This window comes from Lontra canadensis, unplaced genomic scaffold (genome assembly GCF_010015895.1).
Source record: "Lontra canadensis isolate GAN:19392208 unplaced genomic scaffold, GSC_riverotter_1.0 scaffold200, whole genome shotgun sequence".
Taxonomy (NCBI): domain Eukaryota; kingdom Metazoa; phylum Chordata; class Mammalia; order Carnivora; family Mustelidae; genus Lontra; species Lontra canadensis.
Genome location: NW_022631194.1, coordinates 488,607 through 560,695, shown reverse-complemented (window position 1 = coordinate 560,695; position 72,089 = coordinate 488,607). Strand labels below are relative to the sequence as shown.

At 43.8% G+C, this 72,089-nt stretch overlaps 2 protein-coding genes across 3 annotated transcripts; both read right to left on the bottom strand.

Moving 5' to 3' along the window:
• Positions 1 to 36,086: 36,086 nt before the first annotated feature.
• On the bottom strand, positions 36,087 to 52,088 carry GJA5 (gap junction protein alpha 5). 2 transcript variants are annotated; one of them, XM_032848150.1, is made up of 3 exons: positions 51,957 to 52,087; positions 46,177 to 46,318; positions 36,087 to 38,011 (listed from the first exon to the last, which is right to left on the bottom strand). In XM_032848150.1, exon 3 carries the CDS (start codon positions 37,977 to 37,979, stop codon positions 36,903 to 36,905), a length of 1,077 nt encoding a protein of 358 aa, XP_032704041.1. In that variant the 5' UTR covers positions 37,980 to 38,011; positions 46,177 to 46,318; positions 51,957 to 52,087; the 3' UTR covers positions 36,087 to 36,902. The 2 variants fall into 2 exon arrangements, with proteins under 2 accessions (XP_032704041.1, XP_032704040.1); XM_032848149.1 differs by lacking the exon at positions 46,177 to 46,318 and having other exon boundaries at positions 51,957 to 52,088.
• Positions 52,089 to 62,551: 10,463 nt separating this feature from the next.
• On the bottom strand, positions 62,552 to 63,049 carry LOC116861514 (histone deacetylase complex subunit SAP18). Its single transcript, XM_032848143.1, has one exon. The coding sequence runs from the start codon at positions 63,022 to 63,024 to the stop codon at positions 62,563 to 62,565; it is 462 nt and encodes a 153-aa protein (XP_032704034.1). The 5' UTR covers positions 63,025 to 63,049; the 3' UTR covers positions 62,552 to 62,562.
• Positions 63,050 to 72,089: the final 9,040 nt, after the last annotated feature.

Genomic DNA, 72,089 nt, shown 5'->3' with positions numbered 1-72,089 from the left:
TGCCATGCCATTTTTTCTGAATTAGAGGCCATACTGAGATGTGTCTTTCTTCTCCTGTCTTTATTATATGCTGTTCACTTTATGCACAGATTTGTCATTGTATTGCCAAGAAAATTGCTGACTCACTCTTATGAGCAAAGAGAAACAATCAGACGAGAGTTGCCACCAGAACACTGGCCCACCTTCCCAAATCTATTGCGTATATGCTGCCCTTCTGACTTTGATGTCTCTGTCTTTTCTCCAAGTCCAGCTGCTCCACTTGGACCTTCAATCCTACCCCCTTTCACCTACTCCAGCACAGTGCTCCAGAAGTTCTCCCTGTCCCTGTCTCCCTACCCTCTATTGTCAGCATGCCCACGTATTGTTATTCTCCCATCTAAAAAATAAATCTTTTCTTGAACCCACTTCCTTCTGCAGCTACATCCCATTTCTCTGTTCCCCTTTACAGCAAAACTCCTTGAAAGAGATGCTGCCTCCAATTCCTTTCTCCCATTATCTCATAAACCCACTTCAAGTGGGCGTTCATCTCCATTAGATCACTGAAACTTCTTTCCTCAGGGTCAACAATGACTTCTACGAAGCTATATCCAGTAGTCATTTCTCTTTTCTCATGATCACCTCTTCAAACTAACCTTCAACTTTCTCCCTGTCTGTCCACTCCACACAGAGTCCTCACAGTTCCTCAAATCTTCCAGCACACTCTCTCTGCAGGACTTGGTACTGGCTGTTTCCTCAGCCTGGGGTGCTCTTCCTCCAGCTATATACATTCCTCTCTCCCAGATCTCTCTTAAAGCTCTGCTCAAGTGCTCCCTTTTCAAGGATGCTTACTCCAACCATTCAACTTAAAATTGCAGTACCCACCCCACCTTGCTGTCATACCTGGTTCTCCTTTGTCTTAGTTACTATTGCTTCTTAACACATTACCCCAAACTTAGCATTTTAAAGGAACAATGCAGTATGTCTTATCTCTTATAGTTTCTGTTGGAATGAGGAGTGCTGAGTGGGTCCCAGCTTGGGCTGTTCCATGAGGTTGCAGTCACGCATCACCCTAGGCTGCAGCAGTCATCTGAAGGTTTGACTGGGGCTGGAGGATTTGTTTATTTAATTTTTTTTAAACTTTTTTTTTTTTTCTAATTTATTTGACAGAGATCACAAGTAGGCAGAGAGGCAGGTAGAGAGAGAGGAAGGAAAGCAGGATCCCTGCTGAGCAGAGAGCCCAATGCGGGGCCCGATCCCAGGACCCTGGGATCTGACCTGAGCCAAAAGCAGAGGCTTTAACCCACTGAGCCACCCAGGTGCCCCTGGAGGATTTGTTTCTAATATGGCTTATGCACCTGGCTGTGGGCAGGAGACCTTAGTTTATCTCCACGTGGACATCTCCCAGGGTACTTGAGTATGCCTTATGACATGGCAGCTGGCTTCCCCCAGAACAAGCGATCCAAGGGACAGCCAGCAGAAGCTACATCAGTTTTAACCTAGTCTTGAAAGTCACACACCATCCCTTCTGCAGTATCCTGATGGTCACATAGGCCAGACATATTTAGTGTGGGAAGAAACACAGTGAAGAGAGGTCTCTGGGCACCATTTTGAAGACCGACCACCACACCTCCACTCAATTTCTTTCCGTAGTACTTACCATCTTCAGATAAACTATATCATTTACCCACATATCAGATGTTTACTTTTGGTATCCCCTCACTAGGATGTAATTTTCCCGAGTGGTGGATCTGGTGGTGGATCTATTTCATTGAGTATTAAATCTCTAGTGTCTACACTGTGTCTGGCATATAGTAAGCACCCAGATATTTGTCAAATGAGCAATTGAATATAAAGCTCTGTAAAATTCTGCTCTGTAAAATTCTGGAGCAGCTTCTCTCTCTTAAATTGCAAGGAGCTGCAGCTTCAGCGGACTCTACACTTCTTTGAGCATTTGGTGACCCATCTTTGTTTTCTGACCCAGTCTATTTAGTGCCTTTGCTGGAATGAATAACTTCCTGATTGAGATTTGAGCTAAAAACAAACTCTCTGCCAATGGAAACCACCCCCCCGAACACCACCGCCACTATACACACTCACGCTGTAAGTAAATGTTTTTCTTTGACCATTTCATGCCTAGTAAGTATATACATAAAAGTAATAAGGTTTCACTCAGGATATCTTCTCAGTCAAGCTTAGGTAGCTAAGGAAGGAATGATGGTAAGAAGAAGGAGCAAATCAAAGGAAGAAGCTCTGGGGTTAGGGTAGCTGCAAGAGAACCAAAGCCACATGGTAGCTCTGTTCTGTGGTCTAAGAGAGGAATTATTAGAATCTGGGTGGTGATCCTGTCACCACCAGAGTTCAGGAATTACTGAGAGGAGAAGCAGCATCTGTTTCCTTCCTGCTGGGTCTTGGCAGTGCTGTCAGGCAGCTGAGGTAGTAGGGGACATGCTGGTGCCAGAGGAGGTAGGAATCCCAGCTGAGGATAGTAGTGAAAGAGCAGGTGGCAGTGTGAGCTGGTGAGGAGAGAGCCCTGGCTTCTGCTCCATCCACAGCTGTTCCCTCCACCTGTGCTCTTGGGTCCATCCTGACTTTCTCTCACATGCTCCTGCTTCAGCCATTTCCCCATACACATTCCTTTCTTCTTTCTTTACCACAAACTTTTCCACCTCAGTCTGCAAACATGATTAACTCTCCCCTTTCCTAAAAACCTTTCCTCTCTCCTCAGACCACTTTTTCTCAGGTCTTAGCCACCTCCCAGGTAAAATGAACACACACACAAAACCATGTTCCTTTACCATTTGGTCCCATTTCCAACCACCATTCGTCTTTCCTTAGCAAACTTATTAAATGAGCTGTTCATATGCCTGGCCTTTCTCATCAATTTATTAAGTTATTTATTCATATAAGCAATTTATTGAGGACCTACATTATATAACATACTGGGAATAGAACAATGGAGTATGGTTTAACTTTCAAGGAACTCTATACCTAATAGGGAACACGGATAACTAAATAAATTAATATAATAAATACAACAATATAATATCAGGAGGTAACACAGGAGAGAGAATCATTGGTTAGAGAGGAGAGAGGCAGGAGTCAGAGATTCTTTCCCAGAGATGTGGAGTCTGAACTAGATTATGAATGACAACAGGTAAATCTAGGCCTGGGGAGTGGAGGGAAACAGAGAGAATCTTGGAAGCTGAATAAGAGATACTGGCCAGCTTACATGCACAGAGAGATGATGTAAAATGAGGAAAACATACATGAGTTGGGAGCATGAAGATCATTGGAGGACTTTGCAGACGCAGTTGGAGTGAAGAGCATTCCAATGGCCCAACTCTGGGAGAAATATTAACATAATAGTCACCAGCCTCTTAGGATTGGTATGAGGATTAAATGAGTTAATAGATGTAGAGTGTCAATGCCTGGCACCCACTTGATTAGTAGGTGGTGGAGCCAGAATGTATATTCTCATCCTTGGGTGCCAATCATGTGCTCATTCAATTGCATCAGGAAGGCCTAGAAAAAGGCTTCCACATTCAGAGAGCTCCTAGGTAATGGGGAAAGAAAAGAGAGATTGAGCAGGGCCACCCCAGGCCACTCAGAGGACTCCTAGCCCATTCAGAAGAAGGAGTTTGAGCTTTCTCTCCCCAACAGGGCCATAATCTCCCTCACCAGTTGTCCCCATATGGCTTCCTTCTTTTTCTTAATTAATTAACTAATTAATTAATTAATTTGTTGGAGAGAGAGAGAGCACAAGCAGGGGGAGGAGCAGGCAGAGGGAGAAGCAGGGAGACTGATGCAGAAGCCCGATTGATACCAGGACTCACTTAGCCAACTAAGCCACCCAGGCATCTCCCCATGCTTCCTAATCTGACTTCTTCAAAGAGGTAGATGCCTTCTAGTGTGGGGCTGAGGGAAGACCTTATGTCCTAATAGCTCCAAGATGTCCCTGCTCCCCTCCCCACTGCATATTGCATTGGGGGAGCTCTGCTCCCCCAGGAGAGGACTGAAGTTGCTGAGGATGACTCAGCTGTGGCCACTGCAGTTTCATTGACTGCCCTGTTATGAGAAGGGAGTGTTCTCCAGGAAGAGAACTGTGGGAAGTTCTTTAATATTCTAGAGTAACACTTGATAGTATATCCAAAATCTAGCATCTTTAGTGCTCTCCAATTTCCCTAGCTTCCATCTTTAGATGAGTGGAATGTCTGTCAAAAACAACTTGGAGGTAAAGTTAAAATATTTGGTTTGGGATCTAATGAGTGTCAGCAGTGCAGACAGAGGAAAAGAAACCTCTTATTTGGTGAGGGTCACACAGGGGTGACCAGAAAACTGATGAGTCCTATTAATATAGCATGGTGCTGGACTTTGGGATGAGAGTACCTGGAACGCACTACTGTCCTTCGCTGAGCCTGATTCCTTATCTATAAAATAGAGATAATACCCATCATGAATGGGTATATAGAGGAGTAAGGGCAGTTGGGATGTGTTTGTGCTTAGCACATAGTAAAACAGTGAAATAAATAACTGTAACTATTGTATTTGGGTTCTCCAGAGGAACAGAATCAATAAGATATATGAGATTTATTATTAGGAACTGGCTCACATGGCTGTGTAGGCTATCAAGTCCAAAATATGCAGAATTGATGTCTCAGTTCAAGTCCCAAAGCCAGCAGACTGTTGTAGAACCAAGAAGAACCAATGTCCCAGTTTAAAGGCCATCAAATTCTTCCCTACTCAGGGGAGGGTCAGCCTTTTCTCTTTAAAAATTTTTTTTATTTAAATTCAATTTAGGGTGTGCCTGAGTGGCTCAGCAGGTTAAGCCTCTGCTTTCCGCTCAGGTCATGATTTCAGGGTCCTGGGATCGAGCCCCCACATCGCATCGCATCGGGCTCTGTGCTCAGCAGGGAGCCTGCTTCCTCCTCTCTCTGCCTGCCTCTCTGCGTACTTGTGATCCCTCTCTCTCTCTGTCAAATAAATAAATAAATCTTAAAAAAATAAGTTCAATTTAGTTCACTTGTAGTATATTATTAGTTTCGGGGATAGAATTTTGGTGATTTGTCATTTGCATATAACACCCAATGCTCATTATATCAATTGCCCTCCTTAATATCCATCACCCAGTTACCCCATCCCCCCAACCCCCATTCCCTCCAGCAGCCTTCAGTTTGTTTCCCAGAGTTAAGAGTCTCTCATGTTTTGCCTCTCTCTCTTTTTATCTTATTTTACTTTATTTTACCTTCTCTTCCCCTACGTTTTGTTTCTTAAATTCTACATATGAGTGAAATCATATGGTATTTGTCTCTCTGACTGACTTACTTCATTTAGCATAATACAGTCTAGTTCCATCCATGTCATTGCAAATGGCAAAATTTCATACTTTTTGTTGGCTAATATTCCAGTGTGTGTGTGTGTGTGTGTGTGTGTGTACCACATCTTCTTTATCCATATATCTGTTGATGGACACTTGGGCTCTTTCCACATTTTGGCTATTGTGCACACTGTTGCTATAAACATTCGGGTATATGTGCCCCTTCAAATCACTATGTTTGTATCCTTTTGATAAATATCAATAGTATAATTGCTGGGTCATAATGTAGTTTTATTTTTAACTTTTTGAGGAAACTCCATACTGTTTTCCTGAGTGGTTGCTCCAGCTTGCATTCCCACCAATAGTGTAAGAGGCTTCTCCTTTCTCCCCATCCTCACCAACGTCTATTGTTTCCTGAGTTGTTTATTTAAGCCAATAGGGTCAGCTTTTTTTCTATTCAAAACTTCAACTGACTGGATGAAGCCCATTTACATGAGGAAGAGCAATCTGTTTTACTCAATCTACCAATGTAAATGTTAATTTTATCCCAAAACACCCTCACAAAAACACCCAGAATAAGGTTTGACCAGTTATCTGGGTACCCAGTGGCTGATCGAGTTGAAACATAAAATTAACCGTCATAACCATTATCAGTGATAATAAACTGTGGGCACAGACTGCTATAATGGTAGATCACAGGATATCAATCAGTCAGGGTGGTAGGTGTAGGGTAGGCCTCGGAAGAAAGGACTGATGAAGGCTCCCTGAAAGTTATGGAGTCTAACAGATTATGCATCGATTGAGGGAAGATGTCCATTCAACTTAGAGACCTGGGGCGCAGGGGAACTGCCAGGAGATAATCAAATGAGGGAAGAGAATGGATGAGATTAGTCAGAAGAAGTGTATGAGGGAAAGGAGGGGAACAGAGCCGTAAAGATACCACATTTTACAGACAGCCAACAGAGAAAAGCTACAAGACAACCATACTGAACTGGAATGTTCCCCCAAATCTAAGACTTGAGACAAATAAATGCCTTCTTCTCGATCTGTTCTATCAATTCAAAAATCTGAAAATGAGTTTGCAGACAGTTGGTGCTGCTTGCACTGAAACCATAAGCACGCAAGGGACGGGCCTTTGTGATGCTTGGCTCTGGCTGTGATGATACCTTAACTTATCTGTTACAGGGTCCTCAGCTCTAATCCAGATTTTTAGGAACCACCATTAGGTGCCCTAGGTAGGGGACAGCCTAGTAGGTAGCCACCTACATGGAATGATTTGGGAAGGTCTTTCTATCCCAAACCCACCCTGCTAGTACCTGCAGCAATTCTTCCACCACAAACTTCTTGAAGGGAAGGAACCATTTCCTATCCAACAGTAAAGGCTAAAGGGAACTGGTTCTCCTTCGAACTGGCTATATGATTGAAAACAAGACACTTCCTTCCCCAGGACTCAGATGCCTGCTTTGTAGAATGAGGAGTTTGGACTCAATGAGCTTTAAAGGCTGGTCTTTCTTTAATCTTCCATGAATCAGACTGTAAAGAATTGAATTGTCTCCCTTCATGAATTTGTATTTTTCCACTTGGGCTAGGAAATCCCATCAAGAGAGACAACGTGTTATAAAATACTAATATTTCTGATAGCTGAGTGTAGGATTTTGTCAAATGGTCCTGTAGGATTTTGAGGGGTGGAGGAGAAAGAGAAAGAAATATTCTGAGTAGGGAACACTGCTAATGAGAATAACCTTGTTGGATGATTAGGGTTTGGGGTAGAGATAGTGGGATAAAATCTATCCCAGCTAGTGGAGGCTCCTGAAATCTTAGAAATCTCAAGAGGCAAGTGTGTCCCCTACACAACTGGTAGTCATTCTACACCTTTGTGTTTATTTCTCTTTATATTTTCTGGCTCTCTACCAAACCACATGCCTACTCACCCCACCCCACAGGACCAGTGATTTGCTATCATGAGCCAGCAGAGTATGAGTCTCCCATTTTCAATGCCCCTTTGATGAGGAAGACCTCGCTTTCAGGAAACAGAAGCCATTTTTATTCTTGTCAAGTGTACTTCCTTCAGCCACCTCTGTCAGTCATCTGTACCATCCCTCTGAGATATTTCCCCAGGACACTTGCACTTCTCATCATAGCCTGAGCAGTGGGTGTCGCTGGTCTCCAGCTTTTCCTGCTCTTGGATATCCGCTTCGTTCTCCTTCCCTCTGGGTGTGGTATACTCCTGCTTCTCTGGGCCACACAATGATGTTAGGAAAACCAGGAAGCAAAACCAGATGAAGGGAAGGCAGCTGATAATGTACCAGCGTGGGAGCTTTTAAAAAGCACTGGTTCAGGAAATAGAGGACTGACTCTACCACCAATTAGCCATGTGACCCAGGCAAGTCTCTACCCCAGTGGGTTTCCTTTTCTGGGTTGTGAAGTGAAAGTGTTGGGTGAAGTCAGTAGTTTAAAAACTTTTCACCACCATGGACCTCTTTTATTGTTTCTCTCTGCATGCACTTCATATTTTGAAAGATTAATCTTCCTCCAAAAATCCTCTGCATTTTAAAGAATTTATTTTGCCATCTGTAATTAATCAAAGATTTCAATCATCTAGAGTTTTATAACCTTGAATTCACAAAAGCCTAACTAGAAGCAAATATCAATAGACCAGACTTCTTTAGAGGTTTTGTCATATTATTCCTGGTAAGCACATGGTTTCCACTGGACTTTTTGAAATATTGCAAATAGCCCTGGCTCTACCATTGTCCAGAGTATGTACAGTCTCTGAGCTAGAACAACTTGACTAAGTGATCTCTAAAGCCCCTTCTCCAAATGTGCTTTAAATTTATGACATTCTTATGCTGTTAGTGGGCTAAAATGGGCTAGATACGAGAGGGGCATGTGGGGACTATCTGTGTTTCTATGTACAGTACAATCAACCTTCATCCATTTTGATACAAATGATTCAAAATCGCTGTTATTTTCACATGGGTTGAATGGAAATCCATCTTTGCTACGTTCACGAAACAGGTTTGCTAACCACAATTGCATATGCCAAGTCTCCCAGTAGCTTGTCAGGGTAATGTTAGGGCAGGTACAGAGTTTTCAGGCACTTCATTTCCCCAACCCCACTTACACACCCCACAAAAAATGGTATCCTCATAATGAATCATTTGACTGTCTTAAACATCTTAAGTTCCCTGGAATTATATAGCATTACATAAAACCACGTATTAATTGAGCAAATAGTTTTCGAGGCAAGAACTGTGGTAGGCAGTGCTGTGAGGGCTACAGAAGTATGTAAAATGTAGCTTAATTGCATTTCTACAAAATCATTTTTTAATAGGAAAACCTTTTCAAATAGTGTGCATTTACAGAGGCTTCGCTCATTCTCACTTCTGGGGAAGCACAGAAGAGAGATGAGTAGAAAATAGAATGAAAGAGAAAACTAGGAGAACCCAGTGGCTGTTGCCAAAGAAGCAGACCCAACAAAGGAGTTAGGACATCTGGCTTCTGCTTCTTGAGGTGGGGTTGGCTTTGACCACAGCTGGGCATCATTAGTTAGTAGAGAAATAGAGATGCTGAATGCAGACCCGAAATTCTTCTGTAAGTCTATTCAGCAACTACCTGTTGCCTATCTACCATATGTCAAGCACCATGTGGAAATAAAATGCCAAATAAGTCCCAGTCCTTGTTTTCAAGAATCCTGAAGCCAAAGGAGAAGTCACATAGGAAAATAGACATCCGTGGGTGAAAAGCGCCACAGGAGTACCAAGCAGTACAGAGAAGAGAATGATTTTTACTGTCATGGGTTACTGAGGCCACATTACAAAGGAAGTGACCTTGAGGCCAGCCTTGAAGTAAGTTTCAGTCTAATTACTAAGGGCATTCCAAGCACAGAGAGAACCACATAGACAAAGCTGTGAACATTCATAGACAGAGGTGGCTGGACCTGAAGGGAGAGGGAATGAGGGCAAAAAATTAAAGATGGGATAGGATTAGTCCAGACTAGTGGTAGTAGTCTAGAATCTAGTATTGTTGTAGGCATCACTTTACTTAAAATATTTCAGGGGTATTCCCTCCAGGACTTATTAGGGCATGACTCTCAGTTGACTAATCAAAATAATGAGTTGACAGACATTCAGCAATCATGAAAACTGTAATTTATTTGTTTGTTTGTTTTGGTTTTCAGGGTTTTTTAATGCTAATTTTGTCATTGCATTTTATTTTAATTTTTCAATGTTAATTCCAGTGCAGTCAACATACAGTGTTATATTAGTTTCAGATGTACAGTATAGTAATTCAGCAGTTCCATATATTACTCAGTGCTCACCCCAAGTGCACTCCTTAATCCCCATCACCTGTTTCCCCCATTCTTTTACCCCCTTCCCTCTGGTAACCATCAGTTTGTTCTCTATGGTTAAGGCCTGTTTCTTAGTTTCTCTCTCTCTCTCTCTCTTCTCCCTTTGCTCATCTGTTTTGCTTCTTAAATTCCACATATGAGTGAAATCATATGGTATTTGTCTTTCTCTGACAGACTTATTTTACTTAGCATAATACTCTCTAACTTCATCCATGTTGTGGCAGATGGCAAGATTTTGTTCTTTTTTATGGCTGAATATTTTTCCATTGTGTATACATACTGCCTCTTCTTCATCTATTCATCTATCAACTCTCAATGGACTCTTGGGCTTCTTCCATAATTTGGGTATTGGCATGTATCCCTTTGAATTAGTGTTTTTGTATTCTTTGGTTAAATACACAGTAGAGTGATTACTGGATTGTAGGGTAGTTCTATTTTTAACTTTTTGAGGAAGCTCCACAGTGTTTGCCACAGAGGCTGCACCAGTTTGCCCTTTCACTAACAGTGCATGAGGGTTCCTTTTTCTCCACATCCTTGCCAACACTTGTTGCTTCTTGTGTTTTTTTGTTTTAGCCATTCTGACAGGTGTGAGGTGATATCTCATTGTAGTTTTGATTTACATTTCCCTGATGATGGGTGATGTTGAGCATCTTTTCATGTGTCTGTTAGCCACCTGTATGTCTTCTTTGTAAAAATGTCTGTTCATGTCTTCTGCCTTATTTTTAATTGGCTCATTTGTTTTTTAAGGTATTGAGTTTTACCCATTCTTTATATATTTCGGATACTAACCCTTTATCAGATATACCATTTGCAAATATCTTCTCTCATTCAGTAGGTTGTTTTTTAGTTTTGTTGGTTGTTTACTTTGCTATGCAGAAATTTTTAGTTTTGATGTAATCTCAATAGTTTATTTTTACTTTTATTTCCCTTGCCTCAGGAGACATACCTAGAAAAATGTTGCTACAGCTGATGTCAGAGACATTATTGTCTGTGTTCTCTTCCAGGATTTTTATAACTTCATATCACACATTTATTTAGGTCTTCAATCTATTTTGAGTTTATTTTTGTGTAAGTCTAAGAAAATGGTCCAGTTTCATTCTTTTGCATATAGCTAACCACTTTTCCCAATACCATTTGTTGAAGAGACTGTCTTAAAATACTGTTGGTGTTGTGACAGGGATGCATTAAATTTGTAGATTGCTTTGGGTAATACAGACACTTTAACAATATTTGTTCTTCCAATCCATGAGCATAGAATGTCTTTCCATTTCTTTGTGTTGTCCTCAATTTCTTTCATCAATGTTGTATAGTTCACCTCTTTGATTAGGTTGATTGCTAGGTATCTTATTATTTTTGGTACAATTGTGAATGGGAATTTTTTTCTTAATTTCTCTTTCTGCTGCTTCATTATTAGTGTGTAGAAACCCAACAGATTTCTGCACATTGATTTTTGTATCCTGCAAGAGAACCATATTTTAGATCTTGACAAATAACAGGTAAAAAGTTCTATTTAGAAACATTTTCTCTTTGTCTTTTAAAAACTAACCTTGAAATTCTTATTAATCGTCCATTTTTAACTAGAGGGTATTATGCTCAGCAAAATAAGTCAATCAGAGAAAGACAATTATCATATGATCTCCCTCATGTGAGGAAGTTGAGATGCAACATAGGGAGTTTGGGGGGTAGGAAAAGAATAAATGAAACAAGGTGGTATCGGGAGGGAGACAAACCATAAGAGACTTTTAATCTCACAAAACAAACTGAGGGTTGGCGGAGGGGAGGGAGAGGGTGGTGGAGTTATGGACATTGGGGAAGGTATGTGCTATGGTGAGTGCTGTGAAGTGTGTAAACCTGGCGATTCACAGACCTGTACCCCTGGGGCTAATAATACATTATATGTTAATAAAAAAATTTTTTTTAATTAAAAAAAATCCATTTTTATGTAATACAGGACATAAAGGTTTTTTTGAAAGTTGAACATGCTTCAAAACTATTACAGGAAATGTCACTTTTTAGAAACAATTTATGCCATCAAAAACATATTTACTTATGTGTTAATTAATAACTATATGTTCTCTTAAGATTTACATTGGACATTTAAGTATATGGAAAGAATAATATTACTCTGTTAACAAAATAAATGAATAACTCAATAAAATTTTGTTAATATTTTATGGATAACTATTAGATTGTGATAAAAAGGTATATTTTGAGCTATGTATGAGTTAAAAAGGGGGGGACTAGATTGTGGTATGTGTTAGGCGAGCGTACGCGCGCGTATGTGTGTATAAAAGAAAGGGAGGAAGTGGGACAAAGACACATTGCAAAGAGACATTGCAAGGTAAGTTTCTTGAGGCTATTTTGTGAAAGCAAATGCCAATTAAAAAACTAAAGCAAGGGGCACCTGGGTGGCTCAGTGGGTTAAGCCTCTGCCTTCGGCTCAGGTCATGATCTCAGGGTCCTGGGATCGAGCCCCGCATCGGGTTCTCTGCTCGGCAGTGAGCCTGCTTCCCCCTCTCTCTGCCTGCCTCTCTGTCTACTTGTGCTCTCTCTCTCTCTCTCTGTCAAATAAATAAATAAATAAAATCTTTAAAAAAAAAAAAAAACTAAAGCAAGACAGATACAGAGAGGGAAGATTTCATGAGTTCTATAAATTAAAGGAAAGAAAATGTTAGTTTAAGAAAGACAGTGCAAGACTACTGGTATTTACCCTAAAGATACAAATGTAGTGATCTCAACGGGCACCCAAATGTTTATAGCAACAATGTTTACAATAGCCAAACTATGGAAAGAACTTAGATGTCCATCAACAGATGAATGGATAAAGAAGATGTGGTATATATACCCAATGGAATACTATGCAGCTATCAAAAGAAATGAAATCTTGCCATTTGCGACAATGTGGATGGAACTAGAGGGTATCATGCTTAGCGAAATAAGTCAATCGGAGAAAGACAACTATCATATGATCTCCCTGATATGAGGAAGTGGAGATGCAACATGGGGGGTTAAGGGGGTAAGAGAAGAATGAATGAAACAAGATGGGATTGGGAGGGAGACAAACCATAAGTGACTCTTAATCTGACGAAACAAACTGAGGGTTGCTGGGGGGAGGGGGTTTGGGAGAGGGGGTGGGGTTATGGACATTGGGGAGGGTATGTGCTATGGTGAGTGCTGTGAAGTGTGTAAACCTGGCGATTCACAGACCTGTACCCCTGGGGATAAAAATACATTATATCTTTATTAAAAATAAAAATAAATAAATACATAAAATAAAGTTTGCTTTTAAAAAGATGAAAAAAAGAAAGACAGTGCAAGAAAACATACATAAAGCGTGCACAACAGTGTGCATCTCTAATACATATGGTATACAAAATATGCATTGCTGAATTTGTATACTGTGCAATAAATATTTATTAAGTATTTGCTGTATACCAAGCACACACATGGTATTTCTTTCTTTCTTGGCACTTTACTATATCTTTTTGCACTCGACAGAAGAAAAGTGACAGAATTTTCTACAATGACTTTGACTTTTTCCCCACTATGTTGTAATTGCAGGGCTATTTTAATATATATATAATATATATAAATAAATAGAATATATAAATAAAATCTTTAATATATATATTAAAGATTTTATTTATTTATATATATTAAAGATTCTATTTATATATATTTTATTTACATATTTTATTTCTATGTCTCTCTCTCAAATAAAATCTTTAATATATATATTTAATATTAATATATATTAATATAATATATAAATATAATATATTTAATATTTATATATATTAAAGATATATATATTAAAGATTTTATTTATTTGAGAGAAAGAGAGAGTACAGAGGGAGAGTGAGAGGGAAAAGCTGACTCCCTGCTGAGCAGAGAGCCAGATGTGGGGCTTGATCCCAGGACCCTGAGATCATGACCTAAGCTGAAGGCAGACACTTAACCAACTGAGCCACCCAGGCACCTTATATTTTTAAATATATCAAATCAGAACCAGAGTGTAAATATGAGTGTGTTTTCCCCAAACCTCCAGTGACTATTTTGTGAATGAGTGGTGACTTCTTTTTTGTCTCAGTCCAATGTACTCTTTCAGAGTTTAATTCTGAAGCAGGCCACTTTATTTATTCATTCATTTATTCATTTATTTTCTATTGACCCTCGGGTGTAGTGAATTGATGTGGTCACACTCTTCAGTTTATGGCTCCTCATCACTGCTGGTTTATTCAGGAACCTTTTAAACTGCTAATTGTTTTTTCCCTGTCCCATGGATCCCTGTCCCACACTGTTTCCTTTTTTATCCCCTCTCCCTGTTCCACACTGCTTCTGTGTTTTTAATGTGTGTCCTTTCGATTCACTGTCCATACACTTATTACATAGAGTGGGTCTGTTGGAGGACTGGCCATAATAGTGACACACACGGAGCTGAAGTTACTTTGACCTAGTTTTGCTGGCGAATCAGGAAGTGAGCAAAGCAGCAGTGCAGAAGGCATCCATCAGAGGAAGGAAATATGGGCTCTGAGTGGCTGAGTGGCTCTCCAATGCCTGCCTTGTTCTCATCATAGAGACTCCTCCATGAAGTTTGAAGTCTCAGCAGCCCCAAAGAGAAAGGAATTCTCCAGCTCACAAGAGGTCAGAACTGTGGGCTCACTGCCTTTAGTCCCTTTTTAGCCGGGACAATCACCATCAAGCTTAGCGATAGCATTGCTTTAGACACTCTCAGGCTTCTATAGATTCCACCATTGCCTGTAAGGGAGCTGGGGTGGGGTTGGTCAGGGCAGGGGAAAGGGGATGCAGTTTCACCTTGGAGTAAAAGTCTTCTGCTTGGTAATTGGAATGCTCCTCTCTCCAGATGTCTTCCTAGACTTTTATCATGCCATCCCCTTTTGGAGGAGATGGAATGAGCCTTTGTGGATTAATATTTAACGAACCACAAAGTTTGGCAGAAGTCATGCTTTCCATGTGACACAAACCTTTGGCCTTCTGGGCTTCCTGTGTGTCTGTGACACATGTCCACTGAAATCTTTTCCAGAGAAGTTCTACAGGACCATCACAACGTTGACACTGCTGTGTGTGTGGTACTCCTCTTTAGCATGTAACAGACAGATTGAACACTTCCTGAGTAAGACATAGCAACAGGAGCAGAATGGGGATATGGGCTGGGAAAGCACTGTTTTTAGGCTCTGACTTTGAGTCAAGTCACTTTTCAGTCTGAGTTTTCAGCTCTGTCAGCACCCCAGGAGTCACTGGGCACAGCCACTTTGATTCTTGGAAACTGAGCTGAGGGCGTGGCTGCTGTGGGAGCTGGTGTCAGAGTGTGACTGGATGGGGCCCAGTCTCAGCTGTGCTTGTGGTGACAAGGAGATTTCCATGCCCACCCCCTTCCTATCCTGACTGGTCCCTATTCACAGAGCTTGCCAACAAAATATCCCACCTCGTAGCCTTCTGAAGGGAGTGAGGGAAGGGGGAGAGGCCACAGGAGGAGAGTCTGCATGGGTTGGCATCAGCCTTGTCGCATGTGGGGCAACACGCTGGCTCAGACGTTGTGCCCACTAGAGCCCATGGCCCACACTCAGACTTGATAGGCACCCATGAGGATCAGCTCACAGGGGACTCGGGCAGGTAGGCACTCCTTGGAATTCTCTCATTATTTCCTGTTATTCAAAGTCACATGACCTTGGAGGGGTCCAGCTCAGCCCTTTGGGCATACCTTAGACTAACCTACAGAGGCGACTACCATCATGAGAACTTGGTGTCCACATAGAGCCTGCTACACACAAGATCATCTCTGGGCCACAGGCTCACATCAGACCGCTGTGAAGCCCTTCCTGGCCTAAAACAAAAGAATGGTTAAGGGTGATCATTTTTTCATGTTGTGCACATGAGAGCACTTTTCATAAATGATGTAGCCTAAAGGTGCCTTTATTTAAGCCAGTTTGGGGTAATTCCACATACCAAATCCACTGACCTAAATGGACATTACCAGATCCCACTTTCTCTGCTGGCTGTGGGACCTGGGACAAGTTATCGAAGCCTCCGTTTCCTCATTTGTAAAATGTAAATAAAAATAGTCCATCCACCTCAGAGGGCTGTTGTGAGGTTTAAATAAGATCTTCCAGGTAACACCCGCATCACCCACTGACACACCCACTGCTCAATAAATGTTAACTCCCACTATGATTTTTAGTTAGAGCTGTTCCGCACTTTACAAGAGGTAACACACTTGCCATGTGACGTCACTGTCAGAGAGCTTGTTACCATTACCTGCCATCTTGTGAACGCTCAGCACAGAGAGATGTTGGGATCAACGGGGCCACAAGGAAAACCAATCAACTGGAACTTGGCAAGCTATTGGCACCCAGATATGTGGGCTCCCACCAGCCATTGGAACCCACTAACTGAGTAGCAACAGTAGATGGAACACTTCTAAAAGTGGTATAGAGTAGTGTAGAGTGATGGGGGAAAAAAAACAAGGAACCCATCAATGGCAAACAATTACAAGATACTGTTTAACATTCCGAGAACATCTGCATGTGGGAGAGGATGAAACATGGGCAGGCAAACTAAACCAGTCTATTTGAAAGGTCAAAGGGGGGACATGGAGGAGAGCAGCTTGTTCTAAGGAGGGTCTTCTGCTGAGGACTCACTCCCTGCTCTCTAGGGCTTCCTCCTGGGACACTGAGGGTGCTCCCAGAGCCACTCTGACAGACATCTGGGGGTGCTTCTAGTGTTGTCACTCGCAAGCATGTCTTCTCTGAAGCTCAGAAACCTTCTCCAGGAGATCAGCCCCTCTTGCTGGGGCACACTTCTACTGCCTATCCAAAGAGAGGTGTCAGCCACACCACTTTTTAGGCTGGCAGGCCAGCAGGATTTGAGGTCTGCCTCTGGGATGTCCTGCCACCACACATCCTGGCTCCCGCGTCACTTATTTTAACACTAAATTGGAGAATGAGTCAGTTAGGGGCAGAGTAGAGGAAATAAAAGTAGCTACCATTTCCATGGCATTTGCAGTTTGTAAAGATTTCCTAATTGTGCTGGTCCTTATATGAACCGCCCAACAACCCTCAGAGCAGGGGAGGGGGTATCCTCCCCACTTAGCAGCAGAAGAAACTGAGCTCAAGTGAAATGACTTGCTCCGTGGAAGGTCTGGATTCACAGCTCTGTTGTGCCACTCATTTTGTGGAACCATAAGCAAGTCATTTGGCTTTTTTACTGTCAGCTTCCTCCTCTATAAAATGTGGGGGTTGGATTAGCCAACCTTAAACAGTCTTTTCACCTCTGACATTCTCCAACTCACTTAATTCAGCATATAGGCTCTTCTCAGCTTGCAAATCATCTTCAGTGAACATTTATTCCATATAAGCATCCAATCTGGGCAAGGACCCCCATCCGAAGGAAGCAGATGAAGTCCCCTCTTCTTGCTGCTGGGGACACTTAGGCACCCACTTACAAACTGGAAACTCCTGAGACTCTCCCTTTCGGCCATTTATGCTAGCAGAGGGCAGCAGGAACTCAGAACTTCTGTCACTGTGGCGGCCTGTGCAGAGGACACGATCTCCAAGTCCGTGTTGGGGCTGCCCTTGGCAGAGACAGCTTTCCATATTACAGTGCAGAATGGCTTTTTCTGCTGGAGTCAGGTTTTAAAGGCTGCTTGAGGTCTGTAATGGTAAGGTACTATAGTTAGTTACATTGTGAGCTTAATAAGTTCCTGTGGAATAGCCTGGAAGCCTCCCTCTCCTGTTCATAGGTTTCTCTGAAGTAAGCCTATTAAGTTCCAACACACGTGGTTCAGGAACACAACCTATCTGTAGGTTGTGAACTGACTTGTACTTTATCATCATTCTTAATGTTTCAGGATTATGTCTCCTACAGTCTGTGGTCCTGAGCCCTGCATGTAGACAGGATGGCTACTGTTTCTTTTAAATAACCATTCTGCTCATTGCTAAGTGCTTGTATTCCCCCCAGTCTCCATAGTCAGATGATAGATCCAGAGGGGGAGCAAAGGGACTTAAGTCACGTGGTGGGTAACATCCTAGTGTTATGATATTGACGACATGGCTGTCCCCAAATCGCCAGCCTGGCTCCACTGTTAGACATAACACTGGGCTGGGAGAGGTGTGGGAGATTCTTGGCCTACTCGGCGTCTCTTATCTGGTGCTGACCTCACCTACCATAGAACAGGGTTAGGAAGTGTGTGGGTCTTGAAAGTTCAGAGTGTCCTGGGCTCAGCATGGCTGTTCTTAGTTTTAAAAATTTCTATAGAGCTACCCACCTGCCAAAATTAATAAGCTCTGCTAGCCAGTACAAGAAATTCAACTATATATTTTGTTAACTCAGTTTTTGTTTTCTTAGAATGTACAGCGTAATAGGAGAAACAGACATTTATAAATAACCCTGACACTAGGCAGACAGATAAGTGCTAGACCAGATACACTAGATATACAAACACAGTGCCTTGAGAGACTATTTCAGAGGATCTTAAAAGGGTTTTTGAGGAGCACGAGATTAGAACCAGGCCTTAAGGAATAGCAGATCTTCAGCAGAGGCTCTGAGAGAAGGTAAAGGATGCTGGAGAGGGGAAGAAGAGTGGGTGAAGGGAGCAGTATGCGCCAGCCAGGGACAGGGAAGAGCATGGGGAGCCTCAGGTGTAGGTGGGGGTAGTGAGGAGAATGCTGGAAAGGGAGGCTTGTAGCATTACCGTGGAGGACTCTCAAAGCCAGGCTTTGGAATTGAAGGAGGCGGTGACATATTGTGCCAGGTTTGTGTTTCAGGGAGACCACCACATCAGAAAGTAGAATGGACTCATACAGGGAGATGGAAGGTGAGTACCAGTAGGAAGCTGAGCAAGGACCTGGGCAGAACAACTGGGCAACTAAACTTAGGTGGGGCAGAGATGATGGAAGGGAAGGAGAGGATGCAAGAGACATTATGAAGTGATTATCAAAAGTTGTATAGTCCAGACACAACCCTTTTTAGGGCCAATTTTATGGGAGCATGGACACTATTCTTCTGGGATCTCTTTCATGAGATATTCCTCTGCTCAGAAAATTACAGTGGTTCCCTATTGCCCACTGGATCAGATCCAGGCTTCCCATTATGACCTTTAAAGTTGTCCAGTAACTGGAAACTGGATCCTTCATGACTTCCTCTCCACTGTCATCTGCAAATGCTAACATTGTAAACACTGTAGTTCTGTTTGGGCCAAGACAGTCTACTCATAGTCTCTGGCCCTGCCTGAATCCCTGATCCTCAAGGCCTCTCTCCTCTCAGCTGAGGCCACTGACACCCGCATCCATCTATCTATATATCTAGGTATATAGATAGATGTATATCTATCTATCTAGATCTAAGTATAGATCTAGATACACACACACAAACACACACACACACACACACACACACACAGGTTTAAAAGCTTAGCTTGGCCCAGCTTCCTTGGTATAATACTGACATGAGGTAGGATCAAGTTCCAGGTCTTGGCTCTATTCAGTGTGTCCCTTTCTGCTGGGGCTTTCTGGCCCTCACACTGTTCTTCCCTGAGTATGACAGAAGGGATGCTTATAGCTTGCCCAGGCCCACAGGAGGGAGAGACAGAGGAGGAGCAAAGTGACTGAGGTTCAGCCACACATTTCTCCCTGTCCCACAATTCATTCAGGACTGTTCAGTGTGAGTTCTGTATGTGAGCTGATAGGGCATTGTATTTGAAGAATTTCACACCACAGAGAGCTGTAAATGCATTGACCTAGACATGGCCAACCTCTTCTTGGTATAAAAATGGAGTACAGGGTCAGAAAGACTTGCTGTGTCTATTTGCTTCCTGGTCAGGTGCCTACAGGGGCACAAGGCAGGGGCTTAAGTGTGAGGCGGTTGGAACCAGGGCCTTGGAATTTACACTCAGTCTGTTTCTGGGTACAGCAGTTGTTCAGTGCAACTTATTTTGAGAGACTCTATAATCCTTGAGTCAGAAAGTGGTGACTTTGTGAATCTATATTGGGCAAGAGGTAGTAAAGCCATGGGGGCTAGCCATGATGGGGATGTGGTATGTGGTGGTATTAGAGGTGGGGGTGGGATGGAAGTCTTGGACAGCCTTCCTTAATGGGGCCTAGGGCACCACTGCCATCAGATGCCCACTCTCCCCTTGCAAAGGCCTTATGAGGTACTCCTTTTCAGAAGTCAAACTCAACTTTCCCAAAACACCTGCTCCTGGCAGTGTCTATTTCAAGGCTTATTTTTAGCCAGTTTTAACCGCACCCACCCCTGTTCTACCCTCAGCAAAGTTCTAAAGAAGCGATGGATTAACAATGGGACCAGGCATCAGTCCCCAGAGCTTGTCTTATCAGGGGGAAACACCTAGAACTGCCATAATCCCTCCTCTCCCACATCTCCACAAGGAAAGGGTGACTTTTCCTTGCTTGGCCAAAAGGAAATGTGACTGCTTGTATAGAAGGGTGGTGGCAGCTTGCAGAGCTCTCTGTCCATATTGATTGCCAACGGTAGAGCTGTCCCAACCTTACTGCACCTAGAATGCAAGCCCTGCTTTACTTCACTTCCCCCCATTGTGTGTCCTCTGCTCTCTTCCTAGCTGTAGGCACACACCATGTTCATTCATTCAATGAGAGCTGGGCACAGGCCAACTAGGCAGACTTCCAAAGTGCCAATCCATAAGGGTTGCATTACGGGCTATAAAACATCACTGCATATAATGAAATGAAAGAAAATATGTTTACCAGAACATCTTTCAAGGAGAGCACTAAATTTATTTCATTCATTTACCAAATAAAGGTTTAGTTGTTCCTATTCCATTCATTCGATCAATAGATATTTATTTAGCACCTTAAATTGTGTGCCAGACACTAGTCTAAGCACTGAGATACAGTAATGAGCATAAAAAGTTTTCACCCTGGTAGAATTTATATCCCAAAAGAGAGACAGACATATACAAAGATCTTAGGTCAGGTTCCTCACAAGCAGACACTGAAATGATTTGGGTTTAGTGATCTAATGAAGTGGAAATGGGAGGTGTTAGGGATAGTAGAGATATGGGACCTTGTGAGATAGGAAAAGTCAAATCATCTGATCCCCAAACAGTGGGAGTTAAGACACAAAATATGTGTGTGCAGCAAAGGTCCATTAAGATTTCACAGTTACATAGAGGGATTCAGTCTATGAGAAAGATCAACTTCAACTTCATATTCAAGCTTTTGCTTCAGACGGCCTCAGGGTAGCCTCCAATGAGTTGACAGAGGTATGAGGATGAGGAAGCAAAGAAACGAGGCAGTATCAAGACTAATGTCTAGGAAAGATTTCTGGGTATGTCTATAGGCACATGAAATTGACCGGAAGCAAATAGATTAGAAGCCTACTGTTTTTTTTTTGTTTTTGTTTTTGTTTTTAAAGATTTTATTTATTTATTTGACAGACAGAGATCACAAGTAGATGGAGAGGCAGGCAGAGAGAGAGAGAGAGGGAAGCAGGCTCCCCGCTGAGCAGAGAGCCCGATGCGGGACTCGATCCCAGGACCCTGAGATCATGACCTGAGCCGAAGGCAGCGGCTTAACCCACTGAGCCACCCAGGCGCCCCAAAGCCTACTGTTTTTGAGAGAACTCTGTTGTCCAAGAAATTATGATCCTGATTCTAAAAACAAAAACAAAAATAAAACGACTCCCCCCAGACACCTTGTAAGATAAAACAACTGTCAGTCTTCTGAATTTGTGCTAGCTTTCCAGCTATATAGTTCCAGCTATCTGGAGATGATAGAGATTATAGATGATATAGATATAGATATAGATAGATATAGATATAGATATAGATATAAATATAGATATAGATCTCCAAGCTGTGAATGCTATAGAGTCCCAAGGATGGCCAGCTCAGCAATCTTCACTTCAGATAAGGCTGTGGAGGAAAAATGGACACGGACCAGTCTTTCAAAGCTGTAGTCAGGGGGCACCTGGTTGGCTCAGTGGGTTAAAGCCTCTGCCTTCAGCTCAGGTCATGATCCCAGGGTCCTGGGATCGAGCCCCACATTGGGCTCTCTGCTCAGCAGGGAGCCTGCTTCCCTCTCTCTCTCTCTCTGCCTGCCTCTCTGCCTACTTGTGATCTCTGTCTGTCAAATAAATAAATAAAATCTTAAAAAAAAAAAAAAAGCTGTAGTCAGACCCCAGAGAGAACAATGGACAAGGAAATTCCTCCAGAGATCAGAATTTAGGTTTAGTCAAGGAATTCCACCCTCACACACTGGAGCAAACAGTCTTTACTGTGTCTACCCAGCAAGATTTTATCATTGCTGAGGACAAGTGACTGCCCTGCTACTTCTTCCCTCTTCTAAAATGGAATTTTATTCTGGATTTCCTGTTCCTGCCTCCATGTTGTATTTTGAGTGGTGGTTAGTGGAGAGATGATAGTTGTCTTTGAGATATAGGTCTCTGTACCACGAGGAGCTACATCTAGACTTGCTGGAGATTACTGTATATCACCCAGACATCCTTGTCTTTGAGCTAGATATAGTGACGGGGTAGGAGATTGGGTGCGTTTGTGTGTGTGTGCATGCTAAGTGTGTAAGTATGGAAAGAAAGGTGTGAGCTAGTATTGATGACCAGTTTATCTTGTTGACAAGCTATAACATTATACCTAGATGACTAGCTGTCCATCCAATATTCATATAGTATAGGATTGATGTTGGGGTAGACTACATTTCCCAGCATCCCTTAGATCCATATAACTAGCTATCACCAATGGACTCTGAGTAGAAATAATGTATATCACTTACGGGCTGGGATTTTGAAGAAGATAATGAGGAATATCCACATTTTCTCCTCTAGTCTACCATCTGAGTGTTGAGAACTCTGAGTTTCTAGGGAATAATGGAGCTACAAGATGGCTCCTAAACACCACATAAAGGAATGTTGAAACCCACCCATATGAAACGTGTACACTGAACATTACATGATCAAGAAATAAATATAGGTTAGGTTAAAGCACAATTTGGAGGTTAAGCAAACTTGCATTACCATAATACTAGAAACAGCTTCATGTAAAATTTCATGACACTGAATCAGGCATTCATTAAAGCCTTAATTGTTATTCCTGACATCATGGTAGGCAGAGAGAAAAAATGCAAATCCAGATAAATACCTAAATCAGTGAGAAGCAAATTGTTGCCTGCTCCACCATTAAAGGATTTAATGTAGTCTTTCAGGCAAGCCCTAGATTGGTATCTCTTAGCCATGGTACCATACTGAGGGTTCAATATTAGTCACTGTTTCAGGGAAGGTGGATACTCAGAAGTGATGGTGGCCAGGTCAGTCTCCACGAAGGAAAATGCATGCTGTATCCTATCTGTAATTGTAACCCTGTCACTATAATGATGTTCATAACCTTACTGATTAAATATGAGGGTGACTAGAAGAGGCTGACTTAACATTCATAGGGCAAGACATCTTGTATATTGTTTGAGAGCCTCCTGCATTGTGGACAGCTTTGGGAGAACATTCTCATGGAATAAATACATTTTCACATCCTGGACCCATTGTGATTGATCCATTCATATGCCTCTTTCCCAGAAATGTTTTATCATAAATCCCTCACTTACTCCATCCAAGTTCCTAACTATTTTTCCAAACCATTAGTCACTGTCCATGAATTGGCTTAGATCTAGATCTCAGGCCATTTCTCCTTTCAGACAAAGTACCACTTAAAGCTCTGCACAATGGAAGGATTTCTCTCCTCTACAGTCCTTCAGAGACACTTCGTAAATAGAACTATACCACTACAGGAGTCCACTTAACTGTTGGCACCAGCATATTGTGCAGATCCATCTGTAAACCATGTTCTTTTAGGCTAGGACTGAAGGTGGAAGATGCTGCAACTGAAATGTGCTCCCTGAGTTCATAGGAGATGATGGGATCCTGAAGTAGGAGAGGCAATGTAGCAGCACTTAGCCATCAGAGGCAGGATGGGTATGGTTACCATAAATGGCGTCAAGGCCAGAGTCTAATCAGCAAGTTAGACCCAAAGCAATACTTGTGCTAAGTGAATGAGCATCCCTAGGAGCAACATGGAAGAGCAGCTCAATACATTCCTTCTTGACCTGTATAACCCAAGGAATTCTAGGTCTGAAAAATATAAGCCTGACTTGAATCACCACAGTAGAAAATCTAGATCAGGATCAACTCAAAGACCCAGAGCCCTCTGAATGAAAGAAAGGCTGAAAATCCTTGAGAAAGTCCCCGGAGATATTGCCACCAGTATATACTACAAATATTTCTAGTCTTCCCCAAGTGGGCCTTCTATAGCCATTTCCCAGGTAACTGTATGTTGTGGTGGAAGGAAATACCCATACATTTTCAGAGGCTATTGAATGTTGGCTCTGAGCTTAACCCTGAGGACCCAGAATACCTCTCTGACACATAAGCCAGGGTGGAGTCTTTGGGGAGAGCGTCATGTCATAGGGTATCAGGGTAGGTGGCTTTACCTCAGGCTTCCTCCCTGGCCAACATGGTAAGAAGGAAACACATGGAATTTGCAGCTTTGTCCATATCACAGTAGTCCCAGTAGATCACAGATACATCCCACCCACCCACCCACCCCCCATATTCCTTAGTATATACTGGGAATAAAGATACTCAAAAACTAAAAAAAATTCCTTCTTTTTCTCCTGACCTGTACTGTGAAGGCTATCATGGTAGGAAGAAAGTGGAATCCTTGAAGCTACCCTAGTGAAATGGAAAGCCAAAGCACTCTGTTTATGATGGTGGAATCACAGAGATTAGAACTAATAAAACCTTGAAAGAGGCAAGGAGGACAATCCTCACACTTCCATTTACTTTATTTGTTTGGCTTATGTAAAAGACAAGATCTTGGAGCATGACAGTGGACCCTCATAAACCAAATCAGGTGGAGGCTACATTTAGTTCCAAACATAATCTTTTTAGCATAGTAAGTCAATACATACCCTGGCACTTAGTATGCAGCTGTTCATCTGGAAAATGATTCTATTTCTACAACAAAAAGAAAACACCACAATCAAGTAACTTTCATGTGGAAAAAAGACAGTTTTCTCCATCTTGCTACAGAATTACATCAGTTCTCCAGAATCATTTCACTTCTTTACTCTAAAAGGCATGCATTTCTCAATATGGTGGCAAAGAGAAATGTCTTTGAGCCCTCTTCAGGGACAAAGTTAAGAGGTGAATGTGTGGGGTTCTATGTGATATATACTCCAACATTCCTATCTCGTTAAATTTTTGGATTCCTCTCTCTGCATTTTACCAAAGAATTTCTGTTGTTGCTGATGAGGAGTCTACCATTGTTCTTTTATAGTTAATCTATCTTTTCCATAAATTCTGGGATTTTTTTTTTGTTATTTTTGTGTTTTATAGTTTATCTATAATGTGGAGTTTGGAGATTTATCATATTTAATACTTGATGAGCTTTATAAAGCTGAATACTTATGACTTCCTTCAGATCTAGAAATAGCCACCATTCTGTCTTCAATTATTGTGTCTTTGTCATTTTCTTCAGTCTCTCCTAAAACTCTTTCATTAGACCACATTGGACTGCCTCCATGCCTTTTAATTTCCTTTTTAGATTTTCTAGTTTTTTAATTAAGTGTGTTGAAATTCTAAGAAATTTCATCAGTTCTATTTCCCAATTCAGTAATTCTCTTTTCAGTTCTGTCCAATCTTTAACTTAGATGATTTTTTTAAATTTTAATGTTCTATTTTTCATTTTTAAGATATACACTTGAATTTTTTTTTTTTGTATTTGCATGTTCTTGCTTTGTAAGTCCTAGTTTCTTTGGTGGATGCTACTCCATCCTTTATCCCTTTGAGGGTTTTATTTTATTTTTTTAAAGACTTTACTATTTATTTGAGTGAGAAAGACAGACAGATCACAGAGACAGAGGGAGAAGCAGACTAGCCACAGAACAGAGAGCTCAATGAGGGGCTCAATCCCAGGATCCTGAGATCATGACCTGAGCTGAAGGCAGACGCTTAACTGACTAAACCACACAGGTGCCCTCCTTTGAAGATTTTAAGCATGCATTTTTAAAGTCTTTTTCAAATTGCTCTGTTACTTCTCTTTTCTCAGATGTGTTTCTTTTGATTTATTGGATATGATGACTGTATCATGGTCTTGTCTTTCCCCAAGTGCTTTATTAAGAATTGCAAGCTTATCTTCCATAACATTTCTAACAGCTTTATTGTAATATAACTTATCTACCATACAATTCACCTATTTAAAGTGTATAATTCAATTGCTTTTAGGATATTTAAGGTTGTGTGTCCATCACCACAATCAATTTTTCATTACCCATTCCATGACATTTTGTACCATATGCACTCCTATACTATGATGACCTCCCTGTGGAATGACTTTGCAATTCCAATGCAAAGTGCCTAAGTGGATCTTTTGTTTGAGACTTGGCTCAAGACTCAGGCTCTGAGAAAATAGAGTCATACTAAAGCCTGAACTCATCAAAAAGGTTTGTGCCTGTGTGTTGTGCTGGTGACTCATCCTCCTTAGCCACTGGTAGTACCTCATTTTTAAATGCAGTTCCAGGAGAAAAGGTAGAGTTATTCTAATTTCCCTTTTTTAGATATCAGCTTACTCAGAATTCTGATTCAGACCCATTGCCAGTATTAGAGCTACCAATAAGAACAATGACCTTCTCCTTGCTTGGGCATCAAAACTGTGGTTGGTTTATTTGTTCGTTTTCAAAACTGTGGTTTTGATGGTGTTTATGAATTTCCTCCTTCCATGGATCATGAGGTCCCAGTCCTTGCCTGTGACTGTAGGTTCTTTCCATATATTTTCTTCTCCTCTTTTCTTCTTCTTCTTTTTTCTCCTCTCCTCTTTTAGGGTGACAACTTTATTTCTGGTCCATGAAGACTTCTCTTTCTAGTACTTTATGTATGGATGGATTTTTAAATGTTCTATTTATCATATGTGGTAGGAGATGAAAGTGTGAGGTCCAGCCTGTGCTGAAGTCACCCCATTGCCATAGAATTGGTAAATGCTTTTCCAAACAACCTTCTGGCAACCTTCTCAGATGTTCTGGGTGTTTATCCTGTCCTCAACTCCCCAGGATGCTCCCAGTGGTTTATCCTATGCTTTGTACCACCATCTCTACGGAAGAGGCTCTCTGGAAGCAGAAGGTTTTTGCAGTTTTGACGCAAGATCCCCTATGGAACTGAAGGACTAATCTTGCCTTTCCACTATACTTGTAGGCCAGAACTATTCCTGTCCTTTTACCCATTCATTAGCGTAAGAAAGTGTGCAGGGGAGATGGGTGGGTTCTCTTGGTGGGCTGTTACCTAGCTGCATCTACAAACACCTCCCTCTCTGATCTGTGAAGATGGAACAGAAAGAAACTCATTAAAGTCTACCTGTAGTGGAACAGCACCAGACTAGAGAGGAGACACGTGATTTTAACCGAGTCTTTCATTAACCAGCCCTGAGGCTGGTGGAAATCACTTTGCTTCTATGGGAATAATTATAATAGCAGTTTATTATGGCAAATTGCTTTCTTTTTTGATTCATGGAGCATGTATTTCAGAGACAGCCTGGCCTATTCTAGTCCCAACTCTGCCACTAATTCTAACTCACTTGATGACTTAGGGCAGCTCACACAAGATGGAAACTCCATGAGTACAGATTTCAACTAAAAGAAACCTTAGAAGTTGCTAACAGAGCTACCTGAAGATAGGCTGGGTTGTCTTGGGAAATGGCGCAATAGTAGTTAATATTTAATTAGTAATCATTTGATACTAGGTATTATTTGCTTCATTTACTTTTCATAGCAGGCCTATGAGTTAAATGCTATCACGCCATTTCATAGATGAGAAACTAGAACTCAAAAAGTTGTGTAAGTAGAAAACTGGGCTCTGACCCCAGATCTGTGAAACCAGGCTGATTGATCCTAACCACTCTGCTATTTTGCCAGTGGAAGTGCTCAGAAGAAACTGGATGACTGATGTCAGGCAAGGGAGAGATCACAGCAGCAATTAGGAGGTTGGGCTGGGCGACTGCTCAACATTGAGAATTCTTCATTCTCCAGGGCTGTTTCCTGGAAAGTAACACTTGAATTTAATTGCTAGAGATTCCTTTCTGTTTTAAAAATCCTGTGATGCATGTGCTAGAGACAGAGGGTGACAGAAAGAAATGTCACATGTACTCTCTAATGTCCCGGGGTTTAGTTGGGAAGACGAGTCATTTGCTCATGAACCCAGCTGCCCATGACCCAGTGCTCAGCTGGGTGGGCAGGGAAAGTCAGCAGGGTGGACAGAAAGTGTTGGAAGGAATGAGCAAGGGGGCTTGGAATGGCAGGGTCTAAGTGGGTGCCAGGAAAAGGAAACAGAAAGTGTGCATGTTTGAAAAGCCAGACGTGTTTCTCCTTGAAAGCTTAACTGCCACTGGAGCAGCTCTATCCATGCCCTAACAGCAGCCAGCCCCAGCAGTCAGAGGGTGCCTTTCACTCTCTCTAACCAGGCAAAGTGCCCTGGATGTCCCAGACTCAACACCTCCTCTCCTGTCTTCCACCTGAGCCTGGGAGAGGAGGCTGAGACAAAGGCCACCATCGCTTTGGCTACCTCCCACTCCCAGAAAGCCCTTTGGGTTAAGGGCTGTTGTAAATATTAAGATAGGGGCCCTGTCGTGTGTGTGTGTGTGTGTGTGTGTGTGTGTGTGTATGTGTGTGTGTGTGAGAGAGAGAGAGAGAGAGAGAACCAGAGAGCAACTTTTTATTTTCCCCAAATCTTGAGACTATTTTAGGGATGGAGAGGAAGAAAGACAAGTTAGTGGCAGTGATGTCCTTGATTAATTGGGGAGGGGAAAATAATTTCTTTCTACACTTTAACTTCCTTTCCTACTAAAAAGCTGAACAAAACTAGGAGATTGTTAGGGTTTGTTGGTAGGGGTGGATGGGAGAGGGGACTTGTCCTGGGAAGAGGGACACAGGGGCATGACAGCAGCAACCAGCTTGGATATTTCCTAGGCAGAACCTCTAAAGCCACTGCTTGGGAAGGGGAAGCTCTTTGGATAAAACATTGTATAATCACACGGTATCTGTTGGAGCATGGTCACACTTTCACACTAGATGGAAGTTTCCAACAGTGCTATTTTACCGTGCACAAGCAGCACAAGGAGAGGAAGGAAATGCCCTTTTGGAAACTAGTTGGTAGATAAAGCAAGGCAGTGAAAGACAATGTGGAATCCAGGGAAATTAAAGAGAACAACTTTGGTTCAACTTGGCAAATGCTTTCTGGCATCTTCTGCCTGCCCAGCACTGTCTAAATGCTGTGAGACACAGGGTCTTGGGGTTAAGATCTAACGAAGCAGACAAGAATAACATACAAGAAACTATGGGATTCTGTATAAACGCTGAACAGAAATGTCAGGATTTTTGACCTACACTCCTATACTGTACTTGTTCTAGAAGTGAAGTATTGCTATTAACCTTGATGTTCCAGGCTTGGTCTGAATGCTGTATAATTTTGCCTAGAGTGAGAACAGCTAGAGTTCTAGTAAGAATCATTGGTTCAATCTGGATTCCCCAGGGAGTCGAGTCTGAGGCAGAGACTGATGTGCTGACACCTTATTAAGGTGTACAGTTCTGGGAGCAAGAGTAGGCAATAAGGGGAGAGAGACAGGGAGGGCAGTAGATCCAATAGGAAGATGTATTATCAAGCTAGGCACTGCTAAGTGGGACCGGTTGTTCAATCTAACTATACCCTGAAAAAGCGCTAAGAACTAGGTCTCAGAACCATCAGGGTGGTGGGGGTAGGGGTGGAAGAAGGGCTTCTGTCCCCTCGTGATCAGAGCTTTGCTCTTTATTGCACAGATTACTCAACAGTTCTGGGTTGTTCGTTTTTTGGGATAGGTGCTGAGCAGAGTTCTACCCCTGTCAGTAAGGGAAGCCTGGATGGGTGTCAGGTGCATTTGTGTAAAGTGGGTCCACACCCATAGGCAGCTGGAACAAGAGGCAGGTGAGGCTAAGAGGGTCTGAAGTGATAGAGAAAAAGGGTCTAAAATTAGCCCTCTCCTGCATAACCATCACTGTCTTCCCACAGATTTCCTCTCTGGGTCCCCAGGTCCTGGCACTGAGTGCGGCACAGAGCAGGCCCACGTTGTATTCATATTAACTAAATGAATGGAATGAATTTTGTTGAAATAAATGAATAAATGGTCACACAGATCTGAACCTCTTCATTATCTCTGGCTTCCTTCTCCTACCACAATCCCCACCCTATACCTAGTCCCCATGGCTCTGTGTTATCTCATTTCATCCCTGCTTCAAAAGGGAGCCTCATGGATGACCGCAGCCTCCCAGCCTCTAGGGTCTTCCCTCTGTAGCCTGTTGACAAGCTTCTGTCTCTAGTCAGCCTCGAGTACCGAGTACCGCGCTGGTCACCCCACTCCCCAAAGAAACTCGAGTCAGTTACACTCTCCAGTTACACTCTCCAGCGATCTCCACATGTGCACTTGCCGCCTCCTGGCTTCATCTTCCCCTCCCAGTTCCTTGTGGTTCCTGGAACATACAATCTTACTCATATTTCACAGGCAATTTCAGATGGCATTTAACTCTACAAAGCCTTTCCTGCGGTTTTGCTCTCCCTGGTCCTTGCCTTGCCCCGAGGCCCCACAGTGCCACTTTCCTCTCACTTACCACACTCAGCTTTTCCCCGGGAATATGGCATGATTCTCTCCTGCCGGGTCTGAGCACCTGGGGGCTCTCCCACTGGTATGTTCCCAAGCCGCCCAAACAGCACCTGCCAGTGGCCCTGACCTGACATAGAACAAGAGCTTCTCACACTCACTGCACTTGGGGGGAGGGGTGGCAAGAGCTGGGGGGGGGGGTTGGCAGGGCGCGGCCGGGTAGCGCCCCTGCACTCACTGAAATGCTTAGCCACATCCAGAGGTGCAGTGCAGCTGACCGACCTTCGACTATCTCAGAGTCGACAGCCCCGACCCTGGGGTGGGTGCCTCAAGCTAACCTTATTCCATTTAAGGGTGGCATTCAGAGCCCAAATAAAGACAGATTTTCCCAGGCATGAGTACTGCGGAAATGAAGAGAGGCAGCTCCCAGCAGTCACCCCAAGGGAACACCAAATTTAGCCCGAAGGTTGAAGATAAATATATTTTAAATTTTTTAATTATAAAAATAACATGATAAAGTTAAAATAGTTTAGATATAAGGAGTATTAAAACGTTCCCACAGATCCACTGTACTGGCACAACCACTTTCATTTTTGTTTCTTTCAAATCTTTGTTCTTTTAATAATTTTTTTTTAAGATTTTATTCATTTATTGACAGAGAGAGAATAGGAGAGCACAAGCAGGCAGAGCGGCAGAAGGAGAGGGAGAAGGAGGTTCCCCACTGAGCCCTGTGCAAGGCTCCATGTGGGGCTCGACCCCAGGACCCTGAGATCATGACCCAAGCCAAAGGCAGTCACTTAACCAACTGAGCCACCCAGGCGCCCCTCAAATCTTTATTCTTTTAATTGCCTACTTTACACATTGGAATTGTGGTGTGGGTACAGCTTTGTATCTTGCCCTTTTCCGTAAAAATAAATGAGAAGCACTTAAAAGAAGCAGGTTGTAGACAAAGAGAAGTGTTTGAATATCACTTCTACCACCTACTAATTGTGCAGGTTACTGAATCTGTTTCTTTATCTGTAAGGGGGGGGTGTATCAAATGATATCATAAGATTATTATAAGGATGAAGTGATAATTCATAAAATCTCTTAGCACAGAGCCTAGAAAATAGCACTTAACAATTCCAAAATAGGTGGTGGTTTTGGTTTTTGTTTTCTTTAAATTGACTTTTCTCCAGCTAATGACACCCTACGTAGGTTTTGACACTGGTTTCCAAATGTACACTTTTGGCTTAAACGTTTGTAAGCTTAAGCCCCTCTACATGATATTTCAATCCTTTAAAAAAAACAAATAAATAAAGTCCCAGGAAGGCATAGAACAACTTCCCACCCTGCTTTGAATGTCTGCTGCCCAGGAGCTTCAGCTTGGCCAGGCTCCAGAGCCCAGGGTAAGAGCTCTCCAGAATGGGTTCATGCCTGGCTCTCAGTTTCTCTCAGAGGAAACCCTTTTTCACAAATGAATGCACCCCATTCCATAGGGCCTTGTGTCAGAGTGATGGAAATTCAGCTAGGTTAAAGGGACAGAGGGGACTTAAGCCATTTCCTGGCCATGACCTCCCAGGGCTGCGTTAGCCTTCCGTGGAATTGAAGGAGATGCCAGCTTGGGGTGATTTCAGAGCAGTATCAGATCCCCTGACAAAAATCATCTCCCACCCACCATCAGTCTTGATGAGGTGCGTGGAAGTCTCACTACTGGCCATTCCTTAGACTTATGACTTTGAAGGCATCTAGTATATGTTACCATCAACAAATGTATCTAGCAGCACCTCACATCATCTCTGATAATGAGTACCCACCTTGTACTCTGTTCAAGGCTCTGTCCCAATGCATTGCCTAGTTACCTAGCCCCTAGGCCGAAGCTGTGCTTTGCCCATGTCAATACCCTCCTCTGAGTCTAGAGGCCCAGTTCCCAAAAAACCCAGATCAGGGGCCATTACCCTGCTGCCAGCTGAGAGATGTCCCCAGTGATGCCTGCGTGCCTGGCGTCTTGCACAACTTCTGTGGCCTGGCTTCCCTGCTGCTGTGCTTCTCCCTCCTTCCTCACTGCCCCCTCTCTGTGCACTTGAGTCTAACTGTTTTGACTCCTCTGATGCCAAGCCTCCTCTGGACCACACCCTGCTGGCTCTTTCCCAGCACCCTCAGATGCAGTCTTCTCTGCCCACCAGCCTGGACTCTAGGGAACGGGCCCGATTTAGAAGTCCCCAAGCGTGTTACAAGAATCAATCCCAGTGGATATCATAGTTGCAACATCAAATAGAGCTTTTTAGAATGTTGACATATGATATTTAGTTGTTTTAATTAAGACCGCCCTTCTTTTCTTTGAGTAAAGAGTTTTCTGTCCCTTGAGGCTTTTACTGAAAAGGTACATGGTGCCAAGTGGTATTGTTTTAGGTGCTAGTTAGGGACTGCTTGAATTCTGTGTCTTTCAAGAATGTTGGATCAGACTGAAGTTAGGGTCACTTGCACTTTGGGATTTCCTGGAAGGAATTTGGGTTCTCCTACTTCAGTTCTTCTAGTCATCAGTGGCTGGCTTCTCCTCAGCTCTCAGATCTCAGCCTCTGTGTTACCTCCTTTCTGCCAGTTTCTGAGGAACATCCCTCCTCCACCTTTATTAGCATCTTCTCTGTTTCCTTTTTGGCACTTAGGACAATTTGTAATGATTTTGTTTATTTACTTGCATTAGAGTGTCTTCCCTACTAGATGGTAAGCTCCAAACCATGGAATCATATGTTTTATAAAATTGCATTCCTAAAACCTGACATAGTGCCGAGTCCAAAGTGGGTGCAGAATAGATGTTTGTTGAGTGAAATTTTTCTCTTTCCCAGTGGAAAGAATAATAAAAAACTGTAGATCATACTCATTTCTGATGACAAACAAGTAACCAATGAGAGGAAAAGCTATCAATCCTGTTCTGTTTACATATATATCATTTGTAAATTCTGTTTAATATTCAATCCTTGGACCCACTGCAGGGGCTCCTAGGAACTATGGAGGATTGGGAAGCACAGAGCTCATTTTTGGCACCCCCTCCAACCTTGCTGTTTTCTTCATCTGCACATCATGAAAACAATCCTTCAAGACACCTGTAAGGTGCGCAGAGCCCTTGTTCTGTTTTTCTCTCTGCTGGGGAAATTTGTATTAGGAAGAAATCTGAAATTCATTCATGCTATGATTCTTCATAAGAGTATTATTAGCATTTAAGCACTGAGATGCTTTAACCACAGTCATGAAACACTAGTGGTAGAAATGCTGATCTTAACCTGGCACTGGAGGGAGGAAATTAAGAAAGGGGCCTGCAGGGACCTACAACCCAAAATGTGTTCACCATATTACCACCCAGCTAACCCTCCTTAGGGATGAACCTTTAAAAGGGAGAGGAAGAGAAAATGAGAGCAGATACATGCAGTTGAAATCTTACTCACTATAACGTGAGTCCCTTAGCTTTTGCTGTCTGGGTGTAATATAAACTATTAAATGTTAATAGCTATGTTTATAGAACCATGAGATGCACTGCTTCTTTTCTAGGAGAAAAAATAGATCTCAGATGCTTTTTCCACTTGGACTACTCAGGCACCTCTGGGCTGAGCACCTTGCCCTTTAACAGATGCCAGGTACATCCCCAAGTCTCAACTCTGCTGTCCTAAGTTGTGTTCTACGATCTGCTTGCAAGACTCTTTAAAAGAGCTCTCTTGCCCTGATGAACAACACTAATTGGTAGTGAAGATAATACTTCTTTATATGTTCCCCAGGCTTTGTTTATTTCTCTAGGAAATAGCACCCATGTGGTACTCAAGAGCTCTGTGGTCCCTTGAACCTTTGTTTGCAGCAAGAATCATTTCTCCTCTTCCAAAAAGATGTGATCCCAATCAGAGAGGCCAATAAGAACACCAAGATCCATTTCACAGAGTCATCCTTGGGGTCTTCACCTGACTAAAACCTCAGCCTCTTAAGGCCCGCCCCCGGTCAGGTGTCCTCTTCCAGGGGTTTTGTTTCACTTCCAGGAGCCTGTGGTTCTTAGAATTCCCATTCAATTCTCTTCCAATTGTTTCCTCTGTCTTAATTTGAGTTAATTTGACCTGACTTAAACTGACCACCTTAGGTAGTTGTGAGCTCCATAAGGGCAAGTTCTGGAATCATCTCTCAACATCCCAGGTTTTCAAATATTCTGTGTTCAACACAATAATGAAAATAATAAAGATAATAATGGCAACAATATCAATGATTCCCATTTAGTGAGGTACTGTTATTTCCCAGGCACTCAGATGAACTTTTCACTCCCTCATTTAACAACCTAATGATGAGGTAGATGTTCTGAGACTCTACTTACAGATAAGAAAACCAGGGTTCAAAGATTAAGTAGCTTGTTGGAGTTCAGAGGTAAATCGGCAGCTGAGATTTTTAACCCTTGCTTGTCTGACTCCAAGCTGTTTGCATTACTAACTGATGGGTGGAGTCTGAGTGCTGCCCTCCCTGACCAAGTCTGTCATCTTACTTTCATAGTCATGGCATGAAAGGACACCAAGAAAGAGAGATGCAGGGCCAAATTTTATTAAGACAAACTACACATATTATTTCTTATTTTCTTCCTGAAAGTCCCATCATCAAGGACTAATGTTATAGGATTTCTAATCCAAGTACACTTATTTCACAAAACAAACCCATTTCAGAGATGGAAGGAGAGTCTTTTTTGTTTGTTTGGTTGGTTGGTTTTGTTTTGCAGAGAGAGTCTTAATGCTGGTGCCAGACAAAAAATAAAAAGGTGTTCTCTCTAGGGACCTCTGATGACCATTCTCACCTAAATGGCCTCCCAGTCAGTCCCCTCCAACTCTCTACCCTCATCCTTCTCTCCACACACCAATAGCAGCCAAACATCATCAGAAGGGCCTGGAGATGGTTGATGGGAGGTAGAGGCTAAGACACCTTCTGAGCCTTCACCCTCCTCTGCCCAACTTCTCATCCGCATAGGCCGATGCCACTGGAAACAGTGAGTCTCAGCCCCTCCACCAGCATCTGGAGGTGAGGGCAGGAAGACACAAGTTCCTCTAAAGTTTCCTTTCCTTATTTCAGACTCCCCTCCCCTTCACCCACCCTGTCAGTGTAGACACACACACACACACACACACACACACACACACACACACACATATGCATGCATTTTAAAAAGTAATCATCTCCCTATAAGTCTCAGTATCCAATTCTGAGCATCCTTTACCTTCATCCATAATGGCAACCACCCATTATGGATGGACTGAACAGAGAAACCAGGCCAGTCCCTGGGAAGGCAGGACTTTTCCACAGTCCGCAGTCACCACTGCTTTCTAGCTGTCTCATTAGGAGCACCAGGGAGACATAGGAATCACTGTGCTCTTAAAAGAGGCCCCTGCCAAGAGAGCTGGAGATTCCCTTACCGCTTCCATGACCCTGCTAAACCCTCCAGGGAAAGAGAGATCTGGGGGCTCCATAGCTGTCATCATGCCTCCTCTTGGCACTCTAAGTTGGCAGTCAGAAAGGGAAATAAATAGGAGGGGGAAACAGTTTTCCAGTATTTTCTCTCTTTTTTTATTTTTATCTTCACAGCAGAATTATTTTTTTCCCAAAGGGAATTTGAGAAGCACAATGCCCTCTTTGTTTTAATAAGACCTAGGGAAATTCCATTGGCCCTTGTGGCTGGTGATCTGGTTAGGATCTGAGAGAGGACGACGGCTTCTTGGGCACTCTGGTCGATAAGATCTTTAGGGGAGCACTGAGTGAACAGCCAAGTTCTAGGATGGGATGGTTTCTATCATCGGGTTGAGCTGTAAAGAGCTGCAGGATGACAGGTGGTGGCAGGGATTCCAGTGGAGCCTTTATATATAGTCACTCCCTGGGGGAGCTTGCACCCCCATGGGCCAGTTTTCACCCTGGCAGAAGTAAAGGCTGCGGCTTCACTAAGGTAGGACATTTGCCAGAGGTACATACCAAAACACTTGTAAAGTTGAGGCTGCTGGCCAAGTTCCAAGGACCTCTTTTTAAGTAAGACTGGGTACAGGGAAGGCAGCCCAGGGCAGCCCAAGGCCACCTTAACATCACTCCAAATTTTGACCCATGGAGACAACAGATTCAAGAGCACATCTAATGGAAGGTCTTTGATTGATGCTCTTTATTGGCTGGGATCTTTGGGTTTTTCGTTGCAAGAAGAAGAGCAATCGGGTCGAGGAATCCATAGAGACTTGGAGAACCCATCTGGTATGTGGCTGGTATGTAGAGAGCCATTCTGTCCTTCTGGCTATCCCTCCTGTGGCTTGATTTACCACTGTTCCTTTTTCTTCCTCTGGCCTGTTGACCAAAGAATCTGAAAACCTTCTATGTACACTGGGTAGAGGATGGGAAGGGACAGCAGCTGGGGTGGGTAACTATGTCACTGCCTGCACTCGAAGAGGCCTGGTCCTACCTTCTGGAATAAATGAGCAATGCCACGGAGACCTGAAGCCCAAAAGGAGCAGAGCAGGTATGAGAATGAGAGATGGGGTCGATAGGGACACATCTTCCCTCTGTGAGCTTCCTCTGTTCCCACCTGGTCCTGGATTCCCCCCCGCAACACTAGAGGATCACACTGATAGGTCATCTGACCTGGCCTTGCTGCTGGCCTTGCTGAGACGGCGCTTGTCACTTGGATAGCCAATGGGAAGGCGGTCACCCGGGGAGGCCCCATTGGGTACCTCAGGCTTCTGGCTGTAATGGATGTGAATAAAGCCCTCCCCAGGAATCGCCTCCTGGCCTTGCACTTGCTCAGTGGCCAGGTTCTCGGTGTTCTGCTGGGAAGCCATCTTGTTACTGAAGGGATTGAAGAATTTGCCCCCAGGGCCATTCTCTAGGCACTGATTGAAGTCAGGGGGTGGTGTGCAGTTCTGGACCATGCCAGCAGAGGGGCCAGGAAGCTGACACTCGGCTGTGCCCTGTCCAGATCTGACAAAGCGCCGTCTGATCTTCTTCCAGCCCAGGTGGTAGAGCTCAGCCAGGCTGAGGAAGAGGGACAGCGCCGCCACAGCCAGCATAAAGACGATGAAGACATTCTTCTCCGTGGGCCGGGATACGTAACAGTTGACTGGGTGGGGACAGGGACTCCTGCGGCAGACATGCAGGGTGTCCAGGAAGATCCCGTAGAGGAGGTACTGACCCACGATGAAGGCCACCTCCATGGTTGTGCGAATCAGGATGCTGCAGACATAGGTGTTGAGCAGAGTGCCCTGGAGGACAATCCTCCCGTTCACTTCCTCCCAGCAGGACAGCTCTGCCTTCTCAGCCACTGGGTACTCATAAGAGCCAGTGCCCCGGACCTCTTTGGCCCTCTCAGCCTCCCTCAGCTTCCGCTTCTCCTGCATGCGCACCGTGTGCATGGCATGGCCCATGTACACCAGCGACGGCGTGGACACGAAGATGATCTGTAGCACCCAGTAGCGGATGTGCGAGATGGGGAAGGCTTGGTCGTAGCAGACATTCCCGCAGCCGGGCTGCATGGTATCACACTGGAAGTCGGCCTGCTCATCCCCCCAGGATGACTCGGCAGCCGTGCCCAGCACCAGCATGCGGAATATGAAGAGGACGGTGAGCCAGACCTTGCCGATCACTGTAGAGTGCTTGTGTACTTCCTCCAGGAACTCTCCCAGGAAGCTCCAGTCACCCATCCTGACTCAGCAGGAGACAGCCACCAGGACTTCTGCAAATGGGGCAGAGAGAAAGAGAGAAAAGGAGAGGGATGCTTCTGCAAAGTCTGGATGGTCTAGGGCTCCACCGATCCATTCTTTAAGAAAGTGCAACTCATGAGCCAAATTCACCTGAAAAGCTCTCTTTTTTCCAGGCCAGCAAAAGGAAAAGGAGATCGAAGATTAAAAATGGTCGTGTTAACAAGATGAGAGTGATTCCCACACTTGAATGGATCTAGAAATCAACTGAGGAGCCTGTTATGAGTGGGTTCTGTGCTGTTACCTCTGGAGAGTCTGCTTTGGGAGGTCTGGGGCCACCCCTGGAACCAGGATCTGCCCCGAGCAGCCCAGGTTACTCTGAGGCAGACAGTGCAAAGCTCACGCCTGGAGAAACACTGGTGAAGCAGGAAGCACAAAGGACTTCTCTCTGCTTTTGCCATTCTGGCCCTGTGCCTCATTGAGTCTGCATCCTTGTCTGTAAAATGGGGATGGAAAACAGCTGCCTCAGAGTTTCAAGGGTGAGGTACGTGATATGTTAGGGATCATAACTCAAATGTTCCATATGTTTGAAAGGGCATCAAGTGAAAGAATTATTTTGGTTTCAGAAGGAACTAAGTGAAGAGGAAGGAGTGGGGATGGCGGTGGCAAGTCTGGACTCTCAGAATGCATCCCCTAACCTTCAGAACCATCCCCAGCTGTACTGGGAGATGGTGAACAAAAACCAGCTCTGGGTGCTGCTGATGAGTGCTCGGGTTCTTGCAGCTGGGAGGCAGCTGGCGATGCCAATCTCCCACAACTCGGGGCAGTGCAGCCCTTCAGAGGTACGGCTCCTCATCCTCCTGCAGAAGGTCCCCATGCACAGACCTGCTCATCCAGAATAAATGCCCCAAACCATTATGTCCCACACAGAACCTTCTCTCAGCAGGCCCTTTCTTGCTTCTCCAGCCTGATTCCTTGTCTGTCCCCATTAGTTCCTTTTGTACTGCCTGCCACATTCTGGAAGATTCCCAGATGCCCTCTTCCCAGCCACCTTCTACATAACCGCTGCCCCCACCCCCAGCTAGATCCTTATTAACCCTCAGAACTTAACCCAGTCTTGGTTCCCTGCAGCCCTCCCTGCTCCTCCAAGCTGAGCCTCTTCAGCTCCTGTGGTGGCTTTAGGGACACTTGGTTCCCTCCTAGCACTTCCCTTCTTGTTTTGTGGCCCTCTGCCTGTCTGTGTTCTTCTAGTGGGCACTCCTTGATCACAGAGACTGACTGTTCCTCTGTATCATCATCACCTGGCCCAGAGCCTGGGCTGGAGTGGATAATCTTAGGGAATCTTAGTTGAGTGAATGAAGGGTGGCAGGCTCTGATGTGGCTAATCAGTTCCCTATTCCTTGCCTGCATCCTGTCAGCAGGGTGAAAAGACCAGATTTCACTTTCTCAGTCTCTTCTGCAGTTAGATCTGGTCAGTCAGGTATGGTAAGAATCTATGTAGAGGGAGTGCTCTAGAAACTGTTTTCCATCCCCCAGTAAATGGAGGGAGTCTCACAGGAGGTCCCCCTGTCCACCACCCCGACTACTTCCTACCCATGGACAGGACTATTTGAACCAAGATGTCTGAGGCTGTCCAGAGATTCTCAGAAATGCCAACCAATGTCCTGAGGCCTCTGAATCAGCTCTTGAATCTCCTACCTCCAGAATTCTTATTTGATGAGCAATAAATGTCCTTATGGCTTAAGCCTCTAACCAATCCTAATCAACAGAATGACAAAAAAAAAAAAAAAAAAGAGGAGGGAACTGAACTACAAATATTCCATTCTTATGATCATAAAACCTTAGAATCTAATGGGATCTTAGAGATTGTCAGGTTCACACCTTGACCTTCACATCTTTGCTGTCAGTATGCCCCTGGTTCCTATCCAAACACTCTTTATGCAAATAAAGGGCAGTGTGGGTTGCCATATTTCATGGTGCAGGTTTCCTTGACTCCTGAGTTGATACCTTGACAGAGACCAGGCTCCTAGCCCTGTTTTCTCCCAGGCCCCCACTCCCCAACCCTGAGAGTCCACACATGAGTGGAAAGGGCCTTATCTCTGTCCCCCTCCGTGTCAAAGACTCATCCAGGTCTTGAAGCCTTTCCTCTAGTTTGTGTTCAGACATCTGCCCTTTCCCCTAGGTGGTGAAGAGTCCCCCTCCCTTAGCCTCCAAATGTGGAAAACTGTGGAGCATCTGCTCAGAAGGAAAATGGCTGATTAGATAAGAGTGCGAATGGTCTGTCATCTCTTCTGGGCACGTGCATAGTGTTCAGCACCTTCAGGGTCATCCACACAACATGCAGGGACCAGGATATGCTGAGTGTCTGAGAGAGGGGAGGGCAAGAAGGAGAGGGAGAGAACGGAAAAAAAAGAACAAAAAGAGGGGAAAGACAAGCAGGAGTTTGGAATGGAAAAAAAGAGACCATGTAGTGGTTAAGAGAATATAGTTTGGGGGTAGCTAAGTGGAGTTCAAAACCCTATCAATATTGCTGAGCTTGGAGAAGCTACTGGATCTGTAGCTCAATTTCCCTAACTGCAAAATGAAGATACTATTATTTAGCTCATCCAGTGTTATGAGGTAATGTATAAAAAGCACTTAACACAGTGCTCAGTGTATAAGAACTAAAGAATAATTCCTTGCCTTTACCAGCAAGAAAGTGGTGAGGGAGGACAGGAATGGAGAAGGGGGGAGAGAGAGAGAGAAAATAGAGAGAAGTGCATTACAAAGAAGAGAGAAACACATGGAAAAGCAAAAGGGGAAAAAGTGAAAGGGAAACAGAAATGGAAAAGAAACAAGAAAAAGGGAAACAAGTGTCATATTCTTCCAAAATTTGGGGCAAGTTTTCCAAACTGTCCTCAATCCCTGAAGACATTTCCCTTGATCTTCTGACTCTGCCACTCATTCCTTGCAAGTCCCCCAGGAGGTCTAAAAATAGGGCCAGACAAAGAATGTGACGCTTTGGTCTGGTCTGCCAAGAGGCTTGTGGCTAACCCCCTCACTTGTGGTGCGAGGAATCCCACCTGGAAGAAGGAAAGCAAGCATACAAGAAAGAAACATCATGGAAGAGGAGAAAGACAGTGACATCTATAGGCTGCCTCATGGGGAGGGAAAAACACTAGCTGATGAGGTGGGGGTGGGGCAGACCTCATGCACCCTGGTGACAGCAAATAGGGTACAGGACAAGTCTCATTTGTGACTTCCTGATGACCCAGGCGAGGTCAGAGAAACTTAAAATTGCTACCAAGTACCAGCTGCTCAGTTTATAATATGAAAGTCAGTTTCCCAGCTACACTGTGTCCCTTCGGGTCCCCCACAACCTCAGCCAAAGAAATATGTAAATTAGATACCCACTGAGTTTACTGGGTGTAGAGCATATAAAATGCTTTGTAGATTATTATATGTTTCTTGGCAGGAAGTGTGTTAGGAGGGGCAAAGGAAGCTGCCCGTGCCATGAATAAATTCTATCAAATACAATGGTAATAATATACCTCACTGCTTTAACTAAGATCTTCACTGCCTTCCTACTGCTTATAAAGTTCATACTCTTTAACTTGCACTTGAGATCCTCCACAGCACAGCTCAGTCCTGTCTTCTTCCCTGTTCCTCTCACATACTCCATTTTTAAGCTACATTACTCCCATACACGTGTACATGGCCCACACCTTCTTACCTCTTTGTCTTAGCTCCTCATACCCCCTCTACCTACCAGGTCCTTCTTCCTTTTCATTCATTCATTTAATATGAGTGGTTACCAGGTATCATGCAAGGCCCTTAAAGCACAGCAGTTAAAAAGAAAAACTAAGAGTCCCTGACTTTACTGAACTTAACTGCCTTTATATCCCTGCCTGAAGGAGAGAGATCGAACACATTGCAATAAAGCATAATGTGTGTTAACATTAAGGGAGTGCTGTGGGACACATGGCAGGAGGTTACTCTGGCTTAGGGCATTGGGGAGGGCCTTCTAAGGAGCCCTGGGTAATTAAATTCTACAGCCCTTTGCAACTGATACAAGTTCTGAAGTCTCCAAGGTAAAAGAGATGGTCCTTAGAACCCAGTCCCTAGAACATCCCCACTCTGTAGTTTCTTCACTCAAAAACCTTCAGCATCTTCTTTCAACATGTCATATCCTGGGACAAAACAAACATTTGGAGGAGTCACCAAGGAACTTGTTTGGTAATAGTGACATGGCACTTGGATAAGAGGGAAAGGGCCAAAGGAAGGCTATTGTGTATAGTGAACATAGATCATTTTATTCCCTTACTTTGTGTATTAAATGACTACAAATAAAATTCAGGTACCTACATTCCCAACCCAGTGTTAGCATTTTTGCCTCCCTATACAGCCAGTGTTTTCAAAGAAAACTAACTTAGAGCAACCTAGGTTAACATAAACTCATAGCTAGGACTTCCTCCTCTGGCCCCACATATGTAGGTAGAAATGGAGAATTCTTTTCTCAAATTGATCTCAGCCCATTTTGAAATCTCCTGAACAATAAGGACTCCACATTACTGTTCAGCATGTAGGATACAGTCACACTTATATGTTGCCTTACACTGATTTTCCAAAATTTTCTTTCTATCAGCCAACCCACAAGTACTTTTTTGAGTCCCTGCTATGTGTCTATCACTATTTTGGGTACTGAAAATAATATCTAGGGGATACCAGACCTGACACATACTATGCATTCAATGATATCTTGAATTAATAAAATCAGGCACAATTCTTGGCCTCAAGGATTTAACAGCTTTTCCCTTCAAATGAGTAATAGACTTCTCAAGTCAAAAGCCCTGTCTTTTACTTTGTATTCTTAATGCATTAAGGTCTCACAACAGGTACATAATAAATGCTTTCTTAACGATTGAAAAAAAAAATGTTTGATCTAGCAGTAAGATTACAGAGTGATCCTACAGAGGGTCAAATCTTCCTTCTTATGTCCAACAAATAAAAAAGAAAACCTTACAGGGGCCCATGGGTAGTTCAGTCAGTTAAGTGTTCAACTCTTGATTTCAGCTCAGGTCATGATCTCAGCATTGTGAGACGGAGCCCCATGTCAGACTCTGTGCTGGGCGTGGAGCCTGCTTAAGATTCTCTCCCTCTAGCTTTGCTCCTCCCCACCTCTGTTTTTCTCTCGTCCCTACTCTAAAATAAAATAAGTAAGTAAAACCTTATACAGTTCAAGATGTGCTTCTCCTCCCTTCTCTTAATGACCCCAAGAAGGTGGGACCATATTTGTTTTGTTCATGACTGGTTACCTTAGGACATATAGACACTCAGTTTCTATTGTTGAATGGAAAAATCCTCATAGTTATGAGGATTTTTATGCCTTTTTGGGGTGCTGGTTATTGCCTCTGTTTTGCAAGAAGGAGACATCTACAGAAGGTAAGAGATTTGCTCAAAGAAATGAAGATGAATAGAGGTAGAACCTAGACCACTTCAGAGTTCCTGATCAACTCTGGGGCACACCAGAAAATTTCCCTCCATCCTCCTTCTAGGGGTGAAGCGCATCAATTCTTATGTCTCCCCACCTCAGAGCTTGAAGTTCCAGCAGTGAGATATTTGAGACATGACTGCCATTTAGTGCTAAAGCCTGGGGGTCGGTTTTTAAGCAATCAAGCAAATGTTTATGATGGTCCCTTGATGTGACCAGCACTTGATGGGAGGTGCTGAGGGGCTTATGGAAAAGTTCAATTCAGTTCACCTTCACAAACATTTACTGAGTGTCTACTTATGTGATAGAAGTTAGGAACCCAAAGATCAGTAAGACTCTGGGTTGAAGGAACTCACTGTCCAGTGAGGGATACAAACACAACCAACTGTGCAAATATTCTGGGCTTCTCCAAAGAAGCAACCCTTGAATTGGAGTTAGGTGGAGGTGAAGTTTGTAGAGGTAAGAGGTAGGGGGGGAGGGGAGGTGTGGGAGAGACAGGGGCATCCCAGACAGAGGCAACCACGTGAATAAACCCACCAAGTGAAAACCAGCATGGTATTAGAGGACAATGAGCAGAACAAGGGGGTGGTCTGCAGAATAGGCAGAGGCAGATTATGGAGGCTTTGAGGTCATGCCAGGAGTTTGGAATAGTTCTCAACCCTTACATAACCATGTTCAGTACATGACTTGTTCCTGTGGGCAGACCCTAATGGGACACAGCCCTGAAATAGGATGGGGACATAAAGTATGGCACAGTCAATAATCATACTGCTGGTGGCAGTCCTTTGGTAGTGGCTGCAGCATAAACTAGGCAGGCTGCAGGTGACAAGTTCGTCCAGCACACTGCTAAAACAGCACCCTGTCTCTCCTGCTCAAGAAAGCATATTGCAAGGGAGCATAGGGATGCCTTGAAAATTCTCTTCTATTGATTCTAATTCTGTCCTCTGGAGCCACACGTAACAGGCTTTCTAATTTCTGTGTCCCCCACCCCCACACCAAGTCAGCAGCTGAGCCTTGGACTGAACTGTAAAACCACTGGGTTTTCAAATACATAATGAAAATGATTAGCTCTACTGGCTATGTATTCTCTCTCCAGCTCTACCCTGAGCTCCTTGAAGACAAGGTCCATATCTGTTCATCACTGTATCCTCCTCCTAAGTCCCCCTACCCCCTCTTCCCTCTTGGTGCTTAAGACTGTACCTTACACCCAGTTGGTTGACACCTTTAAAAATCAACAACAGTAAATAAATTACAGCATTTAGCTCACTCAAAACACCTAATGCGGGCGCCTGGCTGGCTCAGTGGGTTAAAGCCTCTGCCTTCCGCTCAGGTCATGATCCCAGGGTTCTGGGATCGAGCCCCGCATCAGGCTCTCTGCTCAGCAGGGAGCCTGCTTCCCTTCCTCTCTCTCTGCCTGCAGCTCTGCCTACTTGCGATCTCTGTCTGTCAAATAAATAAATAAAATCTTTAAAACAAAACAAAACAAAAACACCTAATCCAGTAGAGGGGCTCCCTGGGAAGTGACCTTAGGGCACCTGCAGAGTGAATGTGGTGACCAGAACAGCAGGGAGACTAAAGCTGCTGAGCCTTCCTTCTGCCTTTGACCGAGCCCTTGGCTCAGCCAGGCAGGACTGGATGGATCTAAAGCAGAGACACATCCGTTCACCATGGACTATTTCTTCTCCACCTCCTCCCCACATATCACTGGGGTGCTCACTCAAGTTTGTCAAAATTAGATTATAAGATCACTCCACAGAATCTGAGTCTAATTCTGGGCAACGACACATGTTCTGTACATTATCTAACAGATCTCTGGTTCTCAGTAAAGGTTGTTATTCACAGTAATAATAACAGCACTCTGGGCCCATGCTATAATTCTGCTCATCACACAGTGGAATGTGGCACAGAGCAGGGTTGACTTGCTTCCCAATTAAGAGAATTCTGTTGTAAAAGGACCCAAAGGGCCTCACTTAAATGATCCTTGGACACAGGATCATGTCAGTGCAGCTCAGTTCATAAAGTGTTTATTGAGCTCTCTTGCTATGCCAGAAACCAGAGGTGGCTTTATAAAGTAAAGCACTAAGTATAACATCATCTCAGAACTCTTCGGCACCTTTCTTTTTCATTAATACCTGTTTTTCTGACCTACCGTCCCCCTCAATAGCTTCTCACTAAAATGGAGAGACACAGGGAGGATTGCATAAGAAAGTGGTCTTGATCTTCCACTACTCCAGAATCTTCGTTATCCGTGGAGATTCTCAGCTCCATTTTCTAGTTTACCTAAACTTACACAACAAGAAACTCTGAATCTAGGTAATAATGATAATAATAAAATTAAGTTATTGAGACCTCTCTATGTGCCAGATGTTTTTCAAGTTTCTTGATATATTTTTTTTCTCATTTGATTGTCCCAACAATTGAGCAAGCAAGGCTCATCCCCAGCCCCTTTGTACCGGCTCAGGGAGATTGATCGAGCAATGTCACTTGAGGGGGACTTGCTGGTAAGTGGTAGAGTTGACATCAAACCGAGCTCTGGTCTTGTCTGACAGCAGTACGCCTGCCTTCACAACTGTGCTGGATCCCATCTAAATGACCTAAAGTTCCTTTCCTTAAAAATCCTCACCAGTCAGAGGCTGGCCACTTTGACACAAGGTAAGTGCTGCAGGGAGGTTTTCAAGGTGACTGTTAGAATCGGGGGTCGATTTCTAAGTTCTTGGGGGTAATTCTTACATTTAGGACTTCCACTCCTCTCCTGACTGCGATTTGGAGATTGCCTCTTCAACCTCAGGGGAAACAACCAAATGGGTCCTACAGCCATGTGGGCAACTTCCTCAGAAGTCCAGTGGGGGCTTCCACCCCTGAACCTTGATCACTGAAGAGAGGAGAGGGAGATAGAGATGAGAAAGAAGCAGGAGACAGATGGAGGAGATGAAGCGTCACTTTGGTTTTCCTTCGACTCCAGCCAATGGCAGATAATTAACCTTTCTTTCTATGTCATTATTTTATTCTAGCAAGGACAGAGTGGTCTGCTCAGAAACACTCTGCTGATAGACAGTTGTTTCAAAGCCAAGGAGGTGGAACAGAGCAAAGTGGAGAAGGAGAATTATGCTGAGATACGTAATTTTCTTGTTAAATTGTTGGAAGAAGAAATATTTACAAGTGGGTGGGAAGTGGTGGCCAAATGGAGATATTCAATTACAATGAAATATTAGGAGGTCCTTATTAAGTACCCCGAAAAGGTTGATTAAAACTTATGCAGTTATTAATGAAAATTGTATTTATGAGACACTTAGATTTCTTTAGTATTTCCACCATTTTTCATGGATTCATAGGAAAGGAATCTAGATATCAAGCAAAATCAATCCCTTATTTTTATACAAGCTGAAGACCAGGGTCCAGGGAAATTAAGTACTAGTGATAACAGATACCACGAATTTGAGTGTTTTCCACGTATGAAACATTTTACAACTATACTTTTAACCTTTATATTAATTCTGCTAGGAAAGTAGTTATTATCCCATTTTACAGCTCAGAACACTGAGGCTCAGAGGTAGCAAATGCTGCATAAGGGACTTGCAGTCAATCTGCCTGACTGCAAAGCCTACCTTCCCACTGTGTCTTTAAAAGGGAAAGAAAAATCAAAGAGGCCCCAGTTCTGACAGATAGTGACAAACCTGTGACCGGAACTCTGTCCAGTCTCTGAACTCCACGAGCAGGGCTTTTCCCACTCTCCCGTAAGAGGCCCTGCATTTTTCCTTTCAGCCCCTGGCTTCTTGGCTGGCCGTCCCTTGCCTATGCTGTTCCTAGAATTAATGATTCCATCGACGCCTGCGGCCCACAGTGGTCAGGATTCCCAGACTCTTCAGCATCTGCCACCATTTGGCCAGAATTCACATATAGAAAGTTATTTCCTTTTTTAGCCACTAAGTGCTCTTGGCTGCAGCCATGTCTGCTGCCGGGTTTTCAGCTGGCCAGACAACAGGCTCTGGTGTTCCATTGATGTCAAATCATAACAAGAACCACTGAAACAAAAATAGGAGGTGGGCCTAGTGTTTCCTGAAGAGTAGTGGGATTTGAACCCTGCCTCCACTCACCAATTGTGTGCCCTTAGGCAAGTCACTCAGCCTGTCTGTTTCCTCCTCATCTGAAAAGAGGGAATGTTTACTCATGGGGATTCAACAGTAAGCGGATGTATGGAAGGTCCTCAAACAGTACCGGGCACATAATAGACAGTCAGGTTAGTTCCTTGTTTTCTTTTCTGACATTTCCAGTAAAGACTCCTCTCAAGCATGATCCAACTAGCCAACCTGGTAATTTGAATTTGGCAGTGCAGCAGCCTGGTGAGAGAGACCCAAAAAGGACGCTCACGGGGCACCATGTGGGAAAGGTGAGGAACACATGGGTGATGGGAAGGATATTAATTTCACTGTACATCTGTTATTTCACTAGGCGTGCAGACCTTCAGGGGCAAGCATGGAGAAGAAGGCAGGTACGGGGTCTCACTGAGATCAGTCCCCTTTCATTCTTGTAATTGGTTCAGCCTGGTTCTGGACTTTGGGCCTGGAGATGGACTTCATTTGAGTCCACATTATAAAATGTGTGCTTCATGTAATCCCTGACTTCTGAAAAGCTGCAGCACTTTTGAATCTCTTCATCAACCAGTCCAAAGGCACATCCACTAGGGTAGGTTTGAAGCTGGCTCGGTTCTACTTGGAAGAGAAATCGGTGACCTGCGGAGGAGGGCCATCCCTACCCCTAACCACATCTGCCCTCTCCTGAAGTTCTGAATCATGAAAATCCCAGGATGAATTAAGATCCTGGAAATTATCTGTGAACAAGAGCCTTGAAAGAAAGGCTCTTCCGAGTCTCAGCTCTTTCTCTGTGGCTCTGTATGAGACATTCCACTCCCTGAGCCTCAGTTTGCTTGTGTATAAGAGAAAGCAATTGAGCTGGATGGCTGCTAAGTTAGAACATCTGGGGAGTTTGTGACTTGACCAATTGCGATAGCATGGCAAGTCAGTGGCAGAGCCAAAGGCACAGCTAGATTTTCTAACCCCCCACCCCAGCTTAGAGGTCAGCAAAAGTCGTCCCAGGGAAAAAAAAATCTGCGCGTCATAAAAAGGAAGCAGTACCTTCTCAGAATTCCATGTCGTGGGGGAGGCCTTTCCATCAAATGAGATGTAGTTCCAAGATATGAGCTGAGGACCAGCTAACCTGGATTCTACCCTATTGTTCCATTGTTCACTGAGCACTTAATATAAAATAGCCATTTTATTTATTTATTTTATTAAAGACTTTATTTATTTATTTGACAGACAGAGATCACAAGTAGGCAGAGAGGAGGAGGCATGCTTCCTGCCGCACAGAGAGCCTGATGCGGGGCTAGATCCCAGGACCCTGGGATCATGACCTGAGCTGAAGGCAGAGGCTTTAACCCACTGAGCCACCCAGGCACCCCTAAAATAGTCATTTTAAATACAGGTTTCCCCCACCATGTCGGTCTCCCTGCTTGAAGGGAGCCTACTTCTTCCTCTGCCTCTGCCCCTCCCCCCTGCTTGTGTGTGCGCTCTCTCTCTCAAATAAATAAGTAAAATCTTAAAAAAAAAAAAATGAAGTGGTGTAGAGCACATATTGGATAGTGGGGAAAACTTTGTGTTATTTTATTTAATCTTCACAAAACCTTACAAGGAAGTCATTTATTAACTTCTTTGGCAGATGAAGAAACTAAGGCTCAGAGATGTTAAATAATTTGCCCCAGGCCACACAGCTGAAATTCTAACCCAAATGTGATTCCAGATGCCCAGGCTCTTCCTTCTGCCCTATCCCCGAATTAGATGAACTCTAAGATCCCTCTGTGCTATTTCAATACCCCTGATTCTGAGACCTCCTGATTCCTTTTCTTTATGAAAGTGAGTGGATTGTTGAAAGTTGAATTTTTTTTTTTTTTTTTTTTTTTTTTTTTTTTTTGCCCATGATATGCTAATATCCAGAAACAACTGAATGACCAAGTGGAACCAAGCTGTCATTCTCCAGGAATCCATAGCTTCTGGCCCTAGAAAGGGAATTGGTTTCTTTTCTAGGAGACGAAGTTTTCCTGGGCATCTCTCCCCTTGGTCAGCTTAATCTTCGAGCCCAAGGTGGTGCCAGCTGGCACAGAGACCTACGAGAATCCCAGGTGGGTGAGATCTTCCCTGAGACAGGGAGCAGAGCCTGGGCCTTGGGTCTTGCTGGCCCTGAGGACTCCAGGTCTCCTGACTAATCCAGGCAGATAGGCACCCTGTTCTGCTTTCAGTGGCTGCAGTGGAATCAGCCAGTCCCCAAGAGGCCAGGCTGCAGTGTGGTAGCCCGGCAGGCTGCCAGAGCCCCGAACCTTCCACTGCACGTACCCCTCAACAGCCAGCAGTGATAATGAGGAGCAGGTGGGCAAGTGAGAATTCCTGCCAGAAAACAAGATCGTAGAGATACTTAAATGGAAGAAGCAGGGAGGCCTGGGGACAAATGGAAGTTCAGAGAACACAGCTGAGGACAGAAGTCCGAAGGGCCCTAGGAATGAGTGAGCAGAGCAGGACATTCTCCCAACCAAATTAACGTGACTCATTGCGTCATCCCTCATAGGTCACTTCCTTTTCCTCCGCTTTGTTTTCCCTATTAGTGGAAGAACTGGACAGGCAATCTCACAGACCTTTTCCAGTCCTAATGGCCTAGGACTTTTGGCCAGGATAAGGAGAGGGGACAGGAGTGAGGCAGCTGGGGGACAAGAAGAACAACCAGTTTCAGGAGTCCAGCAGGAACATCCTTGGTGCTCTAAGGCTGTGGCAAAGCCAGGTACCGTGACTGTTACTGACGTGGCTTGATGAACTTCATGTATCTGGCTGAAGGGATAGCCAGAGGGTACCAGTCTGGAAGCCAGGAAACACACTTCTGGGTTTCCTCCACCATGGGCACTGTGGTCAGGGGACTGCTCCTCGGCGGCTGCTGAGTAAGGAGAAGATGGGGAGAGATGGCCAGGGCAGCAGGCTCCAAACAGCTCCACTGCCCTGGGGAACCTGCTGGAAGGTGGAAAGTTCAGAGCTGTCCTTAGAGAGCAGTGAATCAGGTTCTTGGGCTGAACTGGGGCTCTGGAGGCTTTGGGTGGAAAAGACGAAGGCCTGCTGATATGAAAGTCAGGCTGTGGTGCCTATAAATACCAGCCTGTGTCCTCAGTGGTGAGCCATGCCACCTGGCTAAGGGGGGTGCTACATCACCACATACAGGCTTTTGTCTCCTCTCATTTGGCTAGATTTCTCCTGGGTCTCCTGACTCCCCGGCCAGTGCTCCTTGCTCTGCCCTTCCTTTCCTCCGGCCAGTCAGACCCAGTGGGCCAGACCCTTATGAGACGCTGAGGACGAAAAACCAGAAATCCCTCCATTATGACGGCATACCGGGAGGGAGAATCCAGTTAAAATTGAACAAAGGCGTAGTACAGATGTAAAATCCTTGTGACTAGCTTCCCCTTGCCATGATTCCAAGGAATACTTGAGCCTAAGGAATCATACCCTTGTACAGCATTACTGCTGAATGGAACTGGAAGGATCCTTCTATTTCAAACCCCTCATTTTCTTTCTTTTTGAAAGTAGACTCCACGCTGGAGTAGACACACAACCCTGAGATCAAGACCTGAGCCGAGATCAAGAATGGAACACTTTACCAGCTGAGCCACCCAGGTGCCCCACAAACCCCTCATTTTCTAGATGAGTAAACTGAGGCCCAGAATGGGGCAAGGACACACAGCCACTCAGGGCACAAGAACCCAGGTTCTTTCACCACATGCTCAGGAGAGGGGTCAGGGAGCCCACAGAAACCTTTGTGCCCCGCGGCTGTCTACCTCACCCTGTACCCAGGAGGAAAGGGGACCTTCAGTGACACCTCTCCCCACTTCCCCTCTGGATCTTCACCAGCCTCTCGCCTCTGACAGTGACAGTGAGTGGCAGGCCAGCCGGCTCACAGCACACAGCAGGGATATGACATTCTGCAGGAAACTAAGCACGGAATATTTTTAAACCACCCAACACGCCTTGGGAGGGGGGATCAAAACACTCCCCTAGATGCTGTGGAAGGCAGTTCAAAAAAGATTCCAAGCCTAGAGGAAGCACCGCAATACAGTGATGGTTTTTGTTTTTAAAGGGCCAATTTCATCTTAACCAAAGTTCTTGGAAATGAACTGCTAAGCTACTTAGAAGATGCCCCTGGAGGGTAGCCACTCCGCCAGAGGTAGACCAGCTCCAAGGGCCCTCCACTCACACTTCGGCAGATCCTTAGAAATCAAGTGAGTAACTTATCTGCTGCTTTACCATCCTCCTCCTCCATATATCCCAACCTCACCATCGCAGGGACTAGTGAGGGGTAGGGAATAAGCCCCCAGTACAGAGAAGGAGCTCTGGTTGTTGTCCAGCCTGGAACTCCAGGCTCTCTCTTCTGGCTCCTTCCCATCAACTGAGAGTTTCATCTCTTAAAAGCACGTCTATCCTTACCTTCTCCCCAGTCCTTCTCTCTGGAATTTCCACGGGCTTCTCTGGTCCTGGGCTCCTGGCTACCTCCTCCGCTGCCCACTCTTCCCAGCTCTCACTCAGCCTGTCAGTTGCTCTCCCACCCCCTTTTGACTCGAGTCTGTCACCCTCCCTCCTCCCACTTCTTCCTATTCTTTCACTCTCCACCCCCTTCCCCCCAGGTCCCTCCCTCCCCGCTCTCCGTCGTGCTCTTAGAATCTTTGCTCACTTCAAAAGTTTTCTTCCCTCTACCTCCCTGCAGTCTCTCTTCACCACTCTCCCCTCCAGGAGAGAGGAGAGGGAGTCTTCCTCCTCCCCCGCTGCCCTCCACGGTCATTGTTGCTACAGTCCTGGCACCCTCACTCTCCTTCATATGGGTGACACACTGCCTCCCTAGTTTCTGCAGAGCCTCCACAGGCTCCTCTGGCCAGGGCTGTCCTGGGGTATCAGCGGAAAACTAGCATTACCTAAGAGATCTTGCTTCTCCATCCTTTTCCTACTGTCAGAGAAAAAGAGTGCTCCCTCAAGAAACAGGTCTTTTTGGAACCTCCATTATGTCCTCATCAGTGAGCTGTGCAGCAGCTAGCATAGGAAACAGTCTCACAACTCACAAGCACCAGCACCCAGAATAGACACCAGGGGTAACTGGAAAGTTCCAAAGGACAGGAAGAGGGCACCATCACTGACCAGGATCATACTCCCTTCACCCCCTTCTCTAAAGAAAAGAGAGCACCTTCTATGTGCCCAACATTGGGCTAGACTATATATATATCCTATTTTTATTTCACTCAGTCATTCCAGTTTCCAATTTTACACAGTAGACATTTCTACATTTGAGGAAACTCAATCATGGTGACCCAGTTGGTAAACGGTAGAGTCTGGATCAGGAGTTTTAGTCAAAGCCAAAATTTACCTCTGTGCTCCTCCCACAAAGGCATACAGGTCTCCCAGCTGGAATCCAGTAAATGGAAGTAAGCTTCTCTCTTGTTAGAAGGTACATCACAGGCAAGTAAATTCAGAAACTGGGAGGCATCTCTTCCCCTCAAACTCCCCTCATTCCCAACTCTTCAACTTATGCACTTAGCCATGGACCTTGTCAGAGTGTGACAAATATCGACAACAGAGGTTGCTCTGAGTGGACTGAACCCAGACAAACCAATGACCAAGAGCCCACATGTTGTGACAGTGAGAAGAAAATGCCAGAGATCATCTGGAACAGCCATGGCAACTGAGGCTCAGGGAGTCAAGGCCGCCTGTCAGTGTCACACACAGTAGCATAAGTGGCAGAGGCAGGATGAGAACCCAGATCTGTTCTTTTGCCCCACATCATCACCATCACACACAGCACTGCTCACACACATTTCAACATTTTGTGAGAAATGTTTGTTTCTTTAGTGGTGATAGTTTTTGTTGGGGAATAAGTTTAGGGTCGGCAACAGGGGAGAGAATGTGGGGCCAAACTTCCTATGTCCAGGGAGGCAGCAGCCCTGTGGAAAATAAATTCTGGACTCTGGATTCCTTAGTCAGAGTTTCACGCTTTTTTACTTGTTGTTGTTTGTTTGTTTTGTTTTGTTTTGTTTTGTTCTTTGCTATGTAGCAGCAGATTCCTGAGCCAGCCTGTCTGGGTTTGAATCGGGGCTCTACCACTCACTATCCAGGTAACACTGAGCAAGTTAACTTAACTTCTGTGCATCTCAATTTTACAAATTGGGGCTAATAATAACTACCTCCCAGGTTTGTCATGAGGACTGGTGAGTATGTGGAAAGCACTTAGGACAATGTCTGGTGCATGTTAACTGCCGTGGATGTGACTGCACAAGCAATACAATATATCTGCAGACTCCTCCTGCCTGTACCATAATGGCTGGGCCAAGTTCCAAGGGTACAATTTCCCATTGGAACCATAGAGAGCTCTGGGGACACCAGTTTCTTCTCCACAACAGAGATTACCCCTGCACTATGGCTTTGTCCCTATGTCTTAGCCACTCTATCAAACCTGGGGGCTCTCAGAAATGCCTGGTTATCATCTCCACCCAGGAGATGGGCCAGTTAAAGAACACATAAGTCACAGCTGAGAGATAATCTGAGAGTGAGGAAGGGTTAACGAGGTATTAATTCCTAGATCACTGGCTGCCAAAGGAAAGTCTAGCTGGGATTACAGCTGGGGATGAAGGAAGAATGCCATTTTCCTCTGAGTCCCCTGAAGGGGAGAACTGGCAATATGTAGGCATGCCCATGATCTGGGATAGAGCACAGGGCGCAGAAGGTAGATGCTCTCACCCTGCTTGGCAGGTAGAGAAATAAGGTGGTGAAGAAACTGGATAGGCTGCTAGAGGTGACCCAAAAGTCTGAGTCAGGGTTGGGAGAAGACTGAGGTCTGGAACCTAGATCAACCCAACACAGTGAAGTGGAGCTGCTCTCCAGCCAGACACTGCACTCACGATAACACCTAGGACAGAGTGCATTTTGATGGCCCAGAGCTACACTGCTTTGGTAAGGCCTTCAGAAGTCTGGTTTATTTCTCACCTGGGTCTCTTCTAGGCTCAGGTAAGGACTCTGACAAGATTAAGGAAAATATCATTTGGGTTATAGATCCCAGATGATCACTTAAAGGGGTTGAATCTAGCTGTTACCTCACATCTAAGAAGGTTGTCATGAGCAGATGAACAACGTCCCAGAAAAGGAGGGGTCAGGCCAAGGGTGGGAGCTGAGGGTCTACTGTGTTCTCCCTTTCATCCTCACATTAGCTTAAGACAGGGTCTTATAAAGAGGAGTCACACATTAAAAGATACAAAGAAACTCAGAGAGGATTTCGAGAGGAAGCCAAAGAATTGGTCAACAATACCTGTAAGGGAATATCTATAGAAGTGGGATGGCAGAATGGACTTCATTCAACACTTACTACGTGCCAGGCTTTGTGTGAAGCACTCTTCACCTTCTAGTGTGAGATGAAAAGACAAAGATGACCTTCTAAAGATCATATGAACCATCCATCAGGGTCTCTTGGACAAAGATTCACTGGCCACTTCTGTGGGCCCAGCCTATATTAAGTAGGAGAGAAAGGCCATCTTTTGTTCACAAGAAGCTGGCATTCTAGTCAGCTATGTAGACAAAACAATTAGTATAAATGGCAGTACTCAATATGTATTTGTCCTCAATGCATGATGATGTAAAAAAAGTTAGTGAGGAAAAAAAATCTTTTGGATACAGGTTCATAGAGTGTGATCTCTTTGTTGTGCTTAAGAGAAAGGGCAAGGCACATTTATTAAAGACTTTTGAGGTACCAAGCATTTTCACCTCACAACACTATAAGGAAGATACAGCATTATTATTTCTGTTTTACAGAAAAGAAAATTTAGTCTCAGAGAAGTTTAGTAAATTGTGTAAGATTACCCAGTTAATAAGTGGGGAAAAGGTCAGGCAACTTTCTCACCAGGGCTGTGGAGGAATTCCCCTGGAACCCACTGGCCTGGTCAGAGAGGAGGGCACAGGACCTTTCAGGTGGGAGCAAACAGGCCTCTAGATGGCACAAGAAGAATGCGCCCCAACTCCAGCAAGAGAGGCTGTGTTTGACCATCATGGTGAAAGTGGCACAGCCCCCAACTGAGATGTCCAGGCAGAGGCAAAATCACCTTTTGTACAAGTCTTTTAAAGATGGCATTTTGAAAATTACTTCTGTTTTGCTTCCTCTTAGAGGCAAGAGGGCAAATGAGGAGACCTTTCAACGTCCTTTCTACCTAATGAATCTCTGAGTCCCCCAGTTTCCTTCCAAGACACTATGGTCCAGATGTTTCAGGAGCCTCTTCCCTTAGAACCCACATCCATAACACATGAAAATAAATTCTGTCAGCATCTACTTATGAGAGCAGTGTGTCCCCCATGCCTCATTGGAGGTCATAAAGAGGTAATTGGAGCTATGGTTAGTGGTTTGAGGTCACACTTTACTGCTGGTGGAGATGCAGACACCACAGGCAGAAGTCGTCCCCTTTAAGACTTTTGCTTTCCAGATAGTGGCTAAAACAGGCAAGAACACCCTGTTCCAAGAAGCAGAAAGCAAAAGAAACACATATTTCCTTGTCCCTGATGCTTTGGTCTATGAATCTATTCTCAATACATATCACGTTTTAATCCCCAAGAAAAACTCAAAGTCACATCCACACCTCTTCTTGGACTTAAGGCAGATGGGATTTTTGGAATCCCAAACTTAAGAACCCTTTTGTAGTGGACTTGGCCAGTGGCCTCCATGGACATGAGAAGAAGAGGAGGAGGGGAAGAGGAGGAAGTATCCAGTATCAGCCAAGCCTGATTCTCTCCCACTAAATTCAGGGCATGAAGGCAAGAGCTGGATACAGCCTCAATGGAATTCTGGAGTCCCTAGTCCAGGGATTTCATTTTATGACGAAAAGGAGACCTTTCTCTGAGAGATCTTGGGATGACCTTTGCCCTCTCGATCTGAAAGGAAGTACTTGAAAGCAAGGAGACTGTGAATTTTGTGTTACTTTTTGTTATTATGTCATTATATGCAACCTCTAGAGTTTGCGATGAGTACCTGGAGCACACCTCTTTTTCCTCCAACAAATTATTCATCCTTGATCTACCCCTACCTTTCTACCTCACAAGGACCAAAAAGGGCTTACTTCTTTATTTTGAAAGGTGTTTTCAGTCAAGTCCAAAATATGATACTAGGTGGTCTATCGGCAAAAATCATAAAATATCATGAAATACAAGGTCAGGAAACTTTCTGCCAAATATGCCATTTAACTCAGGCGCCCTCTGACAAATCACATCAAAATAGAGGCATTTTCTTGCATGTAAAATAGATATGCAATGTCCCATGCCTGTCTAGATAATTTAGACAATAATGTTGAAAACCTAATTCAACAACAAAGTTTGCATCTCCTCCTTAATTAGTGTCCAGCTTCAACTTTCACTGCTACGGTCAAATTATTACAGAAGATAAGTCATTTAGGAGATTAAGATTATTCCCTTTCTTCAAAGTTTCTTCTCACATTCAGTCAGCTAAATACTCAAGGTAGAATGGACAAGATTTGGGGCAAATAACCTTGTGGTTAAAAGTATTTGGGTTCAGATCTTGGCTCTACCACTCAGCAAGTATAGGGCCCTCTTCTGCCATGTGGGGACCCATTTGAAACCCTGGAGTTGGTAGGGAGATTATTGTAAGATGAAGACATTTGAGATTCATCAGACACAGGAAGATGCCTTGTTGGAGCTTCCTTTATCTGACTTAAAGCAGCAACTTCTGGGAAATGAGACTCCCGTAATTCTCCTCTGGGGGGGGGGGGGGTGGGGGGGGTGGGGGGGGGGGTTGGAGGGAGGGTGCGTGGCCATGAAGAAGACAAAAAGACCACTGCACCTGCATAAACAAACATTATCACAAACTTTCTTATCCCCCATTTGTTCTAAAAACTCATTTGTCTTTCCTAAAGAAACCAATCTGGTGTTCCCCCAGAAGCTTTTATGCTCTCCCTTTTCATTACTAAGTTTAACCTTTAACCGTTTAGTGAGCTAGCTCCTTTTGTTAGTTTCCCTATGCATACAAATAACCCTCTTTTTCCCTGTTATCTATCTTCTGTTAGTTTAATTTGCAAGGCTCCAATAACTGAACATAAAGGGTATAGGAGATTTTTTTTTCTCCCTGGCAGCCTCATCTAGCTCACTTTTAAGATGAGAGTAACATAGTAACTAAGAAACTTATAGATTGGTTATGAAGGTTGAATGAAATAGATATCATGTTTGGCATGTAGTGAGTGCTAAATATTCTCTATGTATAGACTATATATACATATATATATGTATATATATATATATACACACACACATATCCATATAGAGTATAGATATGATACACACATGCATACACATGGCATGCAATGAATCATGAATCTGTTCTGAAGGTTAAAATTAAATTATAGAAGGGAGACTACTTTGAAAGAAATAAAAGATGAAAGATTAACAATGGAAATGTGGTTTATCATTTTTATAGCTATAACTATTATGGCCATCTTCATTGCTTCCTTTGAGCAAGGCCACCAGATCAGGCCACATAGATTGCACACTACAGACATTCAAAGGTTCCAATCAAATATAACCTTCCCTTTGTACCTGAGAGCACACAACAACTGCTTTTCCAGCCAACACTGTACTTCCCTCACAGCATTCCCCTCCAGAGTCTGAAGAATAGCACCTACCCCGTAGAGTCATTCATTCATTAATCATTGATTCAGTGAAGGTATACTGAAGACATGCCATGTGCAAGGACAGGGCATACAAAGGTAAAGGAGACACAGGTCCCCTTCTTCCCCTGACACTTCCCATGACTGGGGAGACAGTCCTGGGCACCAATAAGTAGAATGCGATGTAATGAGTACAAAAGTGGGCATATGCACAAAATGGAACGGGTGGGTTACAGTAGCTCCCCTTATTTGCAGTTTAGCTTTCTGTGGTTTTTCAGTTACCCGCGGTCCACTGTGGGTCCAGAAGCTGATGATCCTCCTCTGACCTATCATCAGAAAGTTGAGAGCAGCCCAACACTATGTCACAGTGCCCATGTCATTATCCTCACTTCATCTCAGGAAGGGTGAGTTCAGTACAGTAGGATATTCTGAGGGGGGGAGAGAGACCATGCTCACATCTTTTTTGTATATTGTCATAATTGTTCTATTTTATTATTAGTTTTGTTGTTAATCTCTCACTTACCTAATTTATAAATTAAGCTTTAGCATAGTTATGTATATATAGGAAAAAACAGTATATATAGGGTTTGGTACAATCCATGGTTTCAGGCATCCACTGCTGGGAGTTTTGGTACATATCCCTTGTGGGTAAGGGGGCACTGTTATACCAGCTTTCCCTCATACTGGTGGTAGTGGTAGGGTAGAGGGCAGAGTGGTTAACAATAGCAAAGAGTAAGAAAGTCTACTTCCCTTCAAAATTAAAAATTCCCACAAGCACCATAATAAGATAGAATTAACATGTGTCCATAATGGTGTCCGGACTGCTAGAGAAAGCCAGTAGGGAATCTCCTTTATGGGCAAAAAAAGGACTGGCCACTCTGTTGAGTGTTTGTCAAACCTCGCTGGTAGGAGGAAGGTTCAAAAATAGCTCTCCTAACACGGGACCCAACCCAGCCCAGCCCCAGCTTCGGAGTATGTGGAGGGGAAAGAGGAGAAAGGACAGGGATCTATCACTTAAACCCCATATCCAGTGAATTGCAAATGTAGATTCTTACCTAACATGAAGACTCCGTTCTCAGATGATGGATCAAAATTTGTTAACTTTGGACAGATGGCTTCTCTTTGCATCTGCATGTCCTCTTTCTAAGAGGCTGTATCTCAGAGTCAGAAGACTAGAGATGGACTCTCAACCCTGTCCCTTACTTGTGTGATCTTGGGCAAACCACTGAGCCTCGACACCCTGTTCTGTAAAATGATTATAATATTGTCTTCACAAGTTTGTTCTTTGGACACTATACACCTTCATTATTCCATACTATGGAATGGAGGTAAGATCTCAAGAGAGGAGAGGCCCAGAGGCCCCTTCCCTTTCCAGGTGGGGCTTGCATGCCCAGAGCTCCCTGTCCACCAGCCTCTAAGGAGCCTCTGTAACTTGTTACAGAAAGGAGATTTTGCCTTGGAGCATTGTGCTACCAAGCTGGTGAGCTCAGCCCTTCCCTGGCTCTAGCACCTTAATTTGTAAAGAAGGAATTCTGAGGCTATCAGAAAGGAAGTCAAATTGTTTTAGGAAAACAATAGCCAAGTAACTACAAGTCATTAGCTTCCTCCCTGGGGCCTAAAAACCGGTGTGTCTGGGTAGCTGAAAGGACTGGTAGCACTGTTTACTTAAAGACCTCTGGACAGGACCCATAAATTAATTCCTGTGCATGACTTTCTGGAATGAGAGGAGGTGAGTCATGGAAATGGGAGAATGTCTGAGAGTGGAGAAAAGATTTCTGTTTCTTCAGAGCACAGCTAAATCCCTCATGTTAGCCAGCCTCTTCTGACCGCCTGGGTGAGAGTTTCATTTGGATACACATATGTGCCCAGTGGACATTTGCCTTTAAAGATGACTCTTAATAAATTTCTTCCCAGAGCAGAAAACAAACAAAAAACGAGTCTGTTCTTTACCTTTCCCCTGAAGGCCTCTGGGAAACTAGGCGCTTCTCAAGTAGGGTGTGCTCTAGAAATTTCTGTGGACAGGAATACCTTCAGTGACAGAAGCAGACCAAAGTTAGGATTCAGAATCATGACTTCTTAGAGAGTTGTCTCTGCCACACAGATATCAAGGACTCACAGGAGACAGAACACAGGAGCTTGACAAGAACTTAAAGAGTAACTATGTCAGATGAGGACGCTGAGGCCCACAGCAAGGATGCAGCTTGTCCAAGGTCAGGGGCAAAACAAAAGATTTGTGCATAAAATTCTCTCAAAGAATTGAGGAAACCTGGGGACTTCCCTTAGGGCAGAACAGGCCAATTAACTGACCTCTGCTGGGGCTCTTAGCTGAAAGTCCCTGGAGCTTAACCTGTTAAGAACTAGAGAAAAACATGAGTTCTTGACCTCTTTAGGTCCTGAAACAACTTGTCTCCAAGAGTTAGAGATGACTCTAGATCTTGAGGGTTTTTGAGAGGAGATGCAAAACATTTGCTCTTGAGCTGTTTTTAAACATCTTTGGCCAAATCATGAACTTGTTGATGTGGACTTGAGCTAAAGGATCTTCTGTTTACATGCATGGACCCCCTAGAAGATATGGTGAGATTCATGGGCCTAGGAGCCCTGCATTCATATACAAAGCTTTAGGGAACAGGGACCATAGTCTTGATCTCTACCCAGAAAAGGTTAAATAAAGATCACTGCTCTAGATTAAGAAGGTCAAGAAAGGTCATTTTTTACCAATCTCCAAAGTCATTGCTATGGCTGACAAATCTAACAGAGGCCAACATGACCTATCCTTTCCCTCACCTAGAAGCTTCTAATCAAACAGGTTGAAATCTGTCCCACAGACATGAGGTGAGTTTCTCAGTTCAGTCTTCACCTGTCAGATATGAAAAGGCCCTCTGAGATCAGCTTATCCATTCCTTCCTTTTATAACTTCTATAAACTCATTCATAGCTGCCTCATAACATTTCCAAGTATTCATTAATACTTGGGGAGGGGGAGGGAGAGAGAGAGATCACGCAATAGATTATTACTACACAATTATGGAAATTATGGAAACTGAGATATACCAAAATATGTCATCCAAAAGGTGGAGACCTAGGAAAACCAGTGGCATAATTCAGTCTGAGTCTGGAGGTCTGAGAACCAGGGAAGCTGGTGGTGTAAGTTCCAGAATCAAAAAGCCCAAGAACTGGGAGCTCCAATGTCCAGAGGCAGGAGTAGATGGATGTCCCAGCTCAAAAAAAAATTTGCCGTTCCTCTACCTTTTTGTCCTTTTGGGCCCTCAACAGATTAGATGATGCCTGCCCAGACTGGTAAGAGTGGATCTCCTCATTTAGTCTATTGAATCAAATGCTAATCTCTTCTTAAAACACCCTCACAAACACACAGTAAGAAAAGGAGTGCTGGGGAAGACATAAATCTCCAGTGTAACTAGTGATCCCTGGGCGACTTCCAGCCAATTTGATCAATGAGAGTAAAAAATTAGTTAGTGGTGCCAATTTCCAAGAACCCTTCAGTCTTGAAAACCCTTTGACTGGGTGCCAGGCTAACAAATGCCGCATAAACCAAAAGATTTGTGCATAAGTTTGAGATCTTTCACAGACTAATAGGGATTCTTGAAATACTTGGTGAATAAAGAGGGAAGGGTCAAATAGGTCTCCAAGCCAAAAATGGCTGTGTCTTTAAAGCTCCAAAGTAAATTGGTGATGTGGAATTTGGAGTATATTTTCCCGTAGAAATAATGTTTAAAGGGTAGGTAGCTTCCCAGGCTAGTCTCTAAAAGTTTATTTAAGGCATAATGTTGCTTAACTACAGCACTGAGAGTACTGGACCCTCTAACAACCTAGTTAAGATGGATTTGGGTTGGGAAATCATGATGCCAAGTTCTGACTGGGGACTCCAGGAATACATCCCCCTCTCTGGAGTTTCTGAGGAAGAGTCTCTACCCCACACCTGACTGAGGCTAGCCTCTCCCTACTTCCCTCAGGGAAACAACATATATTGATCTCCTAACTTTCTTAATGCAAGGACTCACCCCTTCAGCAATATCCCCTTCATAAATGAATCTCTGGGCCCAGGCACAAATAGAAAGCTTTATTTTTTTCTAACCCTTGTAGTGTTTTCCAAGTACCAAAAATTAAAGTATATTATTGTAAAATTTTTGGTAGCACAGAAAAAGTGTAAACTGGATTTAAAAATTCCCTATAATCACTGTTAATATATTGATACCTATTTTCTATTCTCCACATTTTTAACACTATAATTTTTTTACAAAACTGAAGTTGTGTTATGAACAATATTTCATAATCTGCTTTTCTTTCACTTAACAGTATGTCAGCGACATTTTCTATGTCAATAGATAGACATCTTCTTCACCTTTTTTTTTTTTTTTTTTTTTTTTTAGTAAATAAAATTTAATATGGTCTCATGCGCCCTGAAGGTGGTGGTGCCCGATTTGGAGGTGTGATTGCTATATCCAGATAGTCTCCTATTTGGAACTTCTGCGACTGCAGGGTCATCGAGTCATCAGTCCCCTTCCTCCCAGACATGGTGCTGCCAATCTCCTTTACTCGATAGCCAGGCCTTTTAGGATCTGTAAAAACAATTGCAAAATTGAAGTGTGTGCCTTTCTTTCTAGCTTCTGGGTAGACTTCTTTTACTAAACTAGTCAGTTCTTTCAAAGTTGCATCCATCCAGGTGTAGATCTGCAGCTCGCTGGACGGTACATTTCCGCGGGAAAACTCGTCCATTCGGTGGTGGCGGCCGTTATTGGTGGTGAAAACACGCAGCAGCAGCGGGCACGTTTTCTCCCGATCGATAGGTTTCTCCGGCTCCTTCTTAATTTCCTCCTGGGTAACGCGCGACTCCACCGCCATCTTCCTCCTACGGCCCGCGAGACGCTCCGTCTCTCTTCTTCACCTTTTTAATGATTATCCGGAGTATAGTGACAGGAAGCGGCACCCAATGGCAACATAATCCATTAATCTGTTCATGCCTTTCTCTCTAGAAGAATATTACCACTGCACTAGAATTTGCAAAGAGTAGCATCTGCATGGCCCCTAGACTGGTATGTCTCCTACCCCCACCTCATCCCACTAAGTCCTTGGGTTACATTGTTTCCTACACTTTGAATTTATTAAAATTCATTTCATTCTCTCTTATCAGGGATTTCAACTTTTTGTTGCTATAAGTATAACGTGTTGAGGGTAAGAAGTGCTCTTTTTAATTTCTAAAACGAAGTAATTTGGTGCTGCTGACACATTGCCTCTCTGCCCCAAGTGGGTAATTCCGTGTGATTCTGAGCCCTCATTTCAAAGTCTTGCAAACAGCTCGTGGGAAAAAACAGAATTTCTGAACAAAACAAGACAAAAAAAAAAAAAAATACTAAGCTCCCCCATCCAACCAACCCCTTCCCCACCACATGTAACACACAAAAGGAAGTGTGCTGGTGAGTGGTGAATAAGTGGAGATAAGAGTGACCTTGACAGACCCTGAGAAAAGCCTGCAAAAATCTTGAGAGAAGATTGCTATGGGTAAACATGGGTAGAAGTTTAAATCCTAGACAACTAAACCAAACTTTGTAAAAATGCTGGCCTCCCCCATGGAGCCTGCTGTCCCCAGAACAACTATATCCTGTGCCTCTTGCCTCCAGCCCTTTCCAGGTTTCAGTGACCTCCAATGTGTCCCTGGGATTGAGTAGCAACTGTGCCCGTGGAGGCAAGGACATATTCGAGACACAAAGGCTGATGGAACACTGAGCTCAGGGAGAAAAGTGCTGATCAGGGACTCAGGAGACCTGACTGATGCTTACTGACCCTTAGAGTTGAGTGACCTTGAGAAGTCACTTGTGATCTTTGGCCCTCAGTTTCCATGTTGGCAAAGAAGAGATTGGGTTCCATTACAGTGACTATTCCTTCCAGTTCAATGTCTCTGTGATTCAAGCAATTGGTTCTCCCCATACCAAGCCAAAGCTGAAGTGTCTCTTGGGCTTGCAACTATATGTCTTCTTGTACCTGCTCTCTGCAGAGCACAAAGATGTCCTTAGATGCTTTCTATCCCACATGGTGACACTGTATGGAAACTCAAGGGTGCTCCAGACAAGGGGAACAGAAATGAGCAAACACTTGGAGGTGTGTTTCAATCAGGACAGTCTCAGCTGTCAATAACAGAAAGCCCAAGTGCAGCCAATCACACTGACACTACACTCTGGGAAAGTATAGGATGTGTTAATGCCAATGGATGACCTACTCCTAATTTATCCAGGCGTTTATTCATTTAAAAGCACACGGAGTTTGGTACTGTGTTGGGAACCAGAGGTACAAGTGACTCAAACATCTATATTAAAAGACACCAAAGGGGCACGTGGGTGGCTCAGTCGTTAAGCGTCTGCTCTCAGCTCAGGTCATGATCCCAGGGTCCTAGGATCAAGTCCCTCATCGGGCTCCCTGGTTGGTGGGAAGCCTGCTTCTCCCTCTCTCATTCCCCCTGCTTGTGTTTCCTCTCTCGCTCTGTCTCTCTCTGTCTAATTAATTAATTAATTAATTAATTTTTTAAAAAGACACCAAAACCTAAGGTGTCAGTGTCGGGGTGGGGGCGGCAGACCCCTCTGAGAACCAAATGATTGGTGTTACCAGCCAAGCATTCCATAGACATGGAGAACTAGTTGGAAGAAAACTGCTGTCTTGGTTTAGATTGCCATGTCTAGGAGGAGAATCCCGATATCTGGATTGAGGGGGCTGAGAAATACATGCTGGAAGTTGATGATAAAGACTGTGGAAAGGATCAAGGTGGGCTATGATCTCAGAGGAACATTGAATGGAAATTAGGAACCTTGCCTGTTGGCATCTATTCACCCTACACCCAATGGTGCAGAGAAAGTCACATTCCAGTTCTGGCCTATTGGCCACAGATGTGCAGGTGATCTCATTGTTATGGTTGAAGTTCAGGTAGACCTGAATAGGAGGTAACCTTGACAGGTGACATCAAATAATAATGATAATAACAACAGCAACAACACCAACTGTTTACCATGCCTGACAGTGATCTAAGTCTTTAATGCATGGTGGCTCATTGAATCTTCATGATAATTCTGTAGGGTGAGTACTAGTGCCTCCATTCTACTTAGAAGCAAGAGCAGAGACTTTGTCCAAGGTCCCACACTAGTTAGTAGTAGAGCTGGCATTTGAATCCAGGAAGTCTGGTTTCAATGTCTGTGCATTCAACCACAGAATCAATTACATGACACTATAAGAATTGCCACAATAGAACCAAGATCAGAATGCTTTAGGAACAAAGAATGGGGCAGGTCATAACTGTGCTCCACAGAGGAGATGACATTGTGGTACATCTTGAAGAGTGAGTAGAAGTTCTCTAGACAAAGAAATGAGGAGAAGGACATTCTAGGCAGCATGAGACAGCAGGAACAAAGGCATGAAATGAGAAAGAGAGATGGCATTTTTAAAGACCAGTAAATAATTCTACATAGCTGGACCAAAATGTATGTGGGAGCTTGGCTTGCAAAGAAGCCAGAATTTGAGGCCAGATTTTTAGGAGCTTTGCAAACCACATTAATTTGCTCTGCCAGGAGCCAAAGAAAGGAATGAGTCAGGACTGTCCTCTAATTTTCAGGGATACACAGGATGATTCTCAGTTGCCCTATCCTGGATCACACCCAATATAAAATCACTTCTGCTTTGGCCACCTGTTCCTTGCTTTTAGCCTCCCAACCCCCAGCAACTACAGATTGAGCTCAGGGTTGGGAACTTAAGTCTTACTGCCAGTCCAGGGCTGTATGGATGCATAGTTGCTCAAAGGCAGAGCTAGGCAGGACAACACAGTAGCTTTCCACCAATGGAATCCTGGGCTCCTCTCTTACCCTAGGATCCCCAAATCCAAGAAAATCTAAATGGATGCCAGCAAATAACTTATTTTCCTTAGAATCTCTAGAAAGAGTCTAAGAATAAACACCTAAGTCAGAAGTCTCCCTTGGACTTTGTAAGTGAGAAGATGACTAGACATTAGAACTTGACTACCCCCAACAACACAACTTCCAATTCACCAGCTGATTGTCATTCCCTCCAGGACACCCCTGCAGCCTTACCAAACATCATGTGTCTTTCAAGTCACTGTTGCCTCTACAGCCAAAATTTCCCCAACTTATAAGTAGACTAGGCTAGACCTACTTAGAGGTCTCAGGCCACCTGCTTCTCAGTGTCTGCTGACCATTAAGAAAGAAGCTGCTGGAGGTCCTGTGGCCTCCGGGGCAGAATGACACACTCACAGCAACAATCCAACAGCAGCTCCAAAGCCTTCAGAACAAGGTGTGTCACAAAGAATTCTAAGCTCAACTCAAATGCAAGTTCTGTCCCTTGAGGCAATGTGAATGGGCCAGAGTTCCTGAACCTCTTCAAAACTTTAACTCCTCAAGTAAAACAGGTATTCCTTTTGTAAAAAGATGGTTCTGCCCATGACAAATCCATCACGATATTGTAATGAACTAATGTGTTCCAAACTGCAAAGTGCCATGCAACCAAGATTATTATCAGTCAGATTCTTACTCTCCATATCATGGAGAAAGCTCTTCCTGTGAGTGGAAACTATTCCAGCTTGTCAGTAGCATGTCAACAACCAGGAACAGCTTAGCATGGAGCTGTGCCAGTGATTCCAGCACAGAGCAGGCAAAGTGCAGGAAATATGTCTAGTTAGCTTCTGCACAAGCCTGGGTGGGGACCAGCAGGGGAGGTGGGAAGTTTTTCCCACTGCTATTGTGCCTTTATGCCTTCATGCACCATTCTCCTCCTGACCCTATCTCCACCCTTAGGCCCAGGTAGAGGAGTGGTGCTCAAAGACTCTGGAGTCCAGACATTGATGGCAAAGACCCTCCCCAGGGGTGGGGGGAACCCTTATAAGATGTTTACTTGTGTTTTACTTTTGATAAAGTAATGAGGTAGACAAGGTGAAGACAGGTTTGGATCTTTCCAGTCAATCAGTTTTGACCACAAAGAGGGTCTTGGCCTGACTACAAAGAAGTCCACAGGTAGGACCAAAGGAAGCCAGGCATACTGAGCCTAGAAGAAAGAGGGATAAGAACAGAGCATGTTCGTATTTGAAAGATTGGCACTAAGAAGAAGACCTAGCTTATTCTAAGCAGCTCAAAAGGGTGGAGCTAGGATCTGCGGTGAAATGAGGAGGAGGAAGATGGCTAACACGAACTTAATCTTATTAAAATCTAAGTGCTTCAAAAGCAACACGACATTGAATCTTCACAATGATACCATGAAATGGTTACTATTATTACTTCTATATTACAGGTGAGGAAACCAAGGCAAAGAGGTCAAACAACTTGCCACATAGCAAGTAAATGACGGAGCCAGGCTCCAAAACCAAACATTCTGGCTTCAGAGTCTTATAAAAGCTTTCTGCCTGATATGAGAAAGTACTTTCAGAATTCTCCGATTAAAAAAAGAACTGTTTTATGGATGTATTTGAGCCAAGGCTAAGGGGCCATGTTCATGAGATGCAGGCTCAATAAAGGTTTTTTAGCAAAAAGTGTCAGAAATCGAAGCTTACTATTTTAGGCTTGGGGAGGAGGGAGAGGAGGGCTGGGAGTGGGGAGTGGGGAGGAAAATGAAAAGAGCAGGAGAAGAAAGATGGAGAGGAAGAGGAAAATGAGGAAGAGGAGGAAACATTTGTTGGAAGAATGTTGGGAGTAAAATGCAGAATAAGAGACTTCTGAAGATCCAGATTTGAGGACCAGAAGAAGGATTGCCTCGGATCCAGGGAACAGGAACTGATTAACCATTTCTTTGGGGCACAATTACCCAAATAAATTAGCTCTAATGGATTTCTGTCTTTTTGCCATTCTGCTCAGGATTCAAATTCCAGGAAAGAACATTCCTTCAGCCTAGCCTTGGGAAAGATCAATGGTAAAAAAAAAAAAAAAAAAAAAAAAATCACTGATATTTATGGAGTGTTTATTTTCTACCAAGCACTGTTGGAAGCACTATATTTACACATATTTTCTTCTCACAATGGCCCTATGAGGCAGATACTATCATAATTAAGAAACTGAGCCACAGAGAGTTTGAGTTACCAGTCCAAGCGAGCACAGATGGTCTAGTGGCAGAACTGAGATCTAAGCCGAGGCAATGTGCTGCCACCACGTTATGCTTCCTCTAACATCAAAAGGGAAAGGGCAGGTCCCTCAAAGCAGAATTTTTTATGTTGATGATGGTGGGGAATGAATGTGAAGAGATAAAACCCACAGATGCATCCTTACGTCTTAGTCCTGTTAGAGGAAAAAGAGAGGACTCCTGAGGTGACTTCCTGCCAAGACATCCACATTCAAGTCTCCGTGCTTACCCTCTGACCATTGCAAGGGGAAGATGAAAGCAAGCAAGGAGTGAAAAGATAATTAAATAACAGATGTAGAACAAGTTACTAGATATCTATAACTAAAAGATTGGATGAAATGCAGATATCAGAGAATTAATAATTTCTGAACAGGAAATAGCCAAATGACAAAATTTGTAGAGAATAAGAGCCATGCCTATAAAGGCTAATTTGGAAGACAACAAAGAAAAGATTCCAAATATGGAAGAACTTTGAGAAATGGAGATCAACTGGAGAAAAACAGAGGCCAATTTCTCACAAATTACCATGTGAATTAAGGATTTCGGGAGGCTGGACACCATTATGGTTCAGGTTGAGAATGTACAGTCAGGCTGCTGGGGTTAAAACCAGCCTTCAGCACTTGTATGATCCCTTTGAGTCCCAGTGTTCTTATGTGTAAAATTTTAATAATGCCTATGTTAGAGGATGGTTGTGAGAAGAAAACAAGGTGTGAGAATGTGTTAAGCACAGTACCTGGCAGAGAGCAATATTAGCTAGTTGGCCACTATTTGTTAGCTCCTACAGGCCCAACACAGTCTTGGAACCTAGAACCAACCCCTATGGGAGATCACAAGCAGCAAGCCTAGAACAGCAGAGATCTGGACTGGGCATGGAGGCCAGGGAAGGCAGTGCTGTGAACAGATGAAGACAAGCATGGAGGGGCCCTCAACAGAGAGAAGCTCAGGATGAGGAGAGAAAAAACATCCTGGACCGAGAGTCTGGATGATCTGGATGATGAAGGGCCAGAAATGAGGCTATAGAACAACATTCCACCTGAAATATAATTGTAAGAACTCTCCATATAGTTCTCAGAAAAACCCTTTGAGGTCTCCCAGGAGTCAGGGAACAGAGCCCTGGGCTGGCAATCAAAAGCCAATCTGTTGATGCCAGCTAGGTTCTGTGGCCGTGGGCAAGTCTTTTCTCAAGTTCCTTGTCTGAAAAAGCAAGGGTAATCATATCCACCCCAAATCACTACAGGGCAGATTAAATGAGGTGATGCCTGTTTATCTCCTGGCATATGGTAGGTGCCAAATAAATAATAACTTTCTTCCCTCCCACCCACTGTTATAAAATGGGGAGTTCAGTGGAGTCAGAAGAATAAGGTAAGTGGCTGCTTTGTGAACCTAATTTCCAGCACATCCCTGTGTTCTAGTGAATCCATCTCTTTGCCAGTCTCACAGTCCAGAGTAACCTCTCCATCCCATCCCATCCAACCTTGTCTACCAAAAATCTTTTCTCCTTTAAGGCCAAGTTCAAAGATCACTACCTCAAGAAATTCTTTCTGGAAATTCCCTCAACATGTGACTTTTTCTCCAATTTTGCACTTATTTCCCTCTGCTTGGTGCTGTAATCAACTCTTGAAGACAGAGAATGCCTTAAACACTTTGGTGTTATTCACAGTCTAGGCTACATCACACAGTTTTGTTTTTTGTTTATTTGTTTTTTTTCAGCACTTTACTTTCATGGGGTCTGGGAAGGATCCTGTCCCCTGAGTCCATGTCTTTGTCTGGAGTAACCCCTAGTCCCTCCAATTTGGCCTTACCAATACTCCCTAAGAATGGAGGCGGGGCTTATCTAGTTGGGATATTTGTGAACAAGGGCTGGGCATGCAAACCCACTTGATCATTCAGTACAATAGCTAGGGTCCAAATACATGTAGGGACCCACAAAAAATGTTTTAATTTCTTTTAAAATCAGAAGAAAAAAACTTTCAGTCTCGGTCTAAGAACATGCTGTGGGTTTTTTTATTATTTATTTATTATTTTATTGAGAAATAGAGAGCACACAGAGGGACAGAGGGAGAGAATCCCAAGCAGAACCCCTGCTGAGCATGGAGCCTGATGGAGGGCTCAATGCCACCACCCTGAGATCATGACCTGAGCCAAAATCAAGAGCCACACACCCAACTGGCTGAGCCAGCCAGGGGGCTCCAAGAAAATGTGTTAAAATGTAATGCTAATAAAGAAATGTAATGTTAATATATTCGTCATTCAGCCAATACATATATATTTTTTAGTATTTTATATGGAGGAAGTGACCCCTAAAGGCAAAAGTGTCTATGACCCATAAAAGTCACAATGCAACCCCATTGGCATGGGTGACCCTTCCCCTCTCTTCCTCATGGGGAGCTGCCTGCCCTCAGTAAGCTAGCATTTAGCCTTTTCTTCCATGCTCACCCTTTGACAGGAGTATAGCATTGCTGGTTGGTTGGGGGAAAAAAGCCCACTGTTGTTATATATCCCAAGCTAAGCTTGACACTTAGGCTCATTAGTAATAAAGGCAATATACTGACATCCTTCCACCTAGCTGCTGTGCCATTCTCACCCATTTTTCCTGACTTGGACAGAAGAGGGGGGATGTCATTTATTTGGACACCTGCAATCATTGTATTCATCCTTTAAATGACCTTGTCAGGTAAGTATAACCTTTATTCAACAGATGAAGACTTTTCAGAACTGAGTCAAGGTCAGTTAACAAATGGGTTTGGAACCCAGGCTTTGGGCTCCAAGTTAAAACTCCTGTCTGCCCCTACATTAAGTAATTGAGTATTGAATCAAAATGGCCAGATGATATTTACCAGGCACCACAGAGCTTGGTTGAGATTTTCCCAAAATTGTTAACTTGGCATTTAGCAGCTCCAGCTGGAACCTTTGCCATTTGCCATTCCCTTCATAAATACTTTTATAAAGTTCCAAATCCATTTTCCTGCCATGAAGACACTTCATTAGTTGGAATATATTTTGACACACTCTTCTGCTATCTTTGTAGGAACAGATTGGGGGTGGAGGGAGTCCTGTATTTACTAGAGTATTTGGAATAAAAATATAATGTTTGATTTTCATGGAGACAGGCAGAAATATGAGTAATAATGTACTTTTTAAAATTAAATTTCCATTCAAGGAGGCCAACACTCAAGATTAGCCCTTTCTACTGTTGCTGGTCCATAAACTTCCCCACGAAGACCTGGAAGGCAAAGAGGCTTTGGGGATGAACCTGACTAATGGCTGTTCTTGTGCGGTTATTCCAGAAAGATTCTGTTTCCTCTGAGACTAAAACCTAGTAGATCACTGGTCACATTTAGAATCCTTAAGTATTTGCCAAAAGAAATGTTTTGGGAGAAAAGAATCTCTCACTTTCTTCGCCAGATGGAATTCCAAGGTTGTTAGGCAAGATGAAGTAAAGGATTCGCCAGAAGAGAGTCCCTAATTTCCACCTTGGATTTACATGCATTTCTGCCTCGCCTTGTTCTTATCCACCAACCCCAACTAATTGTTAAGCTTGACTCACCCAAGTGCCTGCAGCAACTTAACAGCAAAGATTCAGACAAGGTTTTAGGTAAGTCAGATTCTGTTTTCTCAGCTAGGCTTATGTTCACAAAATATTCTAGAATATGGTTTTGCAAATACAGGTGAACCATCTGCCTAGCCTAGTTTAGCTCTCTTTGCTGTGAGTGCTTTGCATTCTCCTCTCCCACTCATGTTTCATACACATAATTAACTCCTCTTTGTCCTTTCTTCCTGTTAGACTGTGAGCTCCATGAAGGCAGGGA

What these genes read in the sequence shown, in the direction of transcription:
- LOC116861514 (XM_032848143.1), bottom strand. Translation starts at nt 63,024, where the DNA reads ATGGCGGTGGAGTCGCGCGTTACCCAGGAGGAAATTAAGAAGGAGCCG.
- GJA5 (XM_032848149.1), bottom strand. Translation starts at nt 37,979, where the DNA reads ATGGGTGACTGGAGCTTCCTGGGAGAGTTCCTGGAGGAAGTACACAAG.